A 61,606-nucleotide genomic window follows, 5' to 3' on the forward strand; every position below is an offset into this window, starting at 1 on the left:
CGTAATTTAAAAAGTTTTCATCATAGATCTCGCTTTTATTCTGGCTGTTTCATTTTCTGCGTCCCATTGTATACCATACTAATCTCATCAACCTAATGACCAGAAACACTATACACAAACACACATATAAATTCAAACAAAAACGTTAACATGCACGTACGTTGCCTCAACTTATTAGTATACATGTGTATAATGTGCTCAGACCAAGCCTATATACCTATAAAAAAACACACGTCCACACAGAAACATAGAATTATATAAACATATATACATATATAGGGGCCTACACACATACACACACTCACAGACACACATACATACACATTTATTTGAATACAAGTGTATATACATGTGCGTATAATATGTGTATAAAAAAATCTTATCTTTCGTATCAGGGTTTATGAAAGCTTTATTCTTTTTTTTTTAGCTCGGCACAGGCAAAGCAATGAGCGTAATGTTTTTGTGTATGTGCGTATGTGTGTGTGATATGTGGAGGGAGGATGTTTTACTCTTTGCGTCATCACATCAGTCAAACATTAATGACAAAAAAGAACATGAATTACAACCAAGCTAATTTTAACAGACAATAGAGCCAATGCAGGCCCAGCAGTGAATGAAACAAGCCCATCAGTTCTGATATGGATCATACACACACGTTGCATCATCTTGACGGATTATCTGATGGTCTGGAAAAAAAATAGATAAATAAAAAGATACCAGAACATTGTCGCAACCATTGCGCAATATCGGCGCTCCTGTCACACCGTGTGTTAGCATCTAGTTTCGTGTGTTAGCATCTAGTTTCGTGTTTTAAACTCATTTGGATGAAGAAGGTAAATCAATCACACACAATAATACGTGAAATAACGACAAAAGATGGGTATTCTTGAAATCCCCCCCTTTTGTTTACTTGCACCGACTATAATCTCTTTCCCTGGGATGACTGTATATTAGTTTTGTTTTGCTGTTCAACAGTCGATACCGCGTGCTTACATAAACAACAACAGGTGACAACAACAATGTAACTTTTGAGCAGAAATTCATGCTAAGACTCATGGTAGCTCTATATGCGGAGACCAGATTCTAGAATTCCTTTTGCACATTACAGCGGTTGAGGGATTCTGTTTAAGTATATTCACTATAGTATAGCTCTTTTAAGAGTAACCTTGATCTTCTCTGTTGACTTTGAAGTAGGCAAATACAAAACGGTGTCCTGTTTCATACGTACCTACACTCACCATGCAAGACAATAACATACCACACACAAGCACACACACACACCTTGATTTGTCCACGCATTTTGAACACACCCTTCACTACATCACTCACAACCCAAAAGAGGAAATTTAGCACGGGCAGACTGAACAATACTCGTAACTGCAAAGCCTCACCTATTCTTTTGTTATGTACGACCAACGTTCCAGCCCCTCAAGCTGCCCTGCTTTATGTTTCTGTTTTTCCCGCACCTGTGGCAATACACTACACACTCCATACGGACGCGCGGAATGTAAATCCGAGCCTGGAGAAGAGACAACACGAAAACAACGAATGACGGGATTTCGCCCAAATCGCGAGTGCCAATAGAGGAGGAAATACTATCGATGGAATAGGACGTATCTATACATGTATAAATAAACCATGACATCAAATACATGGCCAAGATATCGACTGCTACCAGGTGAGAGTTAATTTCTTCTTTCTTCTTATAATTAACTATTAATCATAGTGTTGCATGGAACACAATATTAGGCCTACGCCTGTAGCATGTATATACTAGTCACCCTGTTTCATATTTTACCTGGTCTTGACATCACGCAGATGGAAGGTATAGTGCACATTGGGCATAATGTCAAGTAGAATTTTCATGACAGTGAAACTTACCCTCACTCGTCAATCTACGCATACATCAAAAATTCACTTTCCACAAGTAAAACAACTCCGAATCTTTAATGATTCAGTAATCATAAAGGTGGGCGCGACGGTAAATTGCAGTGTCACGTTGTTTGGTTGTTTCGTCCATCGGATGGTGGTAATTAAAGCTTGCGTGGATATGACGTTGAATTATGGATGTGTGAAAATTTGATGATAATCAATCGTGTCATATCTAACCAATAAGTATCGCACAAGGGTTCTTGGAGAGTGGACGTTATCAATTCATCTCCTATAGTATTAACAAAACGATTACTGTTGGCCAAAGACATTTCACGAGTGGTGCAGATCGATAGTTGGTTTATTTTCTCTACAGTTATAAACTTACAAAAGGGCCAGAATGATATACTATATGGTTACGGCAACTTTCGACGCTACTCCTGTACGGACCCTCTATGGGTCTCCACTTCAAGACAAAATTGATTTTATGCACAAACAGGTTGTCACAGTAATATGATATCAAATGGGAAGTTTACCCATGTCAATATCATCATAATGATTTAGCAAATGCAGCAATTTTGGTAAAAAATATGAGTGGATTTTGGGGAAAATCAGACGATCTGTTCCAAAGTTATGAAGTTTTTAAAGTTTCTCGAAGGCCATTAGTCAGTAAGTTGCTGGATGAGAAGACTGCATCACTTCGTGACATAATGCATTGAAAAAGAAAGAAAACATTAAGAGAATTCCACAAAATGCAATTTCTTATGAAAAATGGTCGTATGATGACTAGAATTCCCTCCTCTTCTTAATGCTGACATTCAAGGTTACTATAATTCCCTGATTGCCTTTCTTTTCATTATGATAGAAAAATGAAAATGTTAGATTCTCTTCACAGTTTCTCTATATCGTTGTCCATGCGTGACGTCACGAAATGTACATGTAGTCTTCACATTCATTAATGACATTCTAAAGACTCATAACTTTTAAACGATAGCCGGATTTTCCTCAAACCTTACTCGTGTGTTACTGATATTGCTGCTTCGACTCAATCCACATGATATTTGGGTTTCATTTCTCCTTTAAAGAGATATCAGACTACAAGATCCACGCTCCCTACATGTATATGGAGAGGAGGTAGACGTGTACAGACTGCTCGTTAATTGACTGCGGATTTACGCTCTCGACTTCCCCTTTCCTTTCCCGTGGTCATGTGATCAGTACCATTTATAGAATGAAATGTGGAAACATTTCACGTTTAATTCATAACACTCGCTATGCAGTCGTATTTCCTGGTTTCACAATATCATAAGTCAAGTCCTGAGAAAATAAAATGATACTTTAAACAAGCTTATCAAAGGATGACATGGCTGGGTTTATATTAGTTTGTTTGGTTTTGTATCATTTACCAGCAAAAGTCTCTACTTTATGCCTAATAATGAAATACGTCATGTTTCGGGACAATAAAGGATACTTCTCTACCCTCATTACATAATTTTTGACACCAAATTATTTGTATTTATGTCTTAAATATGTGTTAATATTTGGCGCATGAATGACGAAGCAAAAGACTACTGTGTACTTTTTCGACTTGTGTGATATATAAAAAGAATTGTATTTCTGAAACCAATAGTATAACGAAGAATGCTCTTAACTCTTCCCACAACCAACACGATTATCAATACTCTTTGATCGATTCACGATTATTTGTACTTTGAAGTACACGCAATGTGAAGTTTGGACATAGGAATATTGTCAAGTTTCTTTATCCTTGCCAGCTAATGGACGACGAATTATACGCGGATCCTATATTTATACGGATTTCACCTGATGAGAAAATGACAGAAAATAAGAAAATCAAATATATACTTGTATAATGCTTTCATGCACAGCAACAATCCAAAGATTACAGATTTCCAAGAGTTTGTCCCACTAAGCTACCTGGTCTCTGCCCCCCCCCCCCCACATCCTTCTCATATACCTGTAAAAGCTCCCCCCCCCCCCCCTCCTCCACTCTCACCGTGCATGCTGTCATTAGTAGTCGGAAGGCCCCCTGGGATGCGGGCAAGTTCCCCCTCCGAAAATGTCAGAGGAAGCGGTGATGGCCACGGGTAATATCTCGTGGATACATCGATGCTGGCCTAGCCTAATTCAAGGAGGCAACAAAGAGGACTATCGGTTGTCTTTTCAGTTTTTCGTGTATATAATAATATGGATGAATACATAGACAGATTTATAGATAGATGAATAAACAGATAGTTATATTACAGAGAGATGAAAACTTAGGAGGATAGGAGATTTCCATGCCCTTTTTTTCTCACCTTTTATCTCTCGCAGGCAGCACTTATACAGTATATAATAATCATATCCTATATACATTCAAATTTCTTGGAGCTGTTGCAGCTAAAATACTCATCGCTGTGTTTGCCTGTATCGCCGTATTTCGGACCGGACATGACCGACAAAGTAGAGTCGAGAGAAAAAGATAAAAATGATGGAGGTTTGGACCAAGACTATATCACCCATTCCAAGATGAGAAGCAAATGCCAAGAACTTGCATATGAGAGGGTATAATGAAAAACGCTCTCAACTGCGTATATAGCGATGTCAGTGGAATAAACTTATTTGTGACCGACCGTTAATAAAGTATGAATTTTAGGTGAAATGACTAATCGCGTATGTAGGCCAACAGTAGAAAGTTAAAGGAATCAATGATTGTCCGATAGTTCAGAAGACATTCATGAACTATGTGTCCAACGTATTAGTACACTGTAGTCAAGTAATGTTTAAACAAGGAGCATAAGTATCGCCCATTCCGAAAATATTCCAAATATATGATATATTCACTTTGTCATTCATTTAAACAGATGATTCCGTTAATTTCACTTTTGCAACATATGTTTCTAAACTCGTTCATGAGACCAAAAAGGCTTCAGTCATGTGAATGATTTCATTTACTTCGATCTAAGTTTCATTATCATTCTCTCTCTCTCTCTCTCTCTCTCTCTCTCTCTCTCTTTTTAAGTTTATGATTCATCATAGAAATATTTGAGAAGATATTATAAGATATCAAATCTTAATGCGACTTTTGAGTGGTTAATCAACGTTCTCCGTATATATTACTTTAGAGATCGATCGCATTAGAATTAATCTAAGCTGTCGGTATTTCAAACTGGCCTCCCTGTCTGACATCTTCTTCATAAAATGAAGACTTTTACATTCCAATCTAGATTATCCTATCACTCTCATCTAATGTTTGATTAGCCAATGTCAATATCTTCATTCAATGAGAAGCGTCATAAAAAAAAAAGGCAAATAGAAAGAACCAGTCGACTTTTGGAGAGGCTATAAAAGATTTAATGGTCTTCGTGTAAAGAACACGCAATGCAAGCAAACAGTATGTCTCGGAAGACGTGACACAATAAATACGTCACAATAACACTTTACCCTCAGTGTTTCGTACTTGACCTTTCCACACCCATCCTTTGATACGTTCGATACTCAATGGCCACTTTACAATGGTCAATACCAAATCACGACATTGCAGACGTACGACAGCAATGACGATTATCACGTCATGGTCATGTTCGTCGTTAAATTCATTATTATCATTATTATTATCATTATCATTATTATTATTATCATCATTATTATTATTAATATTATTATTATTATTATTATTATTATTATTATTATTATTATTATTATTATTATTATTATTATTATTATTATTATTATCATTATCATCATCATCATCATCATTTCACAAATGATAGTTTGTTGATTCACCAAAAGGAATGTCATATAAGGTTTTCCTTGGTTTGATATACTGAATACAGCATGATTGTTGATCTTGTAGGCAACTTGATTATAGGACCTAATCTTATACACTGTCTACTTTTTCTCATTGTGTCATTCTTCAATAGCATATCCGACTTGATACGAGGAGAAAAGTGATTTTTTTTTTTAAACTCGACACTTCCAAATACAGATTACGGACACTCCTCTGTATACTTCGTATAATTCATTGAAAACGATATGATTGAATAAGCGAGGACTCCAGTACACGATTTTATTCGTATTTGATAATTTAGGCCTAATATGGAATAACATGAAATTAAGATGAGCCTGAATATTCAAGGAATTTGATTTAGCTCGCAAGTTTTTAATCAACAGATGGACAACCAACAGTTTTTAACGTAATACAGACTGCCGACGAAGTGCATATTTTGTCATACTGTCAGGCAGGTCTATACATTTTAGCAATGTAATCTAATCTTCATGGATGTCAACATATTTTCTCTATTCCGTAAGGGCTTAGCACAAGAAATGTTTGTGTTTCTGTTGAATATCAATAACCTATAAGGAAAGAATAATGCGACAATCTCCTCCTTCGGGTGTAAATCGCATGAGCAACATTCTCACCATCTGATGATATTGTTGGAAGCAATCATCGTCCTTGCTCACCGTCAGTTAGTAAGGATGAAGTGACCTCAGAGAAGTGGCACGCTGTCTCTCGTATCCTAGCAACCCACTCTGAGACGAACATCTCATTAAAATGTGTTGTTCATTCTCTCATACAGTCATGATGCGACATAATATCTTCAGTTTTTCAGTAGAATTCATGTTATGATTTTTTTTTCCATCATCATTATTGAGGCATTCATTTTCATGTGCATGTTTGTGTATTACTCACTTTTTCTACTGCGCCTTGAGCACATTGGTTATGTGGAATTGGTGCATTATAAACACCCTGTATCATTATTATTATTTATCATTATTACGATGCGACATAATATCTGCAATTAACTTTGAAAGATATAGCAGTTCAGCTGCATGAGCTCCTTATGTTTCTGAAAGTTTAAAATTATTTCTAGCGCCAGTAAAATGTACAATTTCAAAATCATCGATTTACTGCTAAATGCGTACATGAATATAACTATACTCTCCTTTGACTTATACATTATGCAGTTAATACTTTGATAAGATCTGGTCCTGTGTGTTTGACACTACCAAATGCATAAATAATGTGAATTGTTTCCTTTTGACTATAGTAGGGCTTATGATGCAAACGTACATGTTCAAAGGTGATTGTTTTGGTGTGACATTTGTTTTGCTTTGTTTTTGTTTTCTTTTTACAGGGTAATACGTAACAAGAGCGAGAGGTTTCGCGAAGCGATGACGTAACAAACAATGTCATCCAAAATGATGAGGACTTTGGTGCTAGTTTCACTCGCAGTCTTTGTGCGGCTTTCGACAACCGCATCAGCCCAATCCGTTTTTGTGACAAACATAGGACACAGCAGTGCAAAGATCGACTGGGATATCACCGTTGATGGCGCTATCATCCTCGGGTTTGAAATCAGCGTAGATTGCAACGAGTGTACTCCATTCAATGTGTCGGGCAACGGGACTGGTGCAACCTTGACTGGACTCAAGGACAACACTCGGTTCCAAGTATGCGTGGCTCCACACACTACTGCGGGAATCGGGACCCAAGAATGCGCGCAGTTCCGGACGTTGATATCACCTCGGACTGCGTGGGCGTTGGCGGTCGGTATTCTTCTCATTCTCTCGTTCTTCCTCCTGCTGGCCATCGACCTCCTGTGCAGGAGGCACCAAATCGAAGTGGAGGACGCGAAGCGAGATGAGCTCCTCGAACAGGGCTGGCAGACCTTCAAGAGGAGGAGCACGGAGAGAGTGGCCAAGGGGAAGGAGCAAGCCCGCCGCGGAGGGCGCTCTCCATCCACAGCGCGACGCGCAGATGACGACTTTGAGAACATTGGTGACGTTACGTTCGAGGAAGAACTGCTTGATTGAAAAATCTTAAGAATACAATGTATTGATGAATTCAAAGGCTGTACATAGCACAGACTACGAAACTTGTTAGCGAGATATAGCCTAACTATAGTACGCTAAGTTCATACAAGTTGGGAAAATATACACCAACAACATGCTCTCGAGATTAAAGAAAAAAAAAAATGACGGACGTATTATTGACGCAGTCAGGTTTTATCCTCAACTCTACATTCGCAGTTTGCACAAAATGCTGTGCACAGTGCAAACAGCAGCAAATCTCAAAGTGAGATTATTCTATTGTGCATGCATCTTCACAAAATTTAAACTGCAACATCAACGCAAATAACTACAATTGCAGAGTACAGTAACTTGCACTCGCGTCTGCACAATGCTATTTACAAGCCAAGCACGGGCTGGTGCTTCATTGACAATACAATGTACAATGTACCTTCGTAATGCACTGCGATTAAACACATACAAAAAAAAAAAAAAAACGTGGTTACTATATCATGAGACTATCTAACAAAAGTGACTAAATTTGTTCAATTTTCCACTGTGAGTATACACGTAATCATTACACGGTTATACAAATTGTTGGGACATGTCATATTTCTAAACTCAAATCTTCCAATAGAAGTGTGTAGGCACCTACATATTCTAATAAAGAAAAATATATTATACAGAACTAGGTTTTGCTTAATGTTTATGTGGTCCGTTGTAAAATATACATATATCAATACATATTCACATTCATGTGCATAATATACACAAATATACAGTGTAAATTATATACATGTATATATATATATATATATATATATATATATTTATATATATGAAGAGTTTGTTTGCAAAAACCGATAAGTCCATTTTTGAAGATTTTGAAGTACGGTCTCTGTCATAAAGTACAAAATAATACCTTTTAAATGATATATTGGTCACTACATATAAAGGTACATTTTTAAAGTTACGGTCAACAGAAGCAAAATTTTTCTTATTCTCTTTATTTTTCTTGACCTTTAATCGTAAATATCTCCATTTGGCAAATATGGACTTATCGGTTTTTGCGAACAAACTCTTCATATATACACACACACATATATATATATATATATACAAATATATTACTCCTATATTACTAGACAAAACTCGTTTCATGAATCTCTGTGTAATATACACTGTATAATTCATATACACATTGCATTCCAAGTTTGATAGGTTGTATGACTAAGAACTATAGTTTTGGTAATGTGAAGGTAAATTGAGATGAGGAAACAGTGTACCTGCATGTAAACATTATCGAAAAACATTCTATACTGCTTTGTGTCACAGAGGGAAGTGAGAATATTAGAGTACTAGTACGAGAATATATGAACACTTTCTTGCAAAATCAATCAACTTTGTTTTTGTTAATTCGGAGACATTTGTGATTAAAGCTGCAAAACCAAAAATAATAGGAACATATTAGATAATTTAAACCACTAATTCAATAGTTTCCTTTGTTATGTAACAGGTAACATAACTATGTATTATTTGGAAGATTTCATTTGATCTGATGATGGACTAATTTCCGAAATGTTTGAAAATGGCTCTTAAGTCATTTTGCAATCATACTTCATATTATTTGTCATACACTCCTCTTGGTAATACATGTATATATACATGTACATGTACATACATACACATGTACTTGTATATATATATATAGTGCGATGAAGGACATGTACCATGTACACACACAGTCACACACACACGCACACACACACACACACACACACATATATATATATATATATATATATATATATATATATATATATATATATATATCCTGTGTGTGTGCCGTCTCTTTTTTGTCAATAAACATACATGTTGGCCTGCTACATTGCATAATTAATACCAAACAATGCAGGTGTTCTTCCTCACAATAAATGTGTACATAACTTTGTTATGTTGCACTGTAGCAACGTGTATTTGGACTGAAAATCTCTTCATTCTCTCTGGTCGTGCACACTCGAGAACAGATAAAAAAAGAACTTCGACAGACTTTCAGATTTATATATTTTTTTTAAAAATAATATAATGATGTACATAGAAATACATAATCACACACAGGGCTCTGAAACTCTTAAAATTAAAAATCACATAATGACTTTTCATTAAAAGATATGACATTACTAAGAGCCTCATTTGCTATCTTGCTTTTGGAATACAGTGTACTTCTCTTTAGTTTAGTCATTTTTTTTCAATACATAAGACTTGGAAATAACTCTCTATAAGCAATCAATTACTTTAATCTGAAGTGCATATGGTGCCTAGCTAATACACCTTGTACATCTAGTTTACTACTGTAGGCCTACTTATGTATCAACTCCAATGACAAGTAATGCTTGTAGGCATGTCATATACTTTAATTTTGCGATAAAACAAAAGAAAAAAAAACGGGGGATGGGTGCGTGAGCCCCCTCTGTACAGAATTTCTGGATCCGCCCAAGGCTGTAGACTGTACACCAGAAACTGAGTACAATGTGCCCTACTCACCTCTATTCTATTCAAACCATGATCATATGTACATCATTATCCATTTTTCGTTAATACAGTCAAACAGCGTGTCACGCACAAAATTACAGCCTCAGACATGCATAGAATTATGTCGTATCAAGTGCTGCTAATTCATGGTGACAGCTCAGTACATAATTATTCATGTGCAATGTATGTTGTTGGTTCCAAGTAAAAATTCAGTCACCAGTGCTTTTAAAGAAGATGATGAAAATGAGATCATTTTGGGTAATTTGACCATGCCTTTGCCCCCCCCCCCCCCCCCCAGCCCCACCAAATTTGGTCAAACCCCAGGCAGTCACTAGTTTTCAAGAAAAATATGAAAATGGGATCCACATAAGAGTTCACTCAAGACATTTGACATACAGGTATCAATTAAGATATTGTAGGTCTTCAAACAGTTTTGCTGTTTATCCAGTAGTTCTGCTCTTAGTAAGCCACTAATATGTACCACACTTATGTACCACACTGACACCCATTTCCCATAGACCCCTCCCCAAGTGTACTTGGGACTCATCCTCAACGGGTTAACATAATCTTAGCTGTTGTCAGGATAAATAATACATGTAACAATAGACCAATCTCTCTCTCTTTTTTTTTTACACAGATATTTTCTCTGTTACAAGAGGCAAAAAAAAAGGAAAGTAAACAATGTTTCTTGACAAACAAAAGAAATTAAATACAAACTTAACCCATCTGATTCTAATACCATCTTCATCATATCACCTTTTCAAGTTAACTTTTAAATCCGTATCTGGGCAATTATCCCCAGAGGGCAATTACCCCCCGGCTAAATACTGGTTAGTGGTAAGGTAAGAGTTAAGATTAGGGTTAGGGTTAGGTTTAGGGTTAGGAGTTTGGGTTAGGCATAGGATTAGGTTCAGGATTAGGATTAGGATTAGGGCCAGGGGAACGGTCCGGGGTAATTGCCCAGGGGGTAATTGCCCTAGACCCATTTAATTCAACAGAGATTGCCTGTGCATTTGATATCTTAGCAGAGTTGACAAAACAAACCTCTCACTTATCTCTGACTATCACTTCCTTGAAACTGAACTGTGATCAATAATACTTCATGTTATACACAGTGACCTGGCTTGATAACATAATGATGCAGTGTAATGATAATGCACTACACATAGTAGTAGTACAGTAATAAGATGTACCACACTAATAATCCGCCATTGATTTAGCATGCAATTTAGTGGCCCATTCTGAGGTGAAGAGGGACATAAAAAGACGACATTCCAGATGTTATTTTGCTGTATGACATGAAATATCTGATATTGACTATAACCACTGTTCTGTGACCTTTCACCTCATGACAAAAACATAATCCCATTAGCTTGCCTCATAACCAAAAACTGTTCAGAAGCTAATGTACATTGTACAGTATATGAAAAGGTAAGTGATACAGTAGACAGATAAATGAAAGAGACAACCAGTAATACAAAAATAATAAATCCTACACTATGTGGAGGTGAACTGTTTTGCCACCCCCCCAAAAAAAAACACCAACAACTTCATTACATCATAATATCCCCAATTCTCAGCTGATTTTGATCAATTCTTTACTGCCATGCTTCAAACATTTTACTCTTTCTTTTCAAATTAACTTTTAACTATTTTGGAATTTCCCTTTAACTTTATACGAGATAAAAACTTGATTGTATGCTTGGACCATCTCATAGGAGAAACCTTCTGTCACAGCATGAAGATCATATATGTAGTATGGGCCTACATGGAGCAAATGGTACAGCTGTTGAGTAACTGGAGGGCCATTCCCATAAGTCCACAACTTGTTCCCATTATTATGAGCTTTGAATACATGATGATGGCAGATAGGAAGTCTTAAATACAGTATGTGTACTAACATCAGCTTCAAGCTTACGATTGTAATGCTTCTAAAATGAAATAGCATAGTAGATGACTGATTCTGCTCCAGTTTGCTGTAACCAAAAGTTCTAAATTGTTTAATACAGATTACAAAAATGAAAGACATCACAAAAAAGTGTGAAATACACAGGACAGTTCAACCTTTTCCCTTTGTAAACATACACCTGCAGATGCCTTACAAAATGAGAGAAAACTTTGAAAATAATTCTTGTCACTGACTGCCTGTTTGGGGAGTAATTTTTGTCAGAAAATGAAGAAAAACCGTATCATAGACATTGTAATAGTCATTTGGTAGATGAATTTTAGCAGACATGATATTCTAGGAGATCATTAACAGTTGTGACATTGAACTTTCCTGTGTTCAAATCCCACCTCTATCAGTTCTTCTCTTCATCTTCCCTATCCCTCATGTGGCTCCTCTTGTGTACCTCAAGGAAGTGCAGCCATTTGAACCTTCGCCCACACATATCACAGGAGAATGCAAAAGGCTCATCATGGCTTGCCATGTGTTCTTTGAGTTTCCTTTTACTAAAGCAAGGTTTCAGACAAATGTCACAAACCGGATGCTGGGAAATGTCCTCACTGCCCGACCTAGAGACTGACGTCACATCCCTGGAGCTGATCATATCACTGTCTTCCTCATGCTGTCCTGCCTTGGACATGCCTTCCTCATCTGAAACGGCTCTGAAAGGTGCATCACTGTCTGATGCTATGTTTTGAAGACCATCCTCATCATCACGGTTGATTCCACTGCCGGTGTCCTTTCCCTTTACATTATTTCCTGCTGTCAATTCATGACCTTCATGGACCTGTCCTCTCAGTCGTTCATTTTCATGACTCTTGAAGTGAGCAGCTAGGGAGCTACACCACTTGAATTTCTTGGGGCATAGATGGCAGGAGTAAGGCGTGTCACCAGTGTGCAGCCGCATGTGTCTTCTGTGGCGGGAGCTGTCCCGGCTCACTTTGTTGCAGATGTGACATTTGAAGCCTTTCTGCGGAGAATCGGGAACCTTGGTAGTCATCTTGCTCCTCTTCCCAGTTGCATGACTCTTGGAGTGAGCTGAGAGGGAGCTGTGCCACTTGAATTTCTTGGGGCAGAGTTTACAGGAGTACGGAAAGTCAGCGGTGTGGCGACGAACATGTCTCCTATGTTTATGCTTAGTCATGCTTACTTTGTCACAAAAGTTACACTGAAAGCCTTGTGAAACCAGTCCACTTTTAGTTTGGGAAGGAAGAGTTACCTGTCGCTCACAACCAGGGCCTGCTGTGGTTTCCAACTTTCTCCCCTCCACTGCTGATAAATCGCTCTTGGCAGCTAGGTCTTGGTCAGATTTTGGAGGAAAAGCTTCTGCAGCCTCCTGAGCTGGAAGAGGCACACAGAGAGTATCTTTAGATGCAGCTTCATCTTTGGTGACGTGTTTGTTGGCAGAGGGTGACTGCTGTTCTACAACCAATGTGTTTGTGGCATTGGCCATACCATCTGCTCCGTGTTGTGTCTCTCCTTTTTGATTTGAAATTATTCTAGTCCTCCCTCTGGTGTGGCTTCTTGAATGGGCTAGCATTGAGCTATGCCACATAAACCTCTTGGGGCATAGCTCACAGATATATGGCTTGTCATTAGTGTGTAGACGCATATGCTTAGTGTGAGAAGCCTGTGTTGCGCTCATTTTACCACAAATATTGCAAAGAATTGTTCTCCCTGGTGTCCTTTGCTTCCCTTTGGTGAGCTCCTTTGGTGTTTGCTTTCTTTTATGACTTAGCAAATGTGCTTTCAAAGAGCTTTCCCACCTGAATTTTTTCGGACAGAGAGAACAGTTATAGGGTGTTTCAGCCGAGTGCATTCGCATATGTCTGCTCAGAAGATATTTGTTTGGAAAGACTCTATGACACATCATGCACACAAAATTCTTTGAATTGCATCTGCTTTTTCTAGCTGGATCAGAGAGTTTTACAATACCATCATGATATGTGGACTCTACATGTGGCTCGGTGCTGTCCACAGAAGCAGCTGCATCGGTCTCAGTGGAGCTTGAAGGTGACATCTCACAGGCATAAAACATACTATCTGCAGTTTGTAAAACAATCTCATTATGTCCGTTGTCTTTCTCAAATCTGTCTTGAATCTCATAACCCTGTACCACCCTTTTCCTCTGATCACAACCAACATCCTTGGCAGGATCACCTCGCGTCTCATCCTCTGGACATCTCATGTTCTTCCTGAGGATGTTTAGATCAACTTCTCTCGGACCACAACCATTGTCTGTAGAGTACTGGTTGGAATACTGCAATTGCTGCTGGGAATCTCCAGTGGCATCTAAAGATTCATGACAGACCTTACTCAGAGAAGGCTGGCGAGGAGTTGAGCTGTTGATGCTTACCAGTTTGGTTGGAGATGATTGCACTTCAGTAATGGGATCACTTTGTTGGTGCTGACGTGCATAAGTAGCCCCAATATCCTGTGACAAGCAAAGTGGTGCTTGGCTGGGATTCTTGCTTCTGGGGCGATTGTCAGGATCTGACATCAATGTCCAGTGATCATAGAGCAGAGCAGACGCTTCACGTGACTGGTGAAATACATCTACAGAAGACTTCTGATTTGAATCTGAATAGGTGGCAGCTGCCAAATGTTGGGCGGTGTCCTCAATACTACTTGGAATCATGGTATCATCTGGAAGATACTCATTCTCTTCTGATGATGATGGGGGCAGCTCATCCAACTCTGCTGGTCTACCAGAGGAGGATACTTCGGTTGCCTCTAACTTATCTGCAACACTACCTGATGTAATCTCATCTCCATAGCTCTCATGTGCACACACATCATCTTCAACTTTGACTTGGATTACACTATAAATGTCCCCTGTAGTTGTAGTGTCTACAGCCACAGCAGGAGGATGGAATTCTCTTGACTCCTGGGATAGATTGGCATCATGTTTGCTCGTTTGGGGATGTGAAGAATCCAGGTTTACATAATGCTGCAGATTCTCTCTTGCTTGAGCATTGCATACTAGAAGGTGTTGCAACAGCATCCCTTTCCTGCTGAACTTCCGCCCGCAGATTCCACAGACGAAAGGTTTCTCCCTTTCCCCGTGAACAGCCATGTGGTGCTGTAAGAAGTAAATTCCTGTGAAGCTGCTGCTGCAGAGTCTGCATGTGTACGTTTTGTGGTGGCCCTCCACATGTTTGTTCAAGTGTTGCTTGCAGTCAAACATTTCTCCACATCCATTACAAAAGTAGATAGCTGATTCACTATCTCTGTCCGCAGATGCTGGTGTATCAACCCTGTGCATGTCAGACGTATGTTTAGCTGATTCACTATCTCTGTCCGCAGACACCGGTGTGTCAATGCTGTGCATGTCAGACGTACGTCTTGTCTCCATCGTGTCTGTCTGACTATTTGTAGAATTTACATGTTGTTGACTTTCCATACTTGGCACTTTCTGCTTCTCATTACCTTCTGATATGTCATCTGGTCGACGTTGAGTCACTTCATAACTTTCAATGCGAGGACGACGCTTAACATTGATGGGCAACTTTCTCCCTAATTTTACGCATGGATTTAACCTGGTGTGCATCTTTGTGTGCTGCTTCAAGTCCTCATGATGTGAAAATGTTATAAGGCAGACGCCACACATGTATGGCACATTTCCTGATGTCCTGTCCATGACCTGCAATCAAAGAAGTCATGAAGACAGTAAAAATTAGGATGGTGAACATGCAGAAAACAATATAATTTCTTACACTGATCAGCACAAAGTACCAAATGGGGCAGTACTGTACAAAAAGTCAATGAACAACCTCATACAAATTCTTTCAAATTCATTTTTTATGTGGTATAAGGACTCCAAAATGGGGTCAAAATCTAGTAAGCTCAGCCTTGATGGCTACAACATGTTTTCATACAAATTTTATGGCAAAACTAGCACACTACTGCGTTGGAAGAAAGTAAAATTAATGACAAAAATGCATGCAGTTTTGATAAAGACAAAGAACAAATCATACACTGATAGGAAAACTCTTATCTATCGATCAAAGTAATTTTCCGGGTTAGCATAATAAAAATAAACACAAATCTAGGCCACTAATGCCGACACACTATTCCATTGAGGAATTGTTTAGATGACTAGCATGCACAGTTGTGACAGTAGATAAAGTAATATCATTTCCAAGTCATAAATATACACTGTAGCAGACGACTACTGTTTTTTGCTAAAAGTTGAGCATTGATGAAATCGACTCAAATTATGATATGATTTCCATATATATGGATGTGTGCACATTTGATTTTTGAAGAACACACATCTTACAGGAAAAGTGCATGTGTGACCCTGCACCAAAAAACAAAGAAAAAGTCGCCAGACATGGATTATTGGTTAAGGGCAGATTCTGAAAGGGCAGACTCTAAGCTTTAAAATGATGTATAACTCAATTCAAATGGATTCTCCTAACCTATCAAAACATTGGAAAGAAAGGACACACTCTGGAAAGTGTGAACTGAGAAAACAGGTTCTGAAGTACAGGGTCTATTCAAGCGCTTGATCTTTACCAAGACATGCAAGCTGTGGAATGAATGGAACAAAAAAGAGGATGTTGACCATTGGAGCAATAACAATGAAGGGGTCATCAGATTAAGCTAAAATCAAGCATGCTTCATCAACACATTCTGCAGAAGATTAATCCCAACTTTCAATGCAGTAGCATCACTCTTTCAAAGTTATCAGATCTGAAAGTGAAGAGTATGGACAGGGTTTTTAAGAAATGAAAAGAGGGCTCTATCAGAAACACCCAATCACACTATTCCATCAAAAAGTGTGAGAAAGACTGCTGAAAACACAAGTTCCTGCTTTTTTACGATCCCAAACTTTAACATAATGTAGAAGATTTGTTCTTTCAGAAAATATGAAAAACTCAAGATTGCTTAGGTGACCAATTTCACCTATTTTCAGTCCTCACACAAAATCACTGCCTGCAACTTTTTGTTTGTTTTGTGATGTACGGTCACATTAAACATAGTGTAGCTCTTAAATATCGCATAGTCTGCATACTACATGTACAATGTACATTGTACATGTACGTAGTGAGAGCATACCTGAGAATAAGAAGGGTTGTAATAAAGGAACAAATGTCTTGTGCCATTAAAGATACAGTACAAATTTGTACTGGTATATGAAATGATATGGAAATTATCTTCTAAGTGCCCTAATTAAATGAAAATAAAATCTATTCTTGATATAAAAAAGAAGCCCATACTCACCCTACTTATACCAAGAACTTTATTAAAAATATTATCGAGCAACGATCGTAAAAAAGTACAATGCATACTGTACTACATCATATACTATACATGTAACATAGCGAGTCTAAATTTTCATGAATCTGGACCTCCCAACAATTTCAAAAGCGGTTAAATTCCCAATTGTGGAGTCAAGTTCTGAACTGAAAATCCATACATATACATCAAATTCATATAAATTGGGATCAGAGTCAATATTTTCGCGTGTCTTTAAAGTCGCAAATAGCACCCAACTCATGAAATGACAGTATAATGTGAAGTTTCTGTCCATAATTCCACCATAAATACAACCCTACACTACCCTGACCTTGCTTGCTAATTGCATGGTTGCACGCACCCTGCATTGTGGGAAGTCTTGACTTTGGCCAACAAACCAACGAACCTACACGGTGAATTGAAGTCTCTGGCCAATGCACACAACAAGCACACTTTGTAGATCGTTGGCTTGGTTGACCAACTGTCAGAACTACGCTACATACAGTACTCTGTGCAGCCGCAAGGTAATTTACCCAAGTACATGTAGATGTAATTTAGCAGATGGCTGGCATGGTAATCGGAGGACAACGTTCATGTCATGATGTAATATTTCTATGCGTTTTGAGATCGTTGGCTGACAAACGAACGATCTCATACAGGCAAACTTGTGAAATCGGTCCCATCGCAGTGCACGTGCACCCATGCGTTAGCAAGCAAGGTTAGGTTAGGGTTGTAAAACTTGTATTTATGGTTGGATTGGCCGTTGAATTAGTCTAGGGATGTTAAGCAGTCCTTCCGAGAATAAATTTTAAAAGGTTGAAGACCAAAGAAAAAAACGGGAGAAAGGGAGGAAAAAGATGCTATCTATGCTGTGCCTGTGGAAATCGGCCCCGCGGCTAGCGGCTGTATCACTCTCCCATTAATTTGGTGGGGCCGCATTCATGAGTCCCGGCATACAGTTGGCATATACTGCGAAAGACAGCCCCACCGCCGTGCGTAGTTTATTGTTATGTACTGATAATGAACGGCACAATAATGATGCCTTGGAGTTGTGTTGGCTTGATGGTGTGGTGGATGGTGGTGGGGCACTGAATTCACGAGTAATTAAACAGGCAATTGGCAAGCCACCGTGGTCCGTAGTATGACTACGAGACTAGTAATATGGACACGCAGTGGTGGGGCCATGGGGCCTATTTCAGGAGTATGCCCTCAAACAAAGGAGTGGTGAGGTATTCTACAATTAAGTAGAGAACGGTCATTGATTAGTCCTAACTCGTTAAATACTGGGAGCGTTAGATGAGGTTCGTTTGCAACGCTTAATTACTCGTATCTCTATGCCCCGGACTACAGTAGAGTAGGCTCCTATCGTTTTGTATTAGTACTAGAAAACTTCTAGGCCTGCATTCTGTGCCTACTATACTGCTTATTTATGAGTAAATTACGAGGTGTCACACGGGCAACACAAGATTTAAGGAAAAAAATATCAGAGTGCGATGTCTTGAAATATACATGACAAGCAAAACATTTCTACTTACTATATTGTCAGTAAACTTCCTTCGATCTTACGATAATACAGATCAGTTTGAGCGCGATGGATTGTTGTGTGTGTGCAGTACATTGCGTAATCTGAATCGTGGGTTCGCGAAAGTGCATCACGCACACCGCGTGCGCTCGCTTTCTGGGGGGCATTTCATGAAGCATTTTGTAAGACAACTTGTCGGACAAAATTTGCTTTCAACCAATCAGAAGCAAGGATTTCAGTAGCTTTCAACAGTTTGTCTGACGAAATATCTGACAAATTGCTTCATGAAATGCCCCCCCTGATCATGCATATCATTGTTTATTCTGTGCGTGCCAGTGGTGCCCATCCATAGAGATATATACTAAGAACACGTATACATCTCTATGTGCCCATCCCAAAGAGATGACACCAAGGAGGTATGAGGTTCTCTCATACACCTCCTCGATGACACCATCTCTTTGACCTCTCTACCAGCATTCCCACCAACCGCTGCACGCCTAGCACAACATTACGGACGCCGGGCAACTGGTTTCATTAAAAAACGACATCAACAAAGACGATAGAAAATAGCAACTAGATAAATATCTGTAGTAAAATATTACATAAGAGAACTCATTCCCTTCATGTTCTGAAATAGGAATAAACAGATAAGGATCAGGAGATAACACGCAAATCATTTAGGCCTAGGTCTCGGAAAACACAACAATCAATGTTCAAATATCAACATGCACTGGGAAACTCCAAATTCAACAGATCAAACGGGGGCCTAGTGGCAGTGATAGATGAAGAGATAGGTAAAGCAAGAAATATTTTGGAGAAGAGCAGAGAAATATCATCAAGGAAGCACTTATTTTAATTTTCGCATAATTATGTACGGTTTTTGTTTGTATTTTTTTTACCCTCAACGAAAAGATGTGTTTTGGATATATTGGTCCACAGCGAGTGATTGCCTGCGCTTCAAACTTTGAATAGGTCAAGGAGATTCCAAGGCTCGGCCCAAGTGCGTCTGCTTAGGAGCGAGCTCCGTGAATATGATTTATATGACTGCATGGGAACTACAGGAGGGACGTATATCTATTTTTATGCACGATGTGCTGAAAATAATCAGGTGCTGTACCTTGGAATGTCAATGGGTGCATTTTAAACTTAATTCTTGCTTGGATAAGGATCCAATGTATATAGTTTAGAAAGATGTGGGATTAGGCCTATACGTGGGAGAGTGGAGTGACTATTACGCTGGAACAAAAATAAACATAAAAAACAGAGAAACAGAAATAATTTTGAAAACAAGAGCAGCAAGGGAGAGACCAATAGATGACAATACCAGATTTATGACTCAGATTACCTCAGCATAAATGAACCTATAGTGCGGCGTGTCTTCAATTATTCTTTCTTTTCATTCCTGACGTCCCTTAATCCCGAAGTTCCTTCGATCCATAGGCATTTTTCTCCCTCGATCCCTACGCCTCCCCCCCCCCTCTCTCTCTAACTTTGTACAATAATTAATATTGATGTGGAATTATGTGATTTAATTGGTCAATCAACCAATGAGGTCATTGACTCAGTTGAGTTCATCTTGCGCAGACACCAAACATGATAATGGCTCAAACCCTGCCGCGGACATCCAAAATTCATCAAAAATGTATAGCCCAAAACGAATTACATCTAGAGTCTAGATCTAAATCTTTAAAGAGTGTCTACAAATAGTCTTCATATAAAACCGTTGCCCACTGTCACTACTGTGCAACTTACATCCTCCTCCCTAGTGTCAATCAGTATAATCCCATGATATACTCGTATAACATATCATTACCGGTGCGTTATAGGAGTAGGCCTATATTGCAGGCTGAAAGGGAACTCTATAGAAGGGAGCATCAAATATTGCACTAGCCTTTGTCCTCAAATGAAGCATATCTTTACTTTTACTTTTCTCTTTTCTTCATTTCTTTTCTTAGGGTCCATTTTTTCTCCTTCCTTTCTTTTCTCTTTCTAGGCGTGTTGTGTTTCTGGAATCAAAATTCCGTCCACTAAAATGAGGAGAGAATCAATATTTTCACACTGCCGGGTAGTGTACTTGAGAATTAACATCACTTTTGTCTGCCTTAGACCCATGGTTAGGCCCTACGTGAAAGTGAAGTGTATAGATGAAGAAAAGTGAATTCATTTCTATAATTTACTGATACTGAGATTAAAGATACTGAAACAAAGACAATTATTGAATTATAGGCCTATATTTTTTAGTTTAAAAAAATTCCTTTAAAAATTTCCTGTTAAATATAACGAGTGTAATATTACTTTTTTTTTAATTTTCTCCTTTCAATGTTAACCTCACCCTTAAAAAATAATCAAAAAGTCTATTTGTTTTTGCATTCAACTCTTCATTTCTGCAGCTACTAAAACAAGACTGAATACGAACAATTGCAGATCTTTAAAAATGATACTATGGTCGAATTATCGAACTGCAATACAAATTCTTAACATAAAAATATAACTTGAATGGCAGAAACATTAAGCCAACCTATGATTCGACATTAGTAACAGTAATGTATCACTCTTGAGTCTGTGTGGATACGTGTAGGGCGTAGGCCTACTACAGTATGATAAGAATAAGACAGTGATTTTTTTTAATACTGGTATCAATCGTCCTGTTACTTTTATTATGTTTTTAGAATCTTTGTACCATTGCAGACAGATATCGGGCTTGATTAGCATGAATGCTATTTTCTGGTATCTTATACTCATTTTTCCTGTATTTATGCACGTGTCTTTTGTTACGTACAAGTAATGTTAGTCGTGTAAACATGTGAATATAGATTGATAAAAACTTCAACTTCAACCGGTAGGCCTAAGATCTTTACCCCGAGGTGAAATGGTTGAGTACTGGCTCGCTTTCCATGTTACTGCAAGGTCCAGCAACAGACAATATATATACATTTAATACAAATGCATTCTACACAACATTGAAAATTGAAAATTTTGAAGAGCCTTTGCAGGTGTTTGTCTGAAGTATTGGCGTAGACAGCTGGCTCAGTTCTGTGAGCTGGCTGGACGAGACGAGACTATTGAGAACTCACCGTAGAGGGCGCTTAGTACAGATGCATGCGAGGTTTTCGAGGATCATGTCTATTTTCCCTAGAAACGCACACAGCCAGTGTGTACAATCAAATAATTGGATGCCGTTGTTATGCTGGTAAGCGATCAATGATTCTACAATGGGACCAGTCAAGTAGACAAGAAATAACGCGTGTTTTACCTCTTTGATCGTATTGAAGGGAAAAATTATACAGAGCGACCATCTTGGGTGAGTTTTTCTCTTTTGATAGAGATTAATTTGTGCTGAATTTATCGTAAATGTGATTTTTATCGCCAGTGCATTCCGAGAAAAGTGACGATATGGTGTATTGGTAGCTCGTTTGTTATGTGTGCGTGTAGAGACGATGGTCTCTTGTGCTGTCCTGTGGGTATTCTCGTGAGCAGCTGGAGCATGGTGTGTGTGTGTGGTGTACGACAACGAGCTGGCCCGGTGTTTATGGCGGTGCTACTCCACAGCACTGCTGCAGTGAGGTAGCCTTTGGCTTGGGGAGACGAGCTCGCTTCACATTTATGAGTAGAAATAATGCAGCACAGTGTGGGAACCACGCACCATACTCGGTTACATTGATAAGCATGAAATTATCACTGAGGAGATGAACTATTATTCTTTGAGATAAAATTGAATTCCAATGAAGAAATAGAATCTAGGCCTATTCTGCATTGCTCAATATGAAAATATGGAGAGCCCACAAATTATTCACATGTTGTTACACTAGAGTTTATCTAACGAAGTTACGAGTAATACGACTAATCCCTAGGCCTAACTGTAGTGTTGTTAAACCAGCGTGTAAACATATGTTACAAACTTACACAATGTACTTGATGCCCAATGATGAATGATGGCCTGCATGTTGTGTCTCTCATCTAACGTTAACTGGGTCTAGTCTACAATGTATATAGAGTAAGAACCCCAATTTTCGGCCGGCCTCCAAAATCCGGACACTTGCCACTTATCACATGGCAGCAAAGTCTACTGTCACAACACATGCATATCACATCGTTTCACATACTAGCACACTCGTTCACCACAGGAGCACAGGAAAGTGCCTGAGTCACCTCCAAAAATCCATCTAAAATCCCAAATTTTGCCGTCAAAAATGCAGAATTGCCGCAACTTTTCCAAAGCACACGCAAATTAGGTCCTGTGTAAAGAATCGGGGTCGCTGAAAAAGTGATAAAAATCGAAAAATCACGCCGTTCTGTTGCAAGATTTTTCGCTTATTGCAAGCTCAAGTGTGATGGTATCCTCAAAAACACAAAAGAAAAAAAAAATCCCCGTACGTGCCGATGCAGTGAATAAATGTACAGGGGCTGAATGCAAGTGCAGAGTCCCCAAAATTCGGACACGAACGGGTGCCGCAACGCCCCCGATGTAACCTTGCGCCAACAAGGTATGGCGCGCACGGATTTTTCAGCGGCCTTGTATGTGTATTGACTTTTCGTGCGTGTCCGAATTTTGGAGAGGCTGTCCAAATTTTGGGGAATTGACAAGGTGATAATATTTGGGGATTCTGTGAAATTTTGTGATCTGTTTAACAAAATCAATATTGGGATAAAGTAGATTGATATAAATTTGACATACATTATTATCTACAGATATAATTTTGTAGAGTATTATTTGAGTTGAACAAATATAGCAAAAAAGCTTTTTCCAAGTGTCCGAAAATTGGGACTTTTACTCTACACAGAGTCACAGCCCATGCATGTACCCAGTCGCTGTAAAAACGCGAAAGGCTGTACCAGGAATCAGGATGGTGCATGGCAACAAAGCGAATACAAAGCGAACATGCCGATCGCATTGAGTTTTGATACTTGACATCATTTTTGTCGTAAGACAATCTTCATTAATTACAACTTACCGAATACGAAGATTATATGCAGCGTGTGCGACGGTATATTGGAGTTTACGCAACCGGAGCTGCCGCTTTGATCGCGTGAACTCCTGATTATTCAAAATGGCCGTCAGTGAAAAACGATGTACCGTCTTTGATTCCATGAACATCTTGATCATTTAAAGCTTTCATGCCAGTAACAGTGATGTAAAGAGCCTATCTGTGTATCATGAAAAGGTCTTTGAAAGTAGGAATGACAGGTCTACATTGTGCATTATGTGGGCTAAGTGGAATTTGACTTCTTCTTTTTTTTTACTGCATTGTTGTAAAAGATTCTTGCTGTGAGTAGTCATAGGCTGCCAAAAAGCCTTACAATGCCTGAACTTTTGATTTTTTAAACTCTTGTGTAGTGTGAAAGGTTGGACACTATAGCTGGTGGAGTCTGATCCATCACCCTCATCCAGCACTCATTTCAACTCGGCCTTCGACAAGATGGTGAAGGGATTCCTGCGGAGTCCTGACGGTCTCTTCCAGTTGTCTCCGAGCGTCACACTGGTTGGAAGAGAGAACTGTGATTTCAATATCCTTGTAAGTGACTTTCATGGCAGTTTCGTTCTTGATTATCATATGAAACATTAATTTCAACTGTGACGTTATTCTAATATATTGGAATGAATCTGATCACAAAGACAGAAGTGTTAAGTGTTGATATTGCTTAAATCAATAATATTTCATGTAAGAAATTTTTCCTTTTCAGACATTGACTTTTTAATTATTTTTTTCTCTCTCCAAAACCACAGCTCCCATCAATAGAATTGCAGCATGCAGTGATAGAGTACAGTGATGCAGAAAACTGCTTCGTCATTCAGGACCTGAACACAGCACACGGGACATACGTCAACGACTGCCGTGTTCAGAATGCAGCTGTGCGGTTGGCTCCAGGAGATGTTATCAGATTTGGTTACTCAGGGTTGCCTCATGAATTGGAGGTGGAGGATGCTCAGGTGAGGTGAAACAGAGTGTGGTAGACATTGTTTACTTGAATCTCATGTTGAAGTTGCCACTGTTTAATGATATCAGAAACCATTTCTGTAGGATATTGTGACATTATCAGCAGTGAAGTCAGCTCTTGACGTAACATGCGAGAGGCCCTTTTCCCTTTGTCTTTGTCTTTTGCTATGTAGTAAGTGAATGAAGTATCTTTTCTATATTCAGTGTTAGCAGCAAAACCATTAGAGTCTCAAACCCTGGTAGGTAGGTGATTCTGTATGCCATATTGTGAAAGTATTGTTTTATCAGTGCTTGCCTCTGAGATAGTTGTATTTTTTAAGCAATCAAATTCATGCAGAGTACTGCAAAAGAGGTTATGACATTCACTGCAATTAGTAATCTGCAAGAATAACAAATATGCAAGGTAATTGTAAATATTAGCAGGCATAGGGAGTATTTGAAGAAATCATGAGTGAGGCTCTTTGAATACTGGTTTGTTCTTACAATGTACAACTGTACAAAGAGCAGTTGAAGCATTGGTACTGACAAGAACAATAAAGAATGACAAAACAATATCGTGGTTGATATCAGATAAATTGCAGTGTCTAAACTTTGCTGTGAATAATTTTGTTTTACAACTTCAGGTCTCCTACCCACCCGTTCCTGGCCGGACTACATCTGGCTCCGGCATGAAAGTTGTACAGGAGAGCATCCCAGTCTCGGATGCATCCCAGCATCAGCTGCCATATCTGGCTACCATCGCTGGTGGTGATGCTGCTTACAATCAGACCCAACAGTCACTCCTCCCATCCCTCAGTGGTAGCCCTGGTGCTCCCACTGCCTGGGGTACCCAACAGGGCCCTGGGGGAGGTCTGCCTTCAGGGGCAGGGGTGGTACCCAGACCCCCCAGGGCTAGGCCAACAAGCGCTGGGGCCAGAAGAGGTAGTGGGAGTGGTCCTGGTACTGGAGGCTCAGTGCATATCTCAAGTCAAAGTCCTACCAATAGTCCCCTGCCACCAAGAAGAGGTAAAGGTTCTTCTTTCTTCAAATTTTTATGAAGATGTTATGTGCAGTTAAAATATTATAGAGTTTTGTTGGTTGTGTTAAAATCATTATCTTTTTGAAATCTCTCCACAGTTTATTTGCAGAATGTGATAGTCTGCATGGGGATAGCAGTCAAACTTCAAATTTGATATGAGATCTTTAAAATCAAGAATATGTTTTCAACCAAAGGTGATCTAAAGAAAAGGTGATCTAAAGAAAGTGCTTTGTAAATGTCCACACATTAATTCAGAAATTGAAAATAACGCCAAGCTATGGATGAACTTGCTTTATTGTTAAATCTGAAATTAATTATAGTGATTAGCCAACATCAAATCAACCCGAAATATCTGTTCCAACTCTTTTACCTATTATTTTGAGATCTGTGTATCAATTCACAGTTTCTTGATAATTGGGTTGTAAGTGCATCATATTTTTTTTTTTCTGATTGGTCATTTGTTTCTTTGTGTACAAAGCGGTGACAGGAGGCTGGGTGGGAAGCGGTAATCAACGTGGCATGGTGTCATCACAGCAAGTTGCTGGAAGCCCCAACACCAGGGCGTCGCCTGTTTCAGAAGTCATGGCAACACATGAAAAGGTGATAACCCTCAACCTCTCCAACCCTCTTCAAAACTTTTGGATGTCGTCACTGTATAAACTGAAATATGAACTTCAGGATAACAATTCTTATTAAACTTCATACCTCTCTTACCTGAGGTGCCGTTCCATACTTGCAATCGATGTAAAGAAGGATAAGTTAAGTTCTTCAGGTGTATTGTAAAAGTGGATATTTTAGCGCGACTAATTTTTTGCGCTCTGCCGAGTGAGAAGAGTTTTACGTGTTTTTAATTCCGCGGAATCAAGCCATCAGGTCCTGGAACACATGGCAAGCAAAAATATTAGCGTGCTTTTATTTTCGCGCTAGTTTCTGGTTGCGCGAAATGCGCGAAAATTTCAACACCGCGAAAATTTCCACTTTCACAGTATATGCCTTTACAAGTGAAAGATATGTGTTCAGTCTGATCCAGGGAAACTGAAGATTTAAGATGCTGTACTTCAGTACAACATTTGGTTTGTGGTGAAGACCAGAATGGTGCAATATAATGTGATATTGGATATGATGTGACAATATAATTTGTATTTTGCTTCCAATGTGTGCCTGTGTGTAGGACCAAAAACTTCTCCGCATGGGGGATGAGATCAACCGGCTGGCAGTCTTTGAGGCTGAGTCTCAGCGGAAGGATGGTGTGATCGGTCAGCTGCGGACAGACGTTGAGTCGCTGAGCGTACAGCTGCACCAAGCCCAGCAGCAGGCCTCACAGGCCTCACTGGCCACTCCGGCCACACTGACCAGGATGAAGGACCTGGAAAAGGAAGTCAATATCAAGCAGATGGAGGTCAATGCCCTTAAGGAAAAGGTCAGTCGAGTGCCACAGAGGTCACTATCTCTGAATACTACATTTTAAATTCCGTAAAATATCCTTTTTATTGGAGAATAGAATTGAGTGCCTGGAGATCATCCATGTGGGGACTTGTGAGCAAAAAGATGCCTTCCTCTGCAGGGGGGCTGTGTAGTGGAAAATGCATTGTGATTCTATGTCTGTGAATTAATGAGAGAGTTTGACAGATTCATCATGTTGTCATACATGTAGGCCATCTACATTGTCATGAAGGGTGGGTGGAAGCAGCATTATGAATGAATGGTGGTCTTATCTACTATAATTCCAGTCATTAGTCCACCACCATGTGGGTGTAAGAGGAGGAAAGAAGCATAAATATGTCAGTCCCTGAAACCATCAAATATAATCATATGACTCTCTGGCTTTCTCTGTCAACTATCATTTGGAACTAACAGAATGAATCATAACTATCACTTGCCATTTGCCAGAAAAGGCTCTTCTATAGCCTAAGCTATGTTACATCAGGACAGTCAAGCCTTGATTTACTTTTACCCCTAACTGAGTAATTTTACCCCAATCCTTGCGTTAGATGTCTAAGATGAGGACAGAGAGCTCGGATCCCATGGAGAACGTGGCCCACCTGCGCTCCCTGCTCCACCAGCGGGAGAGGGAGCTAGTCTCCCTACGGCAGGAGCTGGAGAAACTGAAGAAAGAGAAGGGTACCACCTCGGCCCTGATGACCAAACTTCAGCGGGACTTGACCACCCGGGAGGGAACGGTCAGTCGGCTCAAGGGCGAGGTGGAGCTCATGAAGAAAGAGCTGCGAGAGAAGGAGGTGGCTCTGTCGGCTCTCGCTGCCAAGTTCTCCCGGATGCGGGAGACGAAGAAACATGAGGAGGAGCTGGCAGCTAGGAGTAAGGAGGTGGTGACTCTCAAACATGTGAGTTCCAGCCCAAACTTCTTTCTTATCTTTCACGCAGCTAATAAGTATGTTTTTGTTTTTCCATAGTCTAATACAGGTTTCTGATAAGTCAAGCACCCTCAAGTGTGCTTCTTGTTTCAAAATTTAAAGGTTTCATGTCTGTGTTACTGTAATCACAAGATACTATACAGGAATTCATAAAGAGCCTTAGCTACTTTTATCAACTTGTATCCATTTGAATATTTCCTTGTCTATCTACAAGTACGTTCTAAATGTCTCATATCATATATTATACATCATTATAAATCTCTTCACATATCATAACATAATCGATTTCTTTTTACATTCACTTGATCATTCCATCATACCTCATGTTTCCTATCTCTATCTCTTCTAAAACTTTGCCTACTAACACACACTACCAGTCTCAACTTGAGACTGCTCTGGCCAGTTATCAGAAAACTCTGTTCGCCAGAGATACTGAATACTTCAGCCTCAAGTCTGTAAGTGCCAATGCATGGCTATAGGATGTTCAGTAATAGACACTGTAGCAGCTTGAGTGCATGGTAGCTATCTCCTGTACCCTTATACACTTCATATCACTGCATGCCGTACTTTGTGTTTGTAATCATATCGTAGAAAGCACAGAGAAAGTTTCCGAAGTCGGACTCCCCTTCCCAATCCCTTTGATTACTTTGTCATATGTATCATATTCATTGTCAGAAAGATCACCACAATCTGTTTCTCTTGTGTTCAGTAAATACTGCAGTGTTCTGTTTTTGCTAGAAATAAAGTGAAGACACATTGTACACAAAGGAGATGTGCCATTACACTGTTCACTCAGAGATATGGCAAACATTCCAGAACGAAAGAATATATAGAGATGTCAAAGCTTGTCTGTAGATCCTTTCTCTTTAACATCGAAAGGGGGAAGAAATTGAATTTCCGAACTATATCCGTGAATATGAACAAGTCCTATATTATTCACATTGTATTCTTTTATCATTTACATTTCAGTCTATATGCCTGTCTGATTTTCTATTATCTATCTATCTATCTATCTATCTATCTATCTATCTATCTATCTATCTATCTATCTATATATATCTATCTGTCTGTCTATCTATTTATCCATCTATCTATCTATCTATCTATCTATTTATATATCTGTCTGTCTATCTATTTATCCATCTATCTATCTATCCGTCTGTCTGTCTATCTATTTATCCATCTATCTATCTATCCGTCTTTGTATTTATCTTGTTGAGGTACAAGGGTATCTGTGTTATATTTTTGTGGGGGGGGGGGGGACTGGGTAAGAATGAGTAGGCATGTGTTCATGGTAGTCATGATAGGACAATTGATGAAGGTATTTGCCTTTTGTCCTGACTAGATTTCACAAGCTGGTCACTATTTAGATAAGACTCTTAGTAGCTCAGCAAACATTGACTCTCTCCACTACTCAGACAATGAATCCACTATTTCACAATAGTAGAAAAACATTTACCAAACTCTGCACACAGCATTCCACAATGACTAAATGGTAGGGAACGCTCTTATCGGACCAACCTATTTATCAGACAAAATATAATAGTGTCACTAAACTTGATGAGAACCACTCATAAATTAATCAGTATCAAAGTCAACGGGATATACTTTCACCTGCTTCGCTGCCGTAGTGCCTGATTGTTAGTACATAGAGTGGATTCCCGTTATGACGAATTCCTCAGGACCGGCAGTTTTCTTTCATTATAATCGAAATTTCATTGCAACCAAACGAATAAACAACAATAACAAAAACATAGAGCGGATGATTTTGTGCCCTGAATTTTCACTTCGTTCTAACCAGAATTTCATAAATCATGTTTGTTTTAATGGGAGTGCACTGTACATTGCAAATTGATGACAACAGAAAATATGATGAACAGACATGGAATCACAAGTAGATTAGTTTTTAGGTGACTTGATGTTGGTGTAATTACCTTTGTCAAATCTTATCTGTGTACCTTTTTTTTGTACCATCTTTACAGTTTTGCACCCATACAAATATGTTTGTGTTATACCCTTTCTTAAAGATGATATTCTCATCTGTTCAAATTGTTCTGGTACACAAATCTAGTCAGTGCATCCTAGCTGTGTATCCTTAGTGTAGTTCTCCGGTACTTACTGAAATGTATACTGAAGACTTTGCTGAGTACAAATTTCATGTTGTTCTGAACTGTGCATGCATACAACACCATCAACAACAGCAGAATGTGGAACAAAGTCATGAATAGGAGCACTACACAGTATTTCTGCACTTTCTTTATCAGCAGTTTATCATCTTTTTTTTTTTCTAGGTGGCAGTCTTTTGTACAATTTATGTTACAGTATTTGTTTCTTTACACAATCATTGATGTATTCCCTGTAATATATTGCATATAATAGAGTTTAGGGACATACTGAAAAGGACAGGTGTTGGAAACTGCAGATTAATGTGCTGAAAGAGTGACCAGTGTGTAGGTCTAGTAAGAACCAAAAGTGTTGCTTAATATGTATGACAGGACTCATTGATACGCTGTATAATATGCACCTTTGATTTATTTGATGTACATAGCATAGTATGTCTAGTGGTGAGTCACTGTCAAAGGCCTTATGTGTCTGTTTGTTTGTTTGAAAGTATATGTTTACTGTGTGAATTGTGTAGCTCAATATTATTATCAAAATTTTTTTTATTAAGTATGACACTGATCTGGGAAAACACTTAACCACATACAGTTTTTGATACATGTACATATACATTAGCATTCAATTTGAACATCACTTTCATAATGCAAGATTTGCAATGAAGATCCTTAATATACGTTTTGTCAAGGTTATCCACTTGCTTACCACTAAAACTTGTTTCATGAGATGTGATATATGATTTGAGTGTGCAATGTTTGATTCTCTGTGCAGAAATTGAAAGGAGCTGAGAGTAAGATTGAGACCCTTACTCAGCAGATTGCCTCACAGAAGGAAGAGATCGATGACCTTCGGACACAGACTGAAGAAGGCAAGAGGGTGAGTGTACTTTACAAATAGTCCAACCATTACATTCTATCTCTTTGAAGTACAGGCAAAGTATCTATATAATATGTATAAAGTCACAGGCAATATCCACATCGATAGGTAGAGTCTACGTGACGTCAAATGGGTCTCTCTTTTGACAATTGCATGTACCTCACACCCTTTCCCACCTAATTTAAAATCATTAATAGAAGCATGACAGAGAAAAGAAACATAATGTTGCAACGCTCTACACACTCTCTCATTCTATCATTACATTAATTCAATCACTTAAGAGTATGTAATGGCTAACCCAGCTGTCCAAACTGAAGTGGGAAAGAAGAGTAATGTACTTTTATTTCTAATTAGGCGAGATGTTTTCCAGGAATTAAAAACATGCCACTTTAGCGGGTCTCATTATTTGTATCTGTGTACACAGATTTCTATAACAGTCCAACCAGATATATTTGAAGAGGCCAAATTACATGAATTGTTAGACAAAAGCGCACTATTTTGATACTCTGCTCAGGAAGTCCAAAATCAAATCCATGACCATGCATCTAGCTGTCTTACAGTGATATCATTATGTGCACAGTATTGCTGGTGTTTGTAGGAAGTGATGTATTGTTGCCCTACCAGCCTTTTGTAGAGAATGAAATGATCTTTTTGTCCTCTCCCACAGACCCAAGAGAGGTATGCCTCGGAGAAGGAGGACCTCAAGAAGAAATTCTTGGAATCCCAACGGACCGAGAAACAGGCGAGAGTGGACATAGAGCAGGCCAGGAAACAGGTTGGTGGCAGACAGAAACCTTGGACCTCAGTTAAAATTTACCTCATGATTCAAGCTATCCATGGTATTGAAGCTATTGTGAAACCAAAACATTTCTGGTATGAAACTTTGGCATATTGGAGCCGACAGCCTTTTTTGTGGCATGAAACTTTTGTGAATCGCCACTGGCATACAAGGAATTGTGCAGACAAACAATTTTCTCTGCATTTTACTTCAGTGAATCTTGGTTCCTCATAAAATTCTTTAATGTTTATACATGCAAAAATGTCTGGTTTTACAGTGTCTTATGTAAGCAATCAAACTTTTCATCAAAATGCCTTCTAGTAATGTTTCGTGTCAGGATTGTCTGCAATCAAATTTAAGCAACAACAATTAATATTAAAAAGACAACAACAAACCACTTCACATATCTATGTATGATAAAAGGCTGCATGTTGAAAATAGAAAGGACATTTCAAGAAACACTGTTGAATAAGAGGATCCCAATGGAGATTAAAATGAGGATCCTTCCACCTTTGAGTCAGACATTTCACCCACTATAAACTAAATCTCCTACTAAGAGTCTCCACCTCATCTCTGATCTCATACCTCACATCTCAAAGCTGGAGCGGTTCAGGACCCGGGTGATGCAGACAGCATTCTCTGCCCCAGGCTTCAGGGTACCTGATGATGAGTCTGAGGTGACCGATGACAGCCTCGTGGAGACGATGAAACAGCTGATCGCCGAGCGGACAGAGGCCCGAGGCAAGGTCCGAGAGCTGAAAGATTTGATGAAGGGTCTGGAGAGTTCCAGTAAGGAGACTAAGAGTAGCCACAAGAACCTGAAGCAACACTTGATTGCTGCAGAGGTAAGTTTTCTTTTCATTTCCCTGGAAGACTTTCTTAATAGCACCACACTGATTACATGCTCAAAGGAGCGCATTGACAAGACACATTTCATATTCCCAAATTTGATATGGGTGACCTTAAACCAGAGACTGACCCATGGATTAAAAGTTAATAGTTATGGAGGTTTTATACAGAGTGGTAGAGCAGTGAGAGTGCCTGATACTGGATGGATACACTTATTACAGACATTAAGTTAGTTGTAAATCTATGGGAACTTGTGAGTTTTAATAGAGTGTCATAAACAAGCAAATAGACCTGAAATACACACACAAAAAAAAAATAGATAAAAATAAAAATCTGCATTCTTTTTGAAACGCGCCAAGGGGCAATCTACAATTTGAAGATATGGGGTTCTCTGATTAATTTTACTTTCCCTGGAGAGTTAGAACATTGTTTGAATTTCATCTTTGGTGTAGTGTACATTACTTGTGTGATATGAAGGCAAAAGTTATCATTTTTTTTTTTAAGATCACCAAAGATGTAGGCATAATGCTTCTTCCCAATATGGCTTTTCATAGAAACATGTGGCAATGACAGTGAAGCACACCTGAGTATATACCTGTATGTGCATGATTGTTATCACAGCTGTTACTAGAAAATGGATAATTGATGTGTATGTTTAAGTTGACGAAGGGCCATTTCTCGATCAGTTGCAACTTGTCATGGTCACAAGAATTTGGCAGGGCCGTCTTCTTTGTGTGTCAGAGGGACAGAGAGAGATTAGACCAAATAGCTCTTAATCAAAAGTGTCATTTGCTATATCCAGGAGAATTGTGTTCCTTTTTTGCTTGCTTGCTAGTTTATTTGTTATTTCCTTCCCCGCTCTCTGATGTTAATACATTTATTTTTCTTGAAGCACAATGAGCACCGAATGATGGGCTTGTGTGCTATATACAATAAGTAGGCACTATCAATTATTAAACCATGTTCATGTCTCTTTTTGTTGTTCAGAAACGGCTGGAAGAAGGCGGTAGAACCTGCGCCCATCTCAGGAATGAGATCAAGCTCCTTCAGTCTGTCACAGTGGATGAGTCTCTACAGAATGTCAAGGATACCATCGCCATGATGCTTCAAAATGAGTTGTCATGGCAACAGGCCTTTGAGAGCACCCTGGAGAAATGTGGTTTTGACATCAAGACCGGTGGCAAAGGTAAAATCTTTGCAACAATTTAAGAGTTATGGATATGTGTCACTGTAATTTGCCTTATGTATCTTGTACAAACTTTTCCCTGATCAGTTGTGCATAGATGATAAACTCCAAATGTTTCATGGGATGAAAGAATGATTACCTGTAGAACTTTAGTAGTCAATAGATTGTCATTTATTTTGTTTGTAATTCTGCCTTTTAAATTCAGAATTTTATCATGTCATGAAACCTCTTTTCTGCGAAATGTATGTTTCTTTGATGTGATTTAGCACTCGTAAAAACAATCTCTTTAAGTTTCTAGAAGCAATATGACTCAAATAGAAAAGATATTTGTTAACCTATTCATTCATTTTAGAGGTATCTCAGGCACGTGCATCCAAAGCTGAGTCTATTGATAATCAGTCACATCTTTGATGTGAACAAGAATACTTAGAAGGCAAGGTATGAAAGGTTTGTAAGAGACAATGATGCGACAGGTGAAGTGTTTATTGAATTGAATTGAATTGAACTGAATTGAAAAGGTGTTTTATTGATCAATATCCATTGCAGCTCGTAGGCTGAATTGCAGACATTGTTAACAATGTGCTTCCTTTCTCTTCCACACCGGTAGATCTCGAGGCTCATGTAGAGAACCTGAGGGCACAGTGTGAGAAGGAGCGTAAGCTGAAGGAGAATGCCCAGGTAGGCATGACCTCCGCTGCCTCAGAGGTCAGGTCAGAGATGGAACGTAAGCTAGAGAGGCAGCAGACAGAGTACGAGACTACTATGAAGGACGCCCTCGAGAGACTGAAATTAGAAGGTTAGTGCAATAGGAGGCAGGGATTCCATTTAGCTAAAATTTACATTAGAAGAATTGCACTTAGGCAGCGTTTGACATCTGTGATGGCCTGGGGCCACTAAAAATTTATTGTGGGCTACCAAATTTTGAAAAGAGTTTTCTTTTTGTGGCTGGATCATGCAACTAAGATTCAAAATGGATTGTTCAGTGTTCTCTTATTTTGGGAGGATACACTTTATGTTCAACAAAATTAGAAATGTAAATGTATTAGTGCCCAAGCAGGCCACAAGAGAGAAAAAAAAGTTAGTGTTGAAGTTAGTGTCAACACTAACTTATGTATCATTTTCCATGTGCTCAAACTTGAAAGCTGTGCAAAAACATTTGAGAAGGGACACAAAGCATCTGAGTGATATCTGAGAACTAGAAAAGAAATTATCTAGGGGATATCACAGATAGAGACAAACACCTGTGATTACCTCATCTGTCAGTTGAGCCCCATCATTGTTACAAACTTCATTAACATCATTTCTCTAAACACCATACAGCATATATCACCAGTCAAATTTTAATTTTAGTTCAGCTTATTCTGTGTACTATGTTGAAGTAAGAGTAAAATATGACCTGTTCCATGGAGAGGTTTTGTGTCTAAAAAAGAAAGAAAGATGACATAATGTATCATGTATCATGTAATACACTCTGTATATTCATTTGTGTGTGTGTGTAGTGAAACTTTGGTGTCTTCCATGTGTTATAAATAGGTTTATCCAGAATTATATGAATTCGTTGACTTGTATTGTGTGAATATTTTCTACTACAAAAAAGACAATTCTTGCATGCTTCCTGCTTTTCTCTAAGGTATCACTAACTCCCAGTAGAAAGTCTTTCTGCTCCTGCCTTGTAAACAGCAGGTAATGGATCAATTCTTCTTTTCCTTTGGAGTCTGCACATAATTTCTTTAGAATGGAATTTGCTCTATCTTGTTTGTGTGATTATCTCATGTTTGATGCTAAGACATTGTGTTGATTGTCGTGACCAGGTGATCAAAAGATTGAGGCAGCGGTGGAGGCTGCCCGGGAGAGAGAGAAGAGCAAATTGGAGGAGACTCTCCAGGGTGAGAGACAGAAGGTACAACAGCAGGAGGCCAGCCTAGAGCAGCTCAGACAGGTGAGATGGGTTTCCATGACAACAGTGGTCTTAGGCATCACGGTGATGATGATGACAGTGATGATGGTGATGATGTTTATGGTGACAGTGATGATGTTGATGATGGTGATGATGATGATGATGGTGATGATTATGGTGATGATGCAGAGAAAATGTTTCAACTCAAATTTGATTAGCAATTTCAGCTGATGAATAATATTGCAAATGGTATCCTGTACACCTTCATGGAAGAAAACTGCTGACAAAAATAGTTTGTGTGGCAGTGGTATTAAATTGTGATGTGATACCAGGAAAATTATTTCCCGTGATGATGATCATGATGGTCATGGTGATAATGAGGATGGTGAGGGTGGTGATGGCTGTGGTGATGATAATGGTGATGACAATGACAGTGACATTGAAGGCAGCCATACATGCAATAATGACTATATGTCTATATAGTCTATATATGTTTATATGACTATAGTCTATATATGTTTATGTGACTATGAATATGTGGTCCAGAGGTGATGTCATAAACCCACAACTGAACTTTGAATTCTGTCTAAAAGACTGTTTGTTTGCTGATGAAGGTGAAGTTAATGTTTTGTTGACAATGTTGATTATTAATTATCATTATAAATGTATTCATGCTATGCTGACATAATGATGATGACAACAATCAGACATAGTTTACATGTATTAAAAATCATTATCTTTGTTTCCTTTTTTTTCAGGCACTAATGGAGAAAGGCTCAGATGAGGAGAAGTATGTTGCTATGGAAACCAGTCTAAAGTCACAAATAGATGCACTCCAGCAAGAAGAGGTGAGATACTGTAAAACGAGGAATTTTCGCGTGCATTTTAATTTCGCGAATTTCGCGAGTGCCAAAATTCGCGAAATTAAAATGCACGCGAAAGCTTTTGTCTACTATATACATGCATTGAATGCCAGTAGCAATTCGCGAAAATTTCGTGCCACGAAAAAGGCTGTCGGCTCCAACTCGCGAAAATTTCATGCCGCGAATATATCATGTTTTACAGTAAACAGAAAATTTGTTGAGGGACTGGATTCTTTAAATTTTAAAGGGCTGACCAAACTCATCTCCAATGGTTTTAGAGTGAAATTTACAAATGTTGACAACAATTGTGACCTTATGAAAAACAAACATTGGAAATATTATGTACTATCACTCCATATAAATCTGTCATTTCAATCTTTACATTAGTAGGTGCGTGTGTTTGTTCACACTTGTAGCTTGATCAGATATTTTAAGCAGCAGTGGGTGTTAACGTTTGTCAGTTTAAGCAAGTTTAAGCTCTGCTATATCTCTACACATCTATCTGTGTGTATGCAAGTTATTTTTGTTATCAAAAGTTAGAAGGGAAAGTTTTTAGTTCATGTAATTCTGACAGCTTGTGTTGAATAAATACTAGATTAGATCAAGTGGAGAATGATACACAAACAAACAAAAATCCCAAGATAAAGCATGATAATTTGACTTGTAAAATAAAGAAAGAAAGCAATGGATTCAGCTGGAAAGAGAGAGAAAGAGGCAGGTGGACAAACAGCGAGAGACAGAGGGAGAGAGAGAAGGAAAGAGATCTGATTTGAAGTAGACCCTGAGGGTAGAAGCTAATATTGGCTCATTAACATGTTTGACCACAAGTTATAAAGAGCTCAATTTTCCAATTCCACGTGTGACTGCCTCTGTTTGGTAAAGTCATTCATGTGCATCCATCATAATTGGGTTTGATTGACACATCATGTCATTATTACAGTGGAGCTCTCAATTACAAAACAGATCTCCCGTGCCTCATAAAAATAGCAGGGACAGGTGTTCTAAGCTAGCGGCCTTGAGATAGTTCACCTATTGTACCATGGCTGTCTAGCATCTAATTGACGATGAATATTCCCAGCTGCAGTTGTAATATTTGCCAATGGCGCAGCCGCCAGTGATTAGTAACGTGATGTTGCTATGGCGACCCAGTTGAGGCAACCATTGTGTCCTGTCTGACACGATTGTTTGCATTCATGAGCAAATTATGCCAGCATAGGGAGCATCAATCTAATCAAATATTCAGTCCCAAGTCAGCGTGCAGTAGAGTAGCAGGCTCAGGAGATAACTCCGTTGCCCATTTGAAAATAGTGTGCACAATCAGAAGTCAGGTATGCATCACGTTTGTTACCGATCTCATGTAGTGCTTTTGTGTGTGTGGTTTGTCCATGAATTTTTATCATGTGATATATTGCCTTGGTGCCTTTTCATGTTGCCATCCTAAGTTGCACTCAACATTGAAATCACCTTTTCCAGACATCGCACATTGATATAGTATGATTTATTGTTTCTTATCATATTTTGAATTTGTTGTTTTCTAAAGTGCACTGCAGTAATGAGTGAATCTGAAAGAATTTATCCTTAATTTAAACTGAAGTCCATGTAATGAATTTCAGTCCAAAAACCATAATAGGAAGAGAGAGACATCGACAAAGGTCCACTTTTTGTAATTGTTTTCTCTAGCACTAAACAGTTTCTCTGGTAAAGTGCACTCTTGTTATAATGAACACAGCTATTATAGCAAAATTTTGTCACAATGAAGTAAACAATCAGATCCAAAAATTATTATTTACATATCTTTATGTACTTTATTTGTTTGACTCTAACAAAATTTGATATAGCAAAAGAAAACTGCCGGTCCCAAGAACTTTGGTATAACGGGAGTCGCCTGTATTTAGTTTAAATTTTTTTTTTTTTTAAATCTTTAATGTCTTCCGTTTTGTATGTGTTGCAAGATTGATAAGTATGTGTATTGTTGTTGTTGTTTTAATGTTGAGACAGGAGATGGTGATTTTCATTGAACAGTGTATACCCCAGACTAAATCACCCCAACCCTCTTTCTCTCCCCCAAACCAGAGCAAACTGAGAGAAGAGCTTCGTCTCCAGGAGGAGACTCGTAAGTCATCAGCCAGCCACCTGGAGGGACAGGTCACTGAACTCATCTCAAGCCATGAGAAACAGGTGGCTGCCTTCAAGGAGCAGATCCACCAGCACGCCCTCACCATCGTCTCCCTGGAGGAGCGGGCTAAGAAGGCCGTCCAGGAACAGAGCGCCTCCAAGAAGGAGGTGAAGGAACTTGAGAAGAAACTCGCTGGTGAGTTGAGAACACATCTCTCTTGTCATCAATGCCTAATACCTTGACTAGGATATAATATGAAGGAATATTACCTCTGCCAAGGGAGGAGGTTATGTTTTCATTACTGTTGGTTTGTTTGTTTGTTCATGTGCAAAATAACTCAAAAAATGGTGAACGGATTTGGATGAAACTTATACGGAAGGTTTAGAATGACACAAGTAACAGATGATTAAATTTTGGTAGTGACCCGGGAATATTTAGGGAATTTGTAAAGGATTTTTGATATTTTTGCAGGTAGGGTCAATGAATTTGGGAGTTTAGGCTGCGCGTATTTGAGATTTGCATGTGCGCACTATAGTGCGTGCTCTAGTTTCTGTTCCATCGCAAGGTGCGCCGCGCAGCTGGCATTGATGACGTAACAAAAGGTTTCTATATTGGGAAATCAAGCAATTTCCAGGATGCATACGTATGGTAGAAATCACTGATCTCTATGGAAGAACAAGATCAGTGGTTGAAATGATCTGCTTGGCAGACAGAGGTCTGTGCTCTCAGTGTGTTTCTCCAGTTTCAACTGTAGCATAAACTTTTCTTCTTACAAAACTACAAGATATTAAAGTTGACTTTGTTTCTAAGAGCACTAGTTGATTCAAATCATGTTGACATACATGTATCTCAACCATGGTGATATTAGATAATCCATGCTCATAGGTCTACCAGCCTTTGTTGCCACCAAGCTGTGTAAACAGTCGTGTCAAGTGATCTATTGTAGCATCGATGCATGCTGACACTATCTGTTGTTATTGTCAACAAACTAAATGAGACAGACCCTATTATCAGTAGAGTTATTGAGCTGAACTGATCTGACCTCTGCCAGACTTCTGTAATCTTCATCCCTTATCACTCACTGATTCTTCCATTTGGACTTTGATATTAAACATGTTAGTGTTTTGTGCATGTAATTGTGTAAGTCTGGTGTGAGAATCATTTCTTAACCAAGTACAATGGTATCATGATTTTTCAACCAAGACTTGAATTGCTAGGATAGAACATGTACAGTGAAATACTTCATCGCTTTTTGAATGTGTCTTTATTTGACTCAAAGTGTTTTCTTTGTTTCTGGCTTCTTTTTAAGAATGGCTTGGGAAAAATTTAATAGTGTCTGTTACTGTAAAAGTGGAAATTTTTGCGGTGTTGAAATTTCACGCATTTTGCACAACTAGAAACTATCCCAAATGTAAAAGCACATGAATATTTTTTGCATACCATATGTTTCTGTTGCTGATGTCTTGATTCTGAGGAATTAAAAACAAGCAAGACTCATCTTACTCGGCCGAACACCAAAATTACTCCATGAAAATATCCACTTTTACATTACTATGTCATTTGACATTAATGAATCTATCTCATTCTATGCATGATTTGAAGAAGAAAATGGATTATGCAACAAAGACACATGAAAGTACTCATACATTGGATAGATGTGGCAATCTAAACATTATGTTTGGGAATCAGTGGGAACATTTCTCATTTATTAGGTGTGCCCATACACACCAAACAGCAAGAAATAGAGAATCTACTATTATGTGACTGCCCAGCTGAAAACTCACAAAAAGTAGGCCAGAATGAATTTCCACTTTTCTACTTTGTATACAAGAGTAAGGTCTAAGCTTTGATGTATAAGATGTTTAGATTGGACCATCCAAACCCATTCAAAAAGTGACAGAATAAGAGATAGTTAGGAGGTGCAGGTTTATAGAAAAGGGAGAAAAGGGGATTGATTTTACCAGGAAAAATATTTTAACATTTCACCACGGTCAAGAAATGATTGTCGTACTGGAAAGGAGAGAAAGAAATATGATGTGATGTTCATGTGTTTTTGTCAACCATTGTCTCCCACCCCTCTCCATCCCATGCCACCTCCAGCACAAGCCAAGGAGGCTGATGAAGAACTAAAGAGGATCAAGGCCTCCACTCCTGCCAAACCGGTCATCGTCACCCAGCCCTCAGCTGAGGTTCCCGCACTCCAACATACCATTAACCTCCTCAAGTAAGTTTGGATTAGTCTCCTCTCTTCATCCATATATCCAGCTTACTCGTGAGCCAAGAAAATTTCTTGTAAGACCCACACTCATACTCTACCACAAGATCTGAGTAAAGTTGACATGCCTGATGTGTCTATTTCTTATTTGGGGCAAAATATGTCATAGCAGTCGAGAGACAAAAAACCCTCAATACAAGATAGCATGTCATCATGATTAGTTATCGATAGTGATTTCAAGACTTTGACAGGTAGAGAAGATATGGGCAGTTAAAGACTATAACTGTATGTGTATGTTGTTTATAATACCTGAAAACTGATAGAATTGCTGTTGCATGTGATCATATGATAACTTGAAATTGTTACACTTAGTGATGATCATAAATGTATGCAATATATTTAAGAAAAAACCCCATTGACATCAGTTGGCAACCTACATGTTTACAATGCGGTTCATCTTGTCAGAGGCTTGAGTATTTGTGTAGTGGTCTTTGTGATTTCTCCACTATAATTTGTATGTTTGTTGTTTGTCTGTTTATCTAATGTTATAAAATAGATTCAATTAAAAATGTTGAATTTTCTTTTCCAGGAAAGAAAACGGTGTGTTGAAAAAGGAGATCCAGGACCAACAAGACGTGGTCCTGGCCCTGAGGAGAGACCTGGCAGGAGCTTCGGCCAGACTATCTGACCTGACAGGTTAGCCACTATCCCTCCCACCCCAAAGCTTACCCCAACCCTTACCCTACGCCAATACTCCACCCCTATGTCCATCCCACCCCTCACCCTAAGCCTTACTACAGTGGACTCCATTATCATGAAATCCTCGGGACCGGCAGTATACTTTTGTTATGTTGAAATTTCGTTATATCTGAACAAATAAACAATAAAAAACATAGAGAGGATAATGTTACGGCTTGAATTTTTATTTCGTTGTAACAGTATTTCATTATAACCATGTTCATTATAACAGGAGTGCACCGTACAACTCTCGCCCCATCCTAACCCTTACCCCAGCCTTTCTCTCACAGTATCCCTAAATAAACAGTGGAGGTTTTCAAGCTCAAACATTATTACTTGTGCTGTTTAATAAAGACTGCACAACATCAAGGTCTCCAGATAAAGCATAAGTAGTTATGTAACACTACAACTGAACCCAATCTGCTAAGGTGAAAGGAGCTTTTGCGAAAAGAACCAGTGATACAGTTTGAAGAGGAAATCACATTATCCAATTAATATATAGGGAATGGCAACTTGTCTTTTTCATGTCTAATGACGATGAAGCATATACAGTTACATTTAACTGTAAATGTATCCCTGGCTTACTAAATGTAATGATGCAAATGACCATTGCCAGTCACGCTCTCTCTCAAACATGAAATGTGCAACCATACGTATACAGATTGATAACTATGTACCTCCTTCATGTTTCATATTATGTTTCAGGCATTTTCTATGGATTCCGTTTAGAGGGGAAAATACATATCAACAATGTACTCCGGTTAATAACAATCCTTGTGGGTGTCAAGTGAGAATCAGATGTGTATAGAAAACATTAGCTCTTCTGTACCAGGGACTTTGAACAGTGTGTGTAATGCTATGGGGTTTTCTGTGCTAATTGGCACTCAAAGTACACAAGGGGTTAAATTGTCTTCATTACAGGTGAGCTGAGTGAGAGACAGAAGGAAGAAATGGAGAACCAGAAGACGGTCATTCGGGACCAGGAGGCCGAACTAACCACTCAGAGACAGCAGCTGGTCAAGCTGTCTGAACTAGTGGACAGGAAGTCACAGGAGATAGAGAACCTAACCAAGGAGATAACGTGAGTCTTACACACAAGCTATCTCGTAACTAATCACATTTGGCATAGTAGAATGAGATAGAAAGCTTTGAATCATTAGTCAGTGGTAAATGGCTACTACAGTAGTCTCATTTTATTTCTTCATTTTGTAGTATTTCAAGCCTTCACACTGACATATACGTACAGATAGATAGTTAGATAAATAAGTTAGATAAATAGTAGGTTGTTAGATTTAGGTTTATCAATAAGTGATTAAAGTTGACAAGATATACAGGTTCATTGTTTTGTATTCCAAGGACTGGCAGTTCCATCATGTATGTTGAAGGTTGCAAAAATGTCCACTCAAGGGCTGAAATGTAAAATGTGTTTCAGACTGCAAATCTAACATAGTTCTGTTGTCAGTAGTTTGTGTGTTCTAGAATTTAAAAAAAGAATAACAAGCAGACCTTAAAATGGCCTCTTGTTAGTGCCTGCCATTTCTGTCAGCATTGACACTTGTACAGTCATGAAAGATTATCACACATGGATCTTTAGTGGATGCGCTATTCAGTTTATTGCCTTGTCACTCTCACTTGTACATCTGGAGATTTTAAGTCTGAGATATAAAAAGTATGCATACTCTAATGCCATATATGAATGGGCACAATGAGTAATTGTCATATTTTGCAATACACTGAGAAGAGTAGGAACCAATTGTGGAAATACACAGTCTCAAAGTCATGACCCACCATAGATGCCATAAGTCATAGTTTTCATTTTCTTTCTTTCCCTGCAGTGCACAGAAAGAGCTTCTACTGAAACAGAAGAAGGACACCGCTCTCAAGGATTCCGAGTTAAACAGGTTGGCTCAGCAGCTGAACCTTGAGCAGGAACAGACTAAGAGAGCTAAGGAGGAGGTGGAGCAGGAGGTGAGGATTCAGAGGAGGGGAGATCTGGGAGAGGGGGATAGGGGAAGGGGATTATCTAGGGGGAGGAATTATCCAGGAGAGGAGGGGGGTTATCTAGGGGAGGAGGGATGATCTAGGGGAGGGGGATGATCTAGGGGAGGAGGGCTGATCTAGAGGGAGGGGAAGATCTAGAGGAGATGGGATGATCTAGGGAGGAGGGCTGATCTCGGGGTGGAGGGCTGATCTCGGGATGGAGGGCTGATCTCGGATGGAGGGATGATCTAGGGAAGGAGGAATGATTTGTTGGAGGGGAAAACCTAAGGGGAGGGAGAAGATATAGGGGAGGAGGGGTGCTTGAAGTTAGGGGGTGACTTTTTTTTCTTAATCATTTCATTATAATAGACATCCAAGGATGTGATGTGTGAAGGGTGGGTAGAATATTGGTTGGAAGAACAATATTTCTTGTCATGGATCTAACTGTTCAAAGATGCAATATATTCTCTCATGAGATTTTGAAATAAATGAGAAATTCAGCACATTTCAGCTGGAACTTACCCCAAAGCTTACTGTCCGTGTAAGCATCATCCACTATTTGTTAACTCTTTGCTTACAGGGTCTGATCACCAGTGAGCTGTCGTCCGTTGGAGCCCAGTGCCGCGGTGAACGTCACGCGGAGGTCATCACTAGACAACGAGAAGCACTGGGTGAACTCAGAGGGAGGATAAAAGGACTGGAGCAGAACAGACCACCTAGTGAGTATCAGATATGATCTAGGCTACATCTACTACAGCAGATTCAAAACTTACCAACTAGCTGCTCTTTAGAGCAAGTTAACCCATCGAAGACTAGTCCCTTGTATACTCACATAGGTGTCTATGAGAAATGTGCCTCATAGCAAAATCAGGTTATCTCAATGGGTTAAACGCCAAGAGAGAGATCTGAGGAGAAAATCAAGAGATATTGGGATATCAAGAGAAAGAGATTATTAGTTTCTCCAAACATGTCATCATCATCATCATTTTAGGAGTTTTAGTCATTTTGTTTTCCTACCAGAACCCTGATTTTCTATTGTTTCATAATGCATGATCATCATTGATGAGTACAGTGTAGCCATGGCAGTACACCTTGATATGAGCTGTTGAGGAGAGTGACACATCCCAGTATGCAAAAGTGTTTCACAATTTGTTCTATAGATATTGAAGAGGTCTCATCTGCACTTGATACTATATACGCCGAATATTTCGCAAGATTTTTATTTTCGCGAATTTCGCGAGTCAGCTGCAATTAATTCACAAAACTAAAAACACGCAAAAATATTGACTCTATGCCGATATGAATGTGACGTATGGGTATACATTTCTCTGTTCAGTACAGCACTCCACGATCGCGAATTTAACCCCTCGCGAAATTGTCGGGAAGTCCCGATTTGCAAAAATTTAGACTCGCGAAATATATGCCGTATACGGTAGACGGACCATAACTTTAAAACTGTCCCTTCTTTTTATACTTCTTGACATTTTATTGTCATAATTGTCTTTTTAATGCTTATCTATGCCACATGCATTCAAATCTGTGGTTATCATTAGTCTCTAAAGCATAGTACAATTTGTTGTCAAATGTCATACATGTGACCCGTTATACTAGCAATCTATCAGTAGCATGTGACATATGAAGTCATTGAGATGAATTTCTTGTCATTCCCCACCCAGTGCCAACCCATGACCAAGCCTTACAGCAGGTGATCCTCCTGAAGAAGGAGTTGGCTGAGATGAGAGCCAAGCAGGCCCAGCTATCGGCCCTATCTGGTCAGTCCCATACAGCGGAAGCCATGTTGGAAAGAGAAGTGGCCAAGGCCAGGGGACAGGTGTCTACCTCCGTCTCTGATGCAGCCATTGAACGCAGTGCCAGGGTGGAAATCCAGCAGTCTATGGATAAGAGTGAAACAGCGGTGAGTTCTTACACACTCCACTTATTTTTTCCTCTGCTTTTGATGAGTTTGATCTGTTTTTTGTCTGCCTGTCTGTCTGTCTGTCTGTCTGTGTCTTTGTCATAGGTCCTCTGATTTATCTTCTCTTTTTCAGCATACTCGTACTTGTAGTCAACTCAGTGTTTTCCTATCATACTTCATACATAGAGGAGTTTTTACAGCACGATGATGCATATTTGTATCTTTACATTTTCTCTTCTCATGTTTCTTGTATAATTTTGCATGGAGAAGTAATTTTATATATAAAATACAGAATTCAGATAATTCTTTGCTACCTTTTGAGCAGAAAAAATATGTCTAAGAGATATTGTCATGTCATGAGTGATAAGTAATGAATAGTATAGTCATGAAGATGCTATAATTTTGTTTGGGTGTTTCTGTTCATGTTTGTCCACAGTACATGGAGCTGATGTCTACAGTGGCTCGCCTTCTGAATCTAGGGGAAGTACCGGGACAAGAATCCTTATGTCACCTGCCCCGGGACGAGCGGCAACGCATCATGGGGGAACGAGGCAGCGCCCATGAGCTCATCACCAGCCGGCTACGCACCCTCAACCAGCGGCTGGAGCGCAAGGATGCACTCCTCCAAGATTATGAGAAGGACCTGGAGAAGCTGCGATTGGCTGAGAGAGTGGCCAATGAGAAGGCTGGACAAGTGGAGAGTCTCGCTGTAAGTCACAAACAACAATTTAAATAGTGTGACATTTCATTACATTTCTTTCCTTGAGATTAGTAGAGGCAAAACACTCTGTCCCTCGGATAGGACATAAAATATAGGTCTGAAGAGCAATGTGCATAACCCATTGAAGTGATTTCCCCCGTCCCATTACTACATACAACTGGAACCCAAGGAAAAAGACCAGTTACAGTAGTGCAGCTGAATATGGGCCATCCAGCCATCTTATCAAATGGAAAATGAAAACCAACAAACATTCCAAGCTGTGTATTGCACATAGCACAATACTCTACAATGTAAGTCATTGCACTGTATCAGAATGATTTATGTCATAGCTAGAATCGAAAGTAATGTACACGTGTATTGAGTATTAAAACTAGGACTAAGGTAACTCCATATTTTATCATATATCATCTCAGATCTTAGTGGTGTTAAGTTCATACAAAGTAATGGTATTAGTGATCTTTTGCTTCTCAAATGTCATTTACAAACTTCCTAGCTTTACATAATTGATGATGTGCCTTCTCTTGTCTCCAAACTGAAATAAAATATGGTAGTTGTAAATTCATGCTACCTGTTGCAAATTACACTCTAAGTAGATACAGCTCCTTTTGTAAGGAATATTGGTTTCACCACAAGTGTGCTGTGTACTTTCTGTAATATCATAATCATAATTGATACTTCTTCTTGGAATGCATGAACAAATAGAAAACTTTCAATATATCAATTAGATGACATGTTTATAGCACAACTTCTGAAGCGAGATATAAAATGACCGTACAAACTGTGTATTTTGCTTTTTAACACGGTGCTTCTAAATTTGAATAGTCTGGACATTGCTGCTTTAGACATCATGAATTCTTCTGACTCTGCTGCACAGGGGCAAGTTTTGATTACATTTTCTGTCTTTTTGTTTTTAATGAATCAAGTACAGCAGGAACTTATTTTGCTAACATTAGTTGATTGTAGTGTGGTCAAGCCTCTTATGAAGCATAGAAAAACCTGGAGGAAAAAAAAAAACAACTGACAGAGCTACATCGTGATAGTAACACAAAGAACTGTTGATAATAGATGGGTTGACTATGGCATGTGAAAAGCATCCTTTAAAATCACCTGTCATCTTTCTATTAACACTTGAGGCTGCCCACACTACTCAGTCTCGCACTATGTGTTTTATAGTTACTACTTTACCGACATGGCAATATAATTAGTAATCTTTGGTTGTGATAACATATCTGTATATTGTATCCCAAAAGAAGAGAAATGAGCTTCCACCTTTAATTGGCAGAAGTTAAAGCTGTCAGGGTCATTGACATCCCTCAATATTCCTCCCCCTGCTCCTCTTCATCAGAGCATTCTAAAAGGCATCCCTGTTTGTTCTCTTTTGTTCCCGTTTCCAGGGAGACGTGAGGAGTCGCCAGGAGGAGGCTCACTACTTGAGGGAGACTCTGAGGAGAACGAGGGAAGAGCTGGACAAAGAGAGACGACTCAACAGTGCAATCAAGAGCAAAAAAGTCAGTAGTCTACTCACATGGCTGTCTCAATCTCAGTCATTGTTTTACACTGTATGTCAGAATGTTTGCTCATGAAACTTATGTCCTCTCTGTGAGGAGACATCTCTGTTTTCGAGGAGAATCATATTATGAATGTCTTCAATCTTGATTAGGTTCGTGCCAATTTACAGTATTGAAGGTGATGGAAATGCCTAAGGGAAAGTCTAGAAATGAAAAGAATATCACAGAAATAGTAATGAGTGAGTGAGTAAAAGTGAATGATGCATGAATTCATTGCATGTGTCTTAAAATACTAGCACTTTTTGTGCACCAACTAGTGTAGAATTATACACCAAACAAATGATAGGCTTACTCCTATAAAGCTGGAATTGAATTGTCTCCTAAATGGCTTGTGAACTAATGCACAAGATCAGGAATGTTGTGTCAAACACTATATTTAGAAGTTATGCTGTACTCTTAATCAATTTAATCTTGTCCATGTTTTCCAGACATTTCACATGGAGAATGATGAGAAGAACAGGCAGGTGTGGCCGAAGCACAAATGTTACGAGGATGAAATGAAAACCAACAAGGTTAGTATCACTACACTCCAGCAGGAGTGATGGCCGAAACATAGAATATCATCTTTAGACTGATTGTATGAAAACAAATGAGTATGATACAAAATCTGTATAATCATAGTATCTGTGCATACATAGCCGTCATGAACTAAGTTAAGACATCTATTACTGAATTCTAAAGCTCAAATAGAACCACAAAAATTGTAATTTGAATGTCTTTACCAGAATGCTGTTTATGCCATACATTTTGCAGTGTTTTTGTTTGAACAAGACGAATGCTTCTTGTGGATGCAATAACACAATAATTTCAGTGGTAATCATGACAGACTGCAACATGCAGACATATAGTTTTCCATCCATTGCTGCACTCCACAGTTGCAAATTTATCCACTCGCAAAATGTATGGGAAGTCCAAATGTTTGAAAAATTAGACTCATTAAATGTCTATCATATACAGTTGAACCTCTCGTATCCGGACAAGTCGGGACCGGGGCTCATCCGGATAAGGGATTTGGCCGGATACGGGAGACTCAATGCTTTATACATGTACATATACATACACATGTACTGATGTAGCCCATTGTAGTACCACATGTAGTAATGTGTATACTGCAACTTTTTCATTGTTACACTCAGTAACAGACCCCAAAATAGAGGTTCGTGTTTGCAAGAATGAAATCATTTTCTTTTATAAATTCTTGGGATGATTTACCTAAATAATTATTAAGAAATGTATCAAGTAGATCTTGAAAATAAACTGTACGAGTCGACGAAACTACGCTTCAAAATTCGATCATCACGGCTCGGCAAAGTCGACTGTAGGTCGCCATTGTTAGATGGTCTCCCTCTCTCTCTTTGTGTGTGTACTGTGTGTAAACAATTTTTGAGTGTTCAATATCATTCGCTGCTCAGCCAATGACTCGAAACAATGCATGTCTATCTAACATAGTCATATCGACGGCTATATGGACCTATATGTGGCAATGCGATATGAGAGGACTCGAGCGCATAATCTGTCCATGTTCTTGCGATGATTTGGGGATGTTTGGGGATGTTAAAATGTCTGAAGGTAAGCAATTTGGAAGGAAATTTGATGTAATTTATGTTAATCATGTTGGAAGTAATATGTAATTCATGTGTGTTAGTGTATGAGTTCTCAAGGAGTTGGGAACCCCCCTTTCCTCCCGTAATTATTTTTTAAAAAATCACGGGGAGATTGCGTCCGTATAATAGAGAGATCCGGATAAAAGGAGGCCGGATAAGAGAGGTTCAACTGTACAACGTTTTACAGAATAGTTTTCATAATAAAACTGCTAACAAATAACAATTTGATTACAATTTTTCAGAGATCATATCCTTACCATCTATTTTTTTTTCTTATTAAAAAATCTCAAGAAAGATGGTCAACCATCAGTTGTCATCTTTCATTTCTTGCTGCAGTTGGTATAATTGCTGGTTATTCACTAGAAATTAAGTAAATTTGTGTACATCAGTATAGCCATTTAACGTCTCTCACTATTTTAAACATGTTATTTCAATAATTGCAATTTCAGAGAGACGCCAAGAAGAAGCTGCAAAAGGAGAAAATAATCCGCAAGGAATACGAGTTGGACAGCCTCAAGGCAGTAAGTTATCTCTTGTCTTACCACCTGTCATAGTGTGATTGCCCTGTCAGATTAGTGGACATTGAGTTTTAGCATTATTTCATAATAATCGTGACATATGAAGTATAAACAGTATATTCCTAGATTGTATTGTGCTTGTAGATGGAATATATGAGTGCATTCTCCTGTTTGTATGTTCCATGATTATCACCACTGATAGTATACTTCTGATTGTAAGTCTGATAAACTTCAAAACAAAACACTCATTATAAGCAGTGGCCACAGAATCATTGGGGGGGGGGGGGGGGGGGGTGCAGTGTACCCCCCCCCCCTCCACCACCACCACCTTTGTTGGTCTTTAAAAAACAAAATAGGAAAGATTTAGCCTGCAGCCCCTCCCCCACCCCTAAAAAAATGTTCTTAGATTTAGCAGTGTTGATTTGAAATATGCAAAATTTGTTACTAAAATGATTATCGGCTGTGGGATGAATTGAGCTGAGATGCACCTGTAGGCATACACATGTAAATAAAAGGAAATGAGAATGTCTGCATGGCATTTCTTCAAATAATGTATACAAAAACTGATCATTTACTTCTTCCTTATCAACGTCTGATAATGATGTATATGATAATGGCTGCTTTCTCAAAATAGCAGGAACTTTACACATTTACCAGCTTGACACTATTAATGAAAGACTTTGTCCTCATTTTTCTCTCAGGAACTCCAAGCAAAAGATCAGCAGTTATGTGAAACAACAGCAAGACTCATCAACATGGAAAATGCAGTGGTAAGAGTGATATTAACTGAACTCATAGTTCAGCCTTTCCTTGTAAAGATGTCTACACAAGTTTCTGAATTTCAACTACATGACGAATTGCCCTTCATCGATGTAAGGCAATTTGTCAGTCAGTTGCAATAAAAACTATTGAATGCAAGAATCATTAATCTGATTAAGTTTCCTTGAGGTGTGATATATGGTATAGTAAATTCATTCTTCAGGATCATGCAAATCTTTGACAAGAGAGAAGAGCTGTGATGCATATTTGTGTTTTATATTTCATCACTAGCGTTTCATTGTCTATTTTACCACTTTGGCATGTAGCTGTACCTGGCTGTTATTATAACAATGTTTATATCCCACATTTCATTCATTTAGTCATTCACTCCACTCAAATTATCCCACTTGAAAATACTTTTCACACTTGAAAGTCTGAAATCCAACATTTGAAATTCATGTGATTTAGGGTGCATTTATAAGATTTTTCTTCTGGCCAGAAACAGTGTTTTGAAACACTGTTTCTGGCCAAACAGTGATTCTAGCTCTAAAAAAATTCTTATAAACGCTCGCCGTGATTTGAAGCAGTGTTTTGAAACACTGATTCAAATCGCACAAAATAGTGCGTTTCAAAACAGTGTTTCTGTAGAATCAGTGTTTCAAAAATCTTATAAATGCAACCACGATCGCAAACACTGTTTATAATGACGTCACAATGCCTTGCGCGCACCCTGTTTGACCTTTTGCCGAGAAAAAACTGCGCAGAGTGAGTTGCACAATGGCACACGCTCGGAGAAAAAATCTTATAAACGCTCTCCCGACGAAACTGTGATTTGAAACAGTGTTTCAAAACAGTGATTCAAAACAGTGATTCTAGGCACGCAAAATCTTATAAACGCACCCTTTGTCACATTGCTAGTTCAAAATGGCTTTAATTATTTGTAATCATGCCAAGTTCCTGGTTACACCATATCCCTAGTGCATGATTTGATGGTAAATGAAACTGAAATGTGATGCAAAAGAAATGTATATTGAAGTGGTTACTTGGGTTTAGTTTTCATTATTTCACTTTTATTTTGGCCTGTATCCAGTGATAGAATTGGGTGGAGTCACATCTCTGTGGTACATTAGGAGCATAAAAAAAGCTTCAAAATACACTGTGCTCAGAGCATTAGAGACATGTGTACTAACCTGGTAATGTAACTGATACAACAGTCAGTCTTATGTCTCAGTACATTAGATGGCCACAAACCAACAAAGAATTTGTGACTGAACACTAACAGGTACCAGATATTTCCTTGATTTCAGCTTATTTTTCCTTTGGATTCATTCCAAGTGAATGAGTAGTTTTGACATAGAAGGATTGGAATGAGGAAATTAAAAAGTATACTCCTGTATCTTCACTTCAGAGTAAAGACTAATATTTTTTATTCCCCTTCCGTCCCCACCCACTTCTCTCGCTTTCTGTTTTTACAGGCCATGACATAGCTCCCTGCATGGAGGCTACAAGTGAAGATTCTCATCCCACTCCTCAGCTGCAAACAGATCTCCGTCATGAATGCAGGGTGATTTTTTTTTTTTATAGTTTTGTTTGTGATGCATAGCAGATTTCAGCCAAGAAAACCCATGAGCCCAGCTTACATGGTACGCTACCCATGTTTAGCAACAAAGATGTCAGAAGATTATGTGACACAATTCTCACCTATGTTAGTAACTTCGCTATCAAGATGTTGGTTCAAGAGTTCCAGCTCTTGTGAGATTGAATTTAGTTTGGTCCTTGTTAATGTCATGCTACTATACACACACACTGAGTGACTGAAGTGTTAGATGTGGACTGTACAGTTTCCATGGCAACATCCATTTTATGGTGAATGATTATGAAAGACAGAAGGGAGGAAGTAAGACATAATTCAGCAATTTTATCTCAGTATAAACCATGTAAGGCCAGCAAGTCAGAAACTGACAGGAATCATGGTGTGATGAGTTAAAGATAGAATGGACTTCAAGGAGGATGAAAGGTTTTAGTCATTGGAGTACTCTTGTCAAGTCTGTTGTCATATCAAAATGTCATCAATCGTAAGCCTTTTTACAGTTAGTTATTGTTAAATATACAAAATGTGAGCAATAGTTATAATTAAAATGTTTGAAGACTAAACCATCAACAGTTATGGTTTAATGAGAAAAATGGTGATATCTCCTTATATTTAAGGCTTTATTGCAAAAATTTTGTATGGTATAATGCTTGTGATACAACTGACCCACACATATGCATCAAAAGTGATATCTTCAACATTTTTTAGATCACTGCTCTCAAAGGTAAACAGGACCTGTAACTCTAGCATAATTATATTAGACCATGGGATGACATGGAAAAATCAGCTTAGTTTTTGAGTTTCGTAGTCCGTATTTAGGCTCCACCTGAAAATGTGCCAAACTAGGGTAATTTGGGGTGCTGAATCCAAATATCAATGTTGCCAAGTAAGCAACATGCACGTTCTAATGATATTAGTGCTTAATTATGCAAATTTATGCAAGAATGTGATATTTTCAGTTTGTGTTGGTGGGTCTGCATTTGAATCACTGAAAATTAGCAAACTGGGATAATTTTTGTGTGCTGAGTCCATATATGAATGTCATTTAGTCAGAAATGTGTGCTCTTTTTCATAATAATGCTTAATTATGCAAATTTCAGGTATTCTATGCAAAATTCCTATTATTTCTATTTCATCTTGGTATCATGCATTTGAACCAATGAAAATTCATACATTGGAGTTGTTTGGGATGCTGAGTTCATTTATGAATGATGAAAAATCATTAGCCATCATGTTAACTTGGTATCAGTGCTTGATTATGCAAATTAGATTAATTTATGCAGAACATAGTATTTTCATACTTTCAGAGCGAGTCTTCATTTGTGGAGCAATGAAAATTAGCACAGTTGTTAAATTGGGGGTGCTGATTCCAAATATAAATGTGGTAAAATCAGTCACCTGCATGATTGTACTTGATTATGTAAATTTAATTAATTTATGCAAGATACAGTAATTTCTTCTTTCTTGGTTGGTCTGTGTATTTTGATCACTGGGGGAAAATGCCCAGTGGGGTTATAAGGGTTAGGGTCCGTATGTACAGGAAATGTTTCCAAGTTAAGCTGCATGTGATCAGAGCTTAATGACACAGAGTACAAACTGCAGTGATGCACTACATTTGGTTTCCAAATTAAGTGCTTAATTAAAGCTTTTCCACATCCACACATTATCCAGGGGTAAAATTACGTGTATACTCAGACCTTGGTCATTGTAATAACAAATAATTCATAATCATATTGCCAGCTGATATGATCTCTTATTATTAAAAAAAAAATTAAACTATTCAATCACACAGTCTCTGTATCTCTGTCTGTCTGTCTGTCTGTCTCTGTTTCTCTCTCTCTCTCTCTCTCTCTCGATATTATATATATATATATATATATATATATATATATATATATATATATCGCACATCAGACCTTTTTGCAACACAGGCAAAATAGTGCACAAGGTACTTTAAAGTCAAATGAGAACTTACAAAATGTTTCACATCGGAATACCTATGCTATATTGCATGTTCAGTTTACAAATCACTTCTATTTCACTTTAATTTGATCTCAATTTCAGTCACACAAAGTGGTCCATAAGTATCATTAGATCAATGGACATAAACGTAATGGTCAACCAAGAAATATAAGCATACATTGTAGATAGTGCAAACAGAAAAAAGGGCTGTATGGTTGTGTGGTTTCTTTAATCTTTACATTCAAGAACACTCTTTTTTTTCTTTTCTATTGTTTTTACTCTCTAAAAAAAGTCGAGTGAAAATATTCACTCTTAAAAGAGTGAATTCAAAAAAGAGTGAATTTCGAGTAAAATTGGAGTGAAAATGCTCTTTTTCACTCGTTTTAGAGTGACGTCAGGGATCCACAAAACTTCACTCCAATTTCACTCTCAATTCACTCTTTTTTGTATTCACTCTTTTAAGAGTGAATATTTTCACTCGACTTTTTTTTTAGAGAGTACAGATGTACCTTTAATAGAGATTATTTATTTGTGAACATGGGAATCCAAATTTCATATTCTTTTACTGGCATAGGGCAAGTTCAACATCCCAAGAAAGAGGAAATAATTGTCAAGAAAATAATTGATTCTATCACATGTATAAAATGGAAATTACACTTATACCAAATATTATCAATTCATCACTTCTGTGTTCTATTCATTAAATGTATAGGCCTACTTTGCTTTGCAACACAAACTAACAAGTGTGTTTTCATAGTATGTTCAACAGTATGACTATCATAAACAATAACTCTGATTGCTACAAATTTTAATTTATCTTTAAGACTATTTTGCCACAAAAGTCTATCAAGATGCAAATTTTTTTACAATGTCACATATGCACAAACTTTTAGTACAAAATCACTTCTTTGAACCAGTTTAACAGCCCTTTTTTTATTATTATGATGTACATGTACAATGAAAAATATTCAGGGATACAAATCTCATATTGTATGTAAATACGCGATTTACAAGTGAAGGCCTACATGTGTATTTTCACTGCTAAATAATGCAAACATATCTTGACATATTGTTGTAATTAATGTCACGAAGGAAAAGTTCAATCTTCAGCATATGCTTTCAGCCACTTCTTGTTACAAAAAGATGCACCCACGGTGAGATTATTTGCTGTGCATATCATTAAGTATGAGACAGTGTCCAACCAAATGCATATCTATTTGATGTATATGCATTGTGCAAATACCTAGATTCTGCTCTTTGGAGTTTCCCAACATGACAAAACTTCAGATAACAGCCACGATGGTATCCAGCACTCTTTTTCCTTTCACTAGAGAAACACACTGGTATCGATGTAATGACGTAAATGCCACATTTCTTGGCAAAATTCTTTGCTGCATCTTCTTCTAACGAGTCAGCAATCTTAGCCCAACGAAGACAGCAACCAACAATTTTTGTCCAACTTTTTTCTTGAAATGGTATGACTTTTCCTATTTGTTTTGATGACACATGAATACAACGCTCAGCTGAATTTCCAGAGTCTGAAGAGTCAGAAGATTCATAAACCCCTGTCAAATCAGGCAAAGCTTCCATGATGTGATTGTGTGCATTGTCAACAGTACAATGATACTACCACTGAGCTCTATTGTAAAATGATATTCTATTCCCTTTCTAACTCCTTACATCCATCCCACTATGATGACCAGAACTGTCTCTTTTTCTCCGGCCAGTCATTGACCTCCAGCAATACTCTATCTCCACTTGCAGTGAATCACAGACCTCTATCATCCCTCGAGTATAGGCCTACCACTAGAATGTTAGAATGACCCCATTGTACATCAGACAACATCCAGCCATGGTAACTTAGGACAAAGTGTATCAGTTAAACCATGATTTACGACCAGGGTGATTTAATCACCTCCCTGGTCAATCCTAAACATTCTGTCCTACCATAACTTAGAATTGTTGTTGAGCCAAGAGTTAATGCAGTAGGCCTATGGCTCTATGAATACTACCTCCTAGTCACCTCTTTGTTTCCATAGCGACTAAAATTTTGTCTCAACCCCCATTCACCCCGTCATTGTAAGTTTCGTTGTCTTTGAATATAACCCCCTAATACAAACACGCTATTCGAAATAAAATTTTATTTGAATTGAACTGAAAATTGCATGTTTACAAGTTGTGTATCATTGATGTATACAAATGAATTGTGACATGCTGGACGACTTTAGATTCAAATCAATTCAATTCATTTATTTTATTCTTTTCTCTTTTTCAGCATAACGTACCACAGAATAAGTCAGAAATTATAACACAGAAATGAATTCAACTTTTCATGATTGATAATGGTTAACAAATAAAATTATACATGCATACCGGCGAAACAAAAAGTTATGCTTGGAGAAAAAAAAAAAAGGAACTGCATGAGATTGAGAGGCCCACTGAAAAGCATGCTTGTATACTGTCAACCACTCAAAAGGATTCTTCTGAAAATATTTGTTTACAAAGCTGAGAGAACATATATCACACATTACATCAGAAAAGAAGCCTCTTTAAGAGAATACACAACAAAACTACATTCATTGTGCATCAGAAGTCTAGTCCGTGATCAACAAACTATCCCTGTAGTAATACACACAGTTTATGTGCATGAAGATATGAAACACACTGAAAGAGGATGCGAATCCCATTGACTCCTGTACCTAACACACACACACAACATTCACACACGCACATATGTACCGATGCACACGGCTGACCACTCAGGCATGTCACTGCACACACGTCTATGGTGACCTCGTTCATGCTAATTCAAAGCCTCTTATTTTGTGGCTTTAAAAATCATTTTTGAAGTAAAATGCAACTTTAGCAAAAAAGCCAACAACTTTTTGGATGCAGTATATTTTAAACTAAATTGTTAAAGAAAAATTAGGTCAAGCTCTCTGACGGACAACGAAAAGTCAGAATTTTGAGGGTCATCCCATGGTCTATATGTCATGTTTTAGCCTGTTTATATCATTGAGTTCACTTTTAGTAGCGTTGACACTGGAACCCCTCCTCACCTAAAAAAAAAGGGGAACAAAAGAGAAATTAGAAAAAAAAAGGCTGAAAGGAAACTAGCAAGTCTGCAGCAAAATGAGAAAACTTGCCTGCTGAATCCAACTCTTCTAGCTCTTTGGGAACTCTACTACATAGCCCTGTGGGAGAGCATTAAAAACAGTAAATGCATACAGACGTACACAAGTGGAATTGAGTGTCTTTACTCGGCTTACAAATTGATTGATATGATATTCTCTTTGTATTATGTTGAATTGCCAAATAAATAAATAAATAAATAAATGAATAATAGCAGTGATGATGATGATGATGATAATAATAATGATAATAATGATAATAATAATAATAATAATAATAATAATAATAATAATAAACATAATAAACGTAATAAACATAATAAACATAATAATAATAATAATAATAATAATAATAATGATAATAATAATAATAATAATAATAATAATAATAATAATAATAATAATAATAATAATAAAATTTATAATAATAATAATAATAATTCCTATATGGTGGTCTGTCTCATCACACCAATGATGATGGCTTTATATTTCTGCTGTAAATTGCATCCATATGCTAATAAAGAAAAGGAAATACAAGATGTCTTGTGTGTTGGGGTGGGGGGAGGTGGTTATTTTCTGAGTAAAAGGTTACAAGGAAAACTAAGGAGACATTATCACTCAAACTTGAATGAAAAGCTTAGTCCAAAAGAGCAAGATTTTTTAGTCATATTTAAATATAAGATGAGAAAGGAAAAGGACTTTCAAAGTCTAATGGTGTGATGATTGTCTTTATGTCATCTTTGTAACTTTAGCCAAGACAACAAAATTTAGATTCATATCTGCATAATTCCTGTTTTTCAGTTTAGTGTTGTTATGAGTAAGTCTTAAATCAAAATTGTACAAATCTGATTTGACTGATTTAAAGCTTGTTTTGTAGTTTTGTGTTTGCTTCTCTGACTGACTTTAGCTTCCCCTTGAAAGATTCTTGTTGGATTGTTGGTTTGAAAACTGAGTGGAGATTGAATCAGAATATATCATTCATGTGCTTTACTGCTGATTTCTTGATGTGCAGGCTCCTTGCATCATTGTATCATGACTGACAGTATCCTTGTAGATGTTTTTCTTTCATATTTGATAGTCACTGCGCAAGCTAGTGATGGCGAAAGTTGCAATACATGTATTAATGTTTCCGTAGGTGTACAGTAAATGTTGCTTAATCACAGTTGAAGCTCAAATCAATCAAAGATTGTCGGTAACTATCATCCAACCATTGTGTCATACGTACAAAATTGAAAAGAGAGATTGAAAATGATTGAGTATTTTCCATGGATCATGTACCCATCTTATTTGCATTTATGCTTGTAAGAAAAATTTGAAAACTTGAATCTTTTTATCCCTTTTTCAGTATCACTCAGTCCCGTGTCTCTGTCTGAACTGCAGTAATTACAGTGCTGCCAAGATAATTCTCAAACTTGAATCTGCTTGATAAATGCTGGTGCGTGTTTATATTTTTTTGTTCAAAAGTGCAAATGTATTGTATCATAGTACAGCAATGTTCAAGAGCCTCTAGAATTGTTGACTGAATAGAAGTCAGCAAGTACATATGTTGTTAGCCTGTAACAAATGTTGAATCGTATGGAAACTCAGTGGCAGATCCAGAGGGGGGCGCAACCGGCGCACGCCCCCCCCCCCCCTTTAATTTTTGTTAAAAACAAAGAAAATAAAAAGAAAAAAATCCTGGATCTGCCCCTGAAACTGCAAAGTGAAGGTGAAGTGATTTGAATTTCAGGTGGCTGTTATTTGCTGATAAATAGAGAGAATGAAGCTTAGTGCATGTAATGAAATCAGATATACATTTTCTAGCAGGTTAAAGGGACTGGAGTATGATCAAAGTGAAGTGTAAATATTTCACCTCTGAATCTTTACACACATGCTTGTATGTTTTCAGTGCTCAAATGAAGCAACTGATGGTCACAATTCCATGCTATTCCTTGCTGTAAATGAAAATGTTGAAAACGCTGCAACTTATCATCAGGACCTCATTCCAACAAGGCTCCCAAAACACTTCCTCCAAAGCAGAGAGCTTATTCTTTACAACAAACACAATAGGATGTATTTTTGTAAACTTTACCAACATATTCTCTAAAGCTACCAACACTGTTTTTTTCATTAATTGCAATTCGGGTTGAGGCTCACTGCAAAGCCGTCCACCAATGATTTGTGCTCTCCAGACAGGTCATTACTTTATTATGGGATGATCAATTTTACACATACTGTAGAGAAATCACTGTGCAAGCATCTTCAATATGAAATAAGCAAAACCTTGATGTAATGAAATGTACATAAATTCTAGTATATTTACATATTTGTGTCAATAGTGAATAGCTGTACAATAATGTAAATCCTATATTGAAAGTTTTTGATTTTTTTTCATTGCGCACATTTTCTTAAGCAAAATATTTTGCTTGCTATATTGCGTTTTAGTGAGAAATATATATACATTGTATATGGCATATTTGTGCATTATCAACAAATTATTGTGATGTAAAAATTCTTACAATAGATATGAAAGAAGACAATAAATCTCAAGTTTTTATGATGTTATCTGTTGGTCTGGAGTTATTTCAAACCCAAGTCACGTGTGGTATGATACAATGCAGACGTGGGACAGCTCAAGCTACAGCCACAAATATCATATCTTTGTTTTGAATTGTTTGCTAGATTCAAGACCCTGTGTCAAAGATATCTATATTTGTATTTGGTTGTAACAAAGTTACAGTAGACTGCTTCATTAATTAGGAACCATAGCTCCATTTTTCAATTGCCTTTGCAACTACAAATTATACTTGTAGTCGAGCAATCACAAATTCATTCATCTGACATATATGAAATACTTTTATTTGCTAAGTGCTTCTGTGACAGTGTGTACTAGTAAGACCTAACACTTCATCTGAATAATGTGGGCTGGTGTTTGTCGCAAAATGAGACAATTTTTTTTTTCAAAGATTTTGTCATTTGGTATAGAGGCCCTATGCTGTGACACATCCAACACTGAGTAGAACGAGCAGTGTGAAGGATTTTCTCATCAGGGTGGGGTTTTTTATCCAGCGTAGTTAATTCTCATATAAAAAATGGAACACAATGATATAAAAAAGTATCATATGTCACACGGACACGCACATACACACACACAACAACAACAACAAAAAAAATCCCTCATTGACAAGAAGAAAGAATAACAAAAAGTAAATTACAAGTACACTGGTAAGAATCTTCCCCCCCCCCCCAAAAAAAAAAAAAAAAAAAAATCATGGTGAATAGAATATATGTTTCTCTGTCGAGAAAAAAAAATCTCCCTATGTATAAAACGTCTTAAATGACAGGAAACAGTACAAAAGAGAACAGGTCATTTGTTATTATTTGATGTTGTTATTTTTGATCATGTGTATGATTTCACATAATTGAAAGCATGAATTATTGAGGTAAACACATCATTGCAGGGTACATCAAAAATATTCATTACAAAGGCTACCTTATCGAACCTACTTCTACAACGATCACTTACCTATAGGGACCACATCAATTTTTCCTTTGAGGTTTTTTTTTTTGTAGACAGGTTTTACTGTATATTGATATTTGCAATATATTTTCATATTCTAGTGTACCAAAGTACACATGGAAACAAACTTTAAATTTTCATTTCAGTTGCACATTAAAGAGCATTAAAATCAAGAAAACTCCCAGGACACGTTAATGTTCTAGTGATGGGGCCTTCTCTTGTATTGTTTGATCCATTCAAGTCAATTTTACTCTACAAAAGAAGATATTTTTCTAAAGGATAATTGTTGAACTCACCTAAGTAAGCAAAATAGCCTTAGTTGCTCTTTCTCTGCATATGATTTTTTTTTTCTTTGACTCTAAAACAAGAAGTGATTGGTATTTGATAAAAGGCTCCTTGAGCATTACATTTATAACTGCACATTTTACTACAGAACAGAATTGTGTGAATAGTGTTACAATTCCTTCTTTTCTACCGGTAATTCTCTTGCA

General features: G+C 38.1%; 3 protein-coding genes across 3 annotated transcripts; 2 read left to right on the forward strand and 1 right to left on the reverse strand.

Annotated features, from left to right (window-relative positions):
* The first annotated feature begins 7,032 nt into the window (after window positions 1–7,032).
* Window positions 7,033–7,686, forward strand: LOC139712362 (uncharacterized). The gene has a single exon (XM_071624192.1). The coding sequence runs from the start codon at window positions 7,060–7,062 to the stop codon at window positions 7,684–7,686; it is 627 nt and encodes a 208-aa protein (XP_071480293.1). The 5' UTR covers window positions 7,033–7,059.
* Window positions 7,687–12,494: 4,808 nt separating this feature from the next.
* LOC139712345 (uncharacterized) lies at window positions 12,495–15,494 on the reverse strand. The gene has a single exon (XM_071624177.1). It carries the CDS (start codon window positions 15,492–15,494, stop codon window positions 12,495–12,497), a length of 3,000 nt encoding a protein of 999 aa, XP_071480278.1.
* A 6,588-nt stretch (window positions 15,495–22,082) lies between these two features.
* Window positions 22,083–52,496, forward strand: LOC139712357 (forkhead-associated domain-containing protein 1-like). The gene is made up of 27 exons (XM_071624187.1): window positions 22,083–22,206; window positions 24,241–24,418; window positions 24,631–24,834; window positions 25,465–25,846; window positions 26,338–26,459; window positions 27,031–27,279; window positions 27,851–28,201; window positions 31,121–31,225; window positions 31,893–32,000; window positions 32,603–32,848; window positions 33,840–34,038; window positions 34,646–34,834; window positions 35,850–35,977; window positions 36,694–36,783; window positions 38,872–39,109; window positions 41,015–41,138; window positions 41,719–41,825; window positions 42,789–42,948; window positions 43,703–43,835; window positions 44,428–44,566; window positions 45,524–45,762; window positions 46,199–46,471; window positions 47,878–47,991; window positions 48,480–48,563; window positions 50,105–50,176; window positions 50,875–50,943; window positions 52,408–52,496. Exons 2-27 carry the CDS (start codon window positions 24,323–24,325, stop codon window positions 52,417–52,419), a joined length of 4,233 nt encoding a protein of 1,410 aa, XP_071480288.1. The 5' UTR covers window positions 22,083–22,206; window positions 24,241–24,322; the 3' UTR covers window positions 52,420–52,496.
* Window positions 52,497–61,606: the final 9,110 nt, after the last annotated feature.

This window comes from Diadema antillarum, unplaced genomic scaffold (assembly GCF_040938485.1).
Source record: "Diadema antillarum isolate AM-2024a unplaced genomic scaffold, OU_Dant_1.0 seq00001794_RagTag, whole genome shotgun sequence".
Taxonomy (NCBI): domain Eukaryota; kingdom Metazoa; phylum Echinodermata; class Echinoidea; order Diadematoida; family Diadematidae; genus Diadema; species Diadema antillarum.

What these genes read in the sequence shown, in the direction of transcription:
- LOC139712362 (XM_071624192.1), top strand. Translation starts at nt 7,060, where the DNA reads ATGTCATCCAAAATGATGAGGACTTTGGTGCTAGTTTCACTCGCAGTC.
- LOC139712345 (XM_071624177.1), bottom strand. Translation starts at nt 15,494, where the DNA reads ATGGAGACAAGACGTACGTCTGACATGCACAGCATTGACACACCGGTG.
- LOC139712357 (XM_071624187.1), top strand. Translation starts at nt 24,323, where the DNA reads ATGGTGAAGGGATTCCTGCGGAGTCCTGACGGTCTCTTCCAGTTGTCT. An exon ending in CGAGAGACTGAAATTAGAAG is followed by an intron (nt 34,835 to 35,849) that starts GTTAGTGCAATA and finishes TGTCGTGACCAG; the next exon opens with GTGATCAAAAGATTGAGGCA. An exon ending in CAGACTATCTGACCTGACAG is followed by an intron (nt 41,826 to 42,788) that starts GTTAGCCACTAT and finishes TCTTCATTACAG; the next exon opens with GTGAGCTGAGTGAGAGACAG.